General features: G+C 33.2%; 4 protein-coding genes and 1 pseudogene across 9 annotated transcripts; 2 read left to right on the plus strand and 3 right to left on the minus strand.

Moving 5' to 3' along the window:
- Positions 1-7,234: 7,234 nt before the first annotated feature.
- LOC130968123 (codeine O-demethylase-like) lies at positions 7,235-9,017 on the plus strand. Its single transcript, XM_057893214.1, has 3 exons — positions 7,235-7,486; positions 7,565-8,137; positions 8,575-9,017. The coding sequence occupies exons 1-3, from the start codon at positions 7,286-7,288 to the stop codon at positions 8,839-8,841; spliced, it is 1,041 nt and encodes a 346-aa protein (XP_057749197.1). The 5' UTR covers positions 7,235-7,285; the 3' UTR covers positions 8,842-9,017.
- Positions 9,018-19,978: 10,961 nt separating this feature from the next.
- Positions 19,979-23,231, plus strand: LOC130968199 (pentatricopeptide repeat-containing protein At2g41080-like). Of its 5 annotated transcripts, none has more exons than XM_057893358.1 (3): positions 19,979-21,735; positions 21,930-22,022; positions 22,207-23,231. In XM_057893358.1, the coding sequence occupies exons 1-3, from the start codon at positions 21,694-21,696 to the stop codon at positions 23,224-23,226; spliced, it is 1,155 nt and encodes a 384-aa protein (XP_057749341.1). In that variant the 5' UTR covers positions 19,979-21,693; the 3' UTR covers positions 23,227-23,231. The 5 variants fall into 5 exon arrangements, with proteins under 5 accessions (XP_057749341.1, XP_057749343.1, XP_057749342.1 ...); XM_057893360.1 differs by having other exon boundaries at positions 22,517-23,231; XM_057893359.1 differs by having other exon boundaries at positions 21,930-22,016.
- An 8,494-nt stretch (positions 23,232-31,725) lies between these two features.
- On the minus strand, positions 31,726-33,328 carry LOC130970116 (receptor-like protein kinase FERONIA). Its single transcript, XM_057896103.1, has one exon. The coding sequence runs from the start codon at positions 33,145-33,147 to the stop codon at positions 31,939-31,941; it is 1,209 nt and encodes a 402-aa protein (XP_057752086.1). The 5' UTR covers positions 33,148-33,328; the 3' UTR covers positions 31,726-31,938.
- Positions 33,329-53,324: 19,996 nt separating this feature from the next.
- On the minus strand, positions 53,325-56,889 carry LOC130967005 (type IV inositol polyphosphate 5-phosphatase 9). 2 transcript variants are annotated; one of them, XM_057891829.1, is made up of 7 exons: positions 56,474-56,889; positions 56,270-56,365; positions 55,911-56,190; positions 55,483-55,667; positions 54,555-54,663; positions 53,741-53,895; positions 53,325-53,655 (listed from the first exon to the last, which is right to left on the minus strand). In XM_057891829.1, the coding sequence occupies exons 1-7, from the start codon at positions 56,623-56,625 to the stop codon at positions 53,409-53,411; spliced, it is 1,224 nt and encodes a 407-aa protein (XP_057747812.1). In that variant the 5' UTR covers positions 56,626-56,889; the 3' UTR covers positions 53,325-53,408. The 2 variants fall into 2 exon arrangements, with proteins under 2 accessions (XP_057747812.1, XP_057747811.1); XM_057891828.1 differs by having other exon boundaries at positions 56,270-56,377; positions 56,474-56,888.
- A 10,180-nt stretch (positions 56,890-67,069) lies between these two features.
- LOC130970355 (purple acid phosphatase 4-like) lies at positions 67,070-68,505 on the minus strand (annotated as a pseudogene).
- Positions 68,506-72,089: the final 3,584 nt, after the last annotated feature.

A 72,089-nucleotide genomic window follows, 5' to 3' on the forward strand; every position in this document is an offset into this window, starting at 1 on the left:
CGTTCAGACTGGTCTACGGATCTGAAGCAATGATCCCAATGGAGGTGTCCCAAAACTCTATGAGGACGTTAGCCGAAGATCATGAGCAAGCTCGGCAAGCAGAACTTGACCTAATTGAAGAAATTAGGGAAACAGCAGCTACTCGGCACAGAGCCTTGCAGCAGCAACTAGGCCGACGATATTCTCGGAAGGTAGTTCCAAGATCGTTTAGCAACGGAGACTTAGTACTTCGGAAGACTGAGCATGCTCGCCGACCTCCTTCTCATGGGAAGCTCGCCGCAGCTTGGGACGGCCCGTACCGAATATCTGAGGTACTAGGCCGCGGAGCATATAAGTTGGAGCAGCTAGATGGCACGCAAATTCCCAATACATGGAACGTTAACTCTTTGAAGCAATATTACAGTTAACAATAAGCAGCATACCAGTACTCTTTTTACTACCTTGAGAATTTTTTCCCAAAAGGGGTTTTTTGCTCATAGGGGGTTTTAATGAGGCTGGTTTACCTGAAATAAACTTGTACAGGTACTGCTATAAATAACATTCATTTTCTTTTGCATATTTTATGACATATCTCCAGCCAAAAGAGGGGAACTATTCTAAATTTTCAGATGTCATATTCCTTTAAAAGGGAGCTACCAATAAAACGATAAGTCGCATTATCATAATACGGATGCGCAAAAATTACAGTCATCAAGCCTTAAAATGGCTACATCAAAAAACTGATTAGGAAAACAGCGAAACCTAATCTACCAGCTTATAACAAAAGTACTTAAGTACACCAGAACATGGAAGCATGTCCAGCAAAATACACAGAAACGCTTTCATTAACAGATATAAAAGGTAAACATGTGAAGAATTAGTCGGCAAGGTTGTCATCTCCCTCCTCAGCAGCCTCCTCATCATCCACAAGCTTACCGCCTCGGATCACTTTACCAGGGTCCATGGCACCGAATTCTCTATCAGGAACAAGGAACTTTGCCTGATTAACAGCTCGCTCAAAGCCTTCTGCAAAAGCATCCAGAATATCACCTTCCTTGTTACTCTCAAATTCCTTCATCTTTCCAGATAGTTCGATCATTCGATCATTTACAGTTGACAGGTCATTTTTCTTTTCTTTCAATAATGCAGAAATCCTCTCTTGACACTCCTTTTCAACTTTAAGCTCGGTCTCAGCCTCAGATAACTTTTTCTTCAATTCCTTAATACTCGCCTCACTCCGCACCAATTACTCCTTCAACTCAGCAATCTTGGAAGCCTCAGACAATTCTTTCTTATGTTTTTTCTCTTGACTATGGCCAATACTGGCCAATCGAAATCCTAATACCTAAAATCATTAACCCAACATCATATCAGAAGAAACAGCAAAGAAAAACACACAAACTATCCTACATTTCAGAAACGTTTTACCTGCAGATATTGATCAATGCCTACGTCCCCGACCTCTTCTACCCGACTTCTATCTGCCTTACACTGCACAACTTCGTCAGCAACAACACTAAAGGGGAATTTCTTGTTCCATACCGAGGAATTCTCCTTCTCCTCCTCAAATGAGTGTAATTTCTCTTGCCTTAAAGTAAAGTTCGGCAATTCATCGAGTTGCAACTTCTCATCTTCAACTCGTACCTCATCTTCGGTGACTGCATCCGATTTTCTTTTTTTGAATACAATACCCTTCTTTTTCGGTGGGGGCTGATCCACCTCAGCCCCACCATCCGCTTTCTCGGCATTTGATGACGATCCCTCAAAGTTTTTTGTTTTGAATCGAGACCTTAAACTTGAAGCAGTCACTCCAGGGAAGTTACCAGCTGAAACATTCATAGGGAAACTAATCAGCGAAGCTAACAATTAAAAACAAATTTGAGGAAAGATAACCTCCAAATTTTCTCACCAAAATATTCTAATACAACCGCTTTATTTTCCTTCCAAGGAAGCAGGTCAGAAACAGATATCAATCCACCTTTTTCAACCATTTCAATCAAAAATGAGATTATACATTCATTTCGGCTATTGATAAGTTCCAGTCCCAATATATGCTGCGGATGACAACACCAATAAAGCGGGAATTTTTCCCCCAAATGTTCATCAAGGTAAAACGGAAACTCTTCATCTACTGATTTCACTTTCAAAAAAATTTCTTTAAAATCCTTGAAAGACGATTTATAAAGTTTGAAGATAGAAAACCCAGGGGTGCTGTTTAAATTAATCCATAACCCTTTCCATACCCATTTAACTTGAAACAAAGAAAAAAACAATTCTAAATTTGCTTTAATTTCAAGAAAATCCATCAAAGCTTCGAAACATCTGATAAACGCCCACCCGTTTGGGTGTATTTGAGATGGGGCACAGTTCAGTTGTTTCATCACATTACATTCAAAACCAGAAAAGGGAAGTTTAACTCGTAGTTCCTCATTCATGCAACTATAAACATAAAAATGTTCAAAATCCTTTTTCCTATGGAAAACACGATCCGCTCGGCTGCATGGCAACAGTTCTATGTGAAACCCAGCCCTGACTAACCCACCCGTGTTTACCCGCTTCACACTCTGAATATCGAAAAACAATGAAGCCCGTATATGGACATCATTGTCAACCCAATCATATTTCTCATCATCTGTAACTAGGGGAAGCAAATTTTTCTTCTTTTCACTCATTTTTAACAAGTATGGCAGAAAAAATTAACAAGAACAGAAGGGGGTGAAGGAAGCTTACTAACCTCTTCTACTCATTGTCACTTAGAAGCTTCTGCCTCCTTAAATGAAGTGGGTTTGAGAACTTGAAACTCAACCACTAGTTTAATTAACTTTTCAGTTCCATAATTAAATCTCATCCGCACAAACCAAAGTTGCTTTAACGGTCCAGAAGTGACATTGGAAGTTGAACCAGACAAATATTAAATAACATAATGGCCAATAAAAATAAATGCTTGAAATTTATTTTCACGCAACCCTTTCATATGCCAACGTTAGAATCTGGTAAGACACGTTGACCTGGGGGCTGGATATACCGAGCTATAACTCGCTAAAGCAGTTAAAAGCTCAACCTGTCTCCCTCGGATCAGGCCAAGCTTGGGGGCTGTGATACGAACAAGTAAAAGTCGGTTACGAGTTATATCTCGGCAACGTACGATTCACAATTGTAACTGCATATTCCAGATAAATCGGCATTTATTTTCGTCCTGTAACATCGGATACACAGTTAATGCTCGGACGTTACATAAAAATGGTCAGCTTCGACCAGCCAGATATAAAGAGAGGAGCAGAAGCCAAAAAGGTAATCCATCTTTTTCTAAGAAGCATATACACATATATTCTCTTACTAACTTGATCGTCGGAGGACCTTTGCAGGTACCCACCACCTCGGTCTCAACCACCGTGCTTCGTGTTCTACCTCAAGAGTTTGCTAACCTTTTCTGAGGAACGAGCTATATTCAAAACGATTTCTTAGTTATTCAAAAACTTCTAGGAGGTCAGATTGAAGAGCCTCTTCAGTTTCTGACTTGACCACCATCTCGTCGACATATATTTCCATGTTCTTGCCAATCTGGTGTTAAAATACTTTGTCTATTAACCTTTGATAGGTTGCACCTGCATTCTAGAGACCAAAAGGCATTACTTTATAACAAAGATTTTCATAATCAGTTATAAATGCGGTTTTATCTTCATCTGCAGGATCCATTAGTATCTGGTTATAGCCTGAGTAGGCATCCATAAAACTTAAAACTTCAAAACCTAAAGTGTTGTCAACTAGCTTATCAATGCACGAGAGGCTGCTTTTCAGGGCATGTAGGTGTACGTCAGGGCTAAGGTCGGGAATCTTCATTGCAATGTTGGCAAATCTTGTCATGTAGTCTCTTAGACTTTCGTACTGTCCTTGTTTGATAGTGCTGAGGTAGTCAGAGTCATGCACATAGATCTTTGATGCTGCAAAGTGATTGATGAATAGTTTAATGAACTCGTCGAAGTTAGTGATTGATTCTGCAGGCAAACTAGAAAACCAAAGTAAAGCAGCTCCGTTCAAAAAGTTAGGAAAAAAATGACATAAGATTGAGTCATATGTACGATTTAAAAACATCATGGATCAAATTTTGTAACATGTATTTTAGGGTCACCAATCCCTTCATACGGCTTCAACATTGTTGGGAGTGTGAAGCTTTTTGGCATTTGAAAATCTATCATCTCCTTCGAGAAAGGGTTCGTTTTCCTTCTCGCGGGTTTCAAAGATTTTATATCCATTGATGTGTTTGTCTTTGACTGTTTTCCTCATCATTGTTTTCCTTATCAACATTCTTCCTATCTCCATCGTCTTTACTCCCGTTGGTTCTATCGGCTAGGAAATCGGCTATTTTCTTAACCTCTACCTGAAAGGCGATGTTCATAGCCACTAGCTCGTCATAAGTTGGAGGAGGAGGAGGTGGAAGCATGACGTTATCGCCCATGGTCCTGCAAAATAATAACAAGAAATCGATGTGGGGTTATTTGAAAAATTTGAGTTGCACGGTGGACGCCAAATGTTCTAGTCTGGAACTGGTCTTCGAAGTATAGCTCGGTCACAATGAGTGATGCTCCTAGATGAAGTGTGTTATGCTACGAGCTTCTCGTCAATCCAAACTGCGCGTGAGACCTGCAAAAAAGATTCCAGCACCCAAGTCAATATCTAATTACAGAATGAATAATTCTAATACTATATTGCTATTCTTTTCTTTGTGTATTGACACATATGATGCTCCTTTATAGCTCGTATGGGTCTCTATTTATTATCATATTGCAGTAACCGACCTCACTCCTTGTGGTCTGAGATTCATGCAATTACTATAGAGGTGTAAAACGATTTTTTAATCTGAACCAAATTTTCGTCCAAATTTAAATAATCAATTCCAAGATATAACATTGTGTATCTGAGATATTTGGGCACCAATAAAAAAGTATGGCGTACATGTTTTTGTTACGGTGGGCGTTGTATGGAACTATCCGAATAAAATATCAACTAAGTAACTTTAACACCAAAGATTTGAGATTAAGTCGTGAAGCATGTGAAACATTGCAATATATGCAACATCAAACATTGAAAACCTTGTGTTATAATAAAAATAATTTTCATTGTCCACAAGATATAAAATATATGCATGTCGATGTCCAAGCAAAATAATATAAGAATTGGATCGACAATTCTTTAAGTCTTTGGACTAGGTAACTACAGAGAGTTTATGTCGACGACATTAAAAATAAAAAGGGCAAGCTATTAATGCAATGTGATTGGTTTCATGATCAAAGTATATATTATTAGTAAGCAAAGCGCATAATATGTTGACAATCAAAGCATTTGAGACAGGTGGTGCAATTAAAGGCATGAAAAGAAACGCAACTTAAAGTGAGTGCCGTTTGATTTGGGTGAATTGTTATAGAAGTAGATTAAGGAAAAAAAAAGAGAAGAGATTAAAAATAAATAATTTATAAAAAAATATTTTTATTAGTAGTAAATAAGTAATACAAGAATTAAATATAAAAAATAATAATAAATAATAAGTGTTGAGATCTCTATTAATAATATCATAAAAAGATGAATAAATTCTTTTAAAGTGAATAAAATTAATTAAAATTTGTTGTCGGGTGTTTTAGTAGAACACTTGAATACTAATTTTTTGAATTCTTTTATTTGAATTTGATGAACAAAATAAAGAATAAAGAATAATGAGAATAATTAGAGATTAGAAAAGTAAATAATAGAAATGATTTCTCAAATTTCAGAAAAGTTCTCCTTGAGGGAAGTGGCTTAAAGTCTTTTTATAGTCTCGAACTATTTTAAAAGGGGAGTATATTATCCAATGATTATAATGTCATATTTAGCCTACTCCTTTCATCCAAAAACTTGTTACTAAATAGAATAATTAGCAACCGCCAACAGGTATTTTTGGGTGTTTCTATTATTTTAAATATCTTTAACTAAAAATAGGTATAAGAAGAAAGCTAATCTCCATAAATTGAGGTAGCAGTTCTGACATTGTTCAAGTGTTTGTGACAAAGAGGTGTCAGAGTAAAAAGATGCTCATGACATGTGATATTAATAAAGGAATATCTAATTTGGTTCATTTCTAATAAAATGATATTCTCTATATTTTAAATCCAACTAATCCAGTTTCATTAATTTAGTATCCACTAAAAGAAAAATTCAATTCTTCAACATGTTGTTTTAGGATTTTATCCTTTTAGTCGAACACCTCTAGCAAGAACTTTACTCTTTTTTAACTAGAGGTAAACGCGAGTCGAATCAGATCGGATATGGTCAAAATCTCAATTTGATTTGCATTAAAATCATCGGATTGGATCGGATCAAATATCCACATTTTAAGTTTGGTTCTGATCTGACCTGATTTGCATATTTTGCAGATCAGATCAGATGTATCCGCGAAAATAAAAATATTTAAAAAAAACATATTTTTATTAAAAAATATTAATAAAATTCGTTTTTCACTCTTTTAAATATATTTATTTCTAAAATATTATTAAATATATAATCGATTAAATCGTGTTATTTTTGTGAAAATTAGACCAAACAAATTAATTTGATCAAAAAATGGTGAATCAAATTTTGAATCGATCTAAATTAATATTATTTTTTTTATAAAAAAATGAGTACAATACTTCTATTATAAAAAATGACTAAAATACTCTTATTATATATATTAATTTTAAGAATTCTAAATTCTAGCCATTTTTCTTTCTCATCACAGAGTTAAGATTTAAAATTTTCAAATATATATATATAATAGGAGTATTTTAGTTATTTTTTATAATAAGAATATTATAGTTATTTTTTATAAAAAAAATTAATTTAGATTAGTTTAAAATTTAATTTATTAATTTTTTTGCTAAACTAATTTGTCTGGTCTAATTTTAATAAAAATAACATAGTTTAATTGATTATATGTGTTAAATTTTAATTTTAAAAAACATCTTTAAAAAAAAATATTTTTAACATCTTTATCTAAGTAAATAGTGTTAGAGACCATCAACTTTTTTGATTTGTAACTATCAAATAACCATCAATAATAATTTTAATGGTGTAAAATTTTATCTAATAATAATCAAAATTTAATAAAAGTGTTGGTCCTAGACTTTTCCAACCTTAATAGCTTTTTAATAAATGGAAAAAAGGTCCACAAGGGATAGTGATGTTGTGTTGATGGTGGTGGCTGCATAAATAGCCGTGACACCTTAGAGTGTGGTGCCATGCACGGTTCATTATTACATTGATCTTTTCTTTCTAGCTAGCTGTATATCTACCAACAATGGCATCACCATCGCAACCAGAAATTGCAATACCGGAAATGTTTATACGCCCCGAACTGGAACCCACTGCTATCCAATCTGATCATGAAGCCGCAGCAATTCCCATCTTTGACCTCCAAACCCTGCTTTCTGATGGAAACGACAATACCACTCAACTCCACGAGTTGTACGACACATGCAAAGAGTGGGGGATTTTTCAGGTTAAGTTTATTATCCCAATATATGAATTATATGTATTCCCTATATGCAGGGCAGTAATATATGTGACGTACGTGTAGGTGCGGAACCATGGTGTTAGTCGTGAAGTGCTAGACAATTTGGAAGTGGAGATGGAGAAATTCTTCAATCTGTCGAAGGAGGAGAAAAGCAAATACCAAGTGGAAGAGGGAGATTTCCAGGGGTATGGAAACGTGAAAAGAAGAAGCAAGGATGAGAAGGTTGATTGGGGGGAGAGGTTCTTCATGGTGATAAACCCTATGGAGAGAAGAAAGGCAGATCTGTTGGAAAAGCTGCCTCCATCGCTGAGAGAGACGTTGGAGACATACTTTGCGGAGTTGAGGAAGATCGGGATGGGGCTGCTGAGAATATTGGGAGAAGGAGTTGGAATGGAGATAGAGGAAGTGGATCACATATTTGAGAACGGGATGCAGACAACCAGGATGACGTATTATCCGCCATGCCCCAATCCGGAGCTAGTTTTAGGTTTGACTCCTCACTCCGACTCAACAGGGATAACCATACTTCACCAGGTCAACGCAATTGAGGGTCTCCAAATCAAGAAACATGGCCTTTGGCTTCCTGTTTCTTTTCACCCCAAAGCCTTTCTTGTTTTGGTTGGGGACATCTTTGAGGTTTCTCATCTAATTCCTTTTTCTTTCTTTTATATATTTGGTGGAAACTCAAGGAGCAGTATACTTCACGTGAAGTTAATAGTTGAGAGTTGTTAGATGAAAATTTAGTCCAATCAGTCAAATTATTTAATGGCTTTCAGCTATCAACTTCATGTAAAGTCGACTGCACATAAATTTCCACCTATATATTTTCTATATTTTAATCACAATATTATTTACCTCTTTTTATTTTCTTTTTAATTTTTATATTATTTTTTTTGTGTAGTAGTATGTGGTGGGAAATAACTAGTTAGAGAAAACAAACAAAAGAGTACCATACTCATCATATTTTTAATTGACTTGCACTTTTTCTTAGTCTTTATTCAATTGACAACCAGGCAAACATTTAATATTTGTGTGCATTCACATTCACATAGAACTTCATAATTGGTGAGCAGATAGTAAGCAATGGGGTCTACAACAGCATGGAGCATAGGGTAGTAGTCAACAAAGAAAAGGGGAGACTTTCTATTGCCATGTTCATGAACCCAAAATATGAGGCAGAGATTGGGCCTGCAAAGAGCTTGATAAGTGAAGAAAACCCACCTTTGTTTAGAAGAATGGTTATGGAAGATTTCGTCAAAGACTACTTTTCCCGCAAGCTCAATGGCAAAGCGCACTTGGATAATATGAGGATCAAAACTACTTCTCCTCATGATCACTAATAAGATCTGCTGTTGATGTGCTTTGTTATTGCATAATCAAAACATACTTTATTTCATCAACATGTATATGTCGTTGCCTTACATAAACGACTACTTTTTTAGATATATTATGAATTTCATTTCTTAGTGTAAAATTATTTTTCTTGCTTAACCAAACCATATATATTAACGTCATTATAAACGAAACTATTTTCTCTACTTTGAAAAAATGCATAAGGAATCTCCTCTTGCTACCGCCCTCAAGCTAAGTCACAAATGAACCATCTACGTAGGCAACATTTAATCAGAATTATTAAATGATGGAACGGCGAAATTAATGATGCATATATATAACCTTTCTAAGTTTACATAGCAAATTAGTAATAACAATAAGCAGCTCAAATAATGGTAGCTTTTTTTTCTTCAATTCTAAACATGTGAATAGGGTAATTAACTAATTAAGTCATTAATCTTATTAATTAGGTAATTAATAAAGAGTTTATCCAACTATTTTTGAACTTCATTTTATTTTTTAAAAATATAAAATTAATAATTATTAATTACAGTTATTTAAAATTGACCGATTAAAAATTATTTACCTATAACTTTTTCTTAGGTCATTTTTAGCCACACTGTACTATTTTCTTTTCTTTTTTCCTGGACGTATCGCCCGAGAACTTTACTTATTTTTTAATGTGACCAAAACTCCAGAAGTGATGGTTGTTGACTTGTTGGCACAAAATAACAATCCAATTTATTAATCCGGTGCCACTATTGACGATGAAATTTAATCATAATTTTTTTTCTCTCTAAGATATTCTTTATTACAATGAAACGTGCAAATACAATAAAGATTATGGATCTGAAAGCCTCACAACGAGAGTGGGGGTATTCCCAAACAAAAAAACAAAAAGGTAAAAACAATGTGTCAAAATAAAGAGAGGAAAATAAAGAAAAAAAAGGAAGAAAAAACGTGGATTTCAGCTTGTGCGGTGGTGCAATCCATGTCTGACGAATTCATCAACTAAAATCAAAGCGGGGGACAAAGTTTCTCCAAGCTCAATTTGCTTTTCTTAGCTTCGAAGATTAGAGTGTTCCTTGCAAGCCAGGCCATATACCCCACAATAGATACGCTGCTTGGGAGAGACAAAGCTTTGAATCTGACCTGGTCTTCCAAGTTCTTTTATCTCGATATTGAACTTATCTTCATGTTTTGATGAGTAGAAGATTTCAAGTTTTATATAAGCTCAGAAGCTTGGGGTAGAATGATGATACTCTCTGCAAGTTGATGCTAATTAGGTGTGGTTGTGTGAACCAATAACTTTCCTAGTGTATTTTGAAAAAATATCCTTATCAAGAAGGAAACACATGAAACATGTAGGCATTTACGAGCATGATAATTTTGGTCAACTATAATACATGTATATTAAAACAAAAATATTATTTATACACTAAAATCATCTATAAAAATTAGCTATCAATATTTTTGTATATAAATATATGTGTAATTTAATTTATTTTTAATGTATATTTATATTTCAGTATATATTTTATATTGGTGGCTAATTTTAGTAACTAATTTTGGTGTACACGTAACATAACCTATATTAAAATTAATTTGTAATGTAAAATATATATTAAAAAAGAAATATTAAGAAATTATTAAATTTATTATTTTTAGTTATTAATTAACTATCAATATTTAAAAATATAAAATAAAATATATTATTAAATTTTTAAACTAAAAAAACAAAACTAAAATAATTAAATTCATAATTAAATAATAAATAAAATAAATAAATTTTAACGTTCCTAATATTTTTTATATTAAAATATAAAATATATATTATAAATAAATTAAATTATACATATATTTATATAAAAAATATAATAACAAATTTAATAATTAATTTATAGTATATACATGACACTTTTAAATTTCGTTATCTCAAATTTGGATTATCCGAGAGATTTACTCACCGAAAAAAGGTGGAAAAAAATTTTAGAACTCTTGCAAATCAAGAAAAAATCTCATAAGTGGATTAGTTCTAATGATAAACTAATATAAAGAGAATTACACCATAAAAACTGAAAATAGTTAGATGAAAATAAGAGAAAATAAATTTAAAAAATAAAGAAAAGCAATTATTTTTTTTTACTAGACACAAAACCATTTAAATCAGATATAATATAAAATATTTAAGAAAAAACCCTATTTTATCGAATAGAATTGATTATATGAATTAAATGATGCTATTAAGTCTAATAAAAAATCTCATCTCATCAATAATTGGAATAAATAATTAGAATACGTCAATGGGTATAGATAAATTACAAAAGAAAATGTTGTGATATGGAGGACTCACCTTCTCAATATTGAAGGAATCATTCTTAAAAGAGAATGGATTTAATGAAGGTTGAAAAGTGATGACCATTTGTGTGTATAAATAGGAGTAGCATCCATCTGAATAAACACACAAGCAAGTAATAAAAAATCAATTCCCTCTTTATGTTGCAATCAAATACTCTTCTCCTTATATTTCTACTACAATTTTTTCTCTTCTTTTATTTTATAAGTATTTTAAATTCTATTTTCTATTACTCTTTACATATAATATTAATAACAATATTAATCATCTTTATTATATTGAGATGGTAACAATAAACAAATGCAATTCTCTCTCTTTATTTTTAATACTTCTTTCTATCTTTGTATATATATACACATTATATATATATATATATATATATATATATATATATATATATATATATATATATATAAAATCATCATTGAGCTAATTATATTAATGCTGGAGTCTTCTATTTATATATCTTTATTTTATATATCTTTTATTTATTTTACAACACGTTATCAGCACGAGACTCTGATCAAATCTTTAGGAAGACACAGGTAATATTTTCATTATGTCGAAGCTCTCTCATCTTGAATTCAATGCTCTTGATATATCTGGAAACAATTATTTATCATGGATATTAGATGCTGAAATCCATATTGATTCAATGGATCTTGGAGATACCATTAAGGCTGAAAATAATGCATCCCAGAAGGATAAAGCCAAAGCCATGATTTTCCTTTGTCGTCATCTTGACGAAGGGTTGAAAAATGAATATCTCACATTAAAAGATCCTGCAGATCTTTGGAAAAACCTTGAAGAAAGGTACAATCATCAAAAAACGGTGATACTTCCTCAAGCTCGATATGAATGGACGCACTTGCGTCTACAAGATTTTAAATCTATAAATGAATATAATTCTGCAATGTTTCGAATCACCTCACGAATGAAATTGTGTGGGGAAAAGATAACCGATCATGATATGTTGGAGAAAACTTTCTCAACCTTCCATGCCTCGAATGTGCTCCTGCAGCAGCAGTATCGAGAAAAGGGGTTTAAAAAATATTTTGAGTTAATTTCTTGCCTTCTTGTTGTTGAACGCAATAATGAGTTACTCTTGAAAAATCATGAAGCGCGCCCAGCTGGCGCCGCCCCATTTCCTGAAGTAAATGCGGCAAATCATTACCCCAGAAGAGGTAAATGGCAAGTTTTTAATAACAAGAAAAATTATGGAAGGAAAAAGAATCATGTTCAAAAGAGAGGATCTCACCAGAAGTGGGATAAAGAAAGGAATATCGGGCAGAATAAATCAACAGAGGATAAGTGTTTCCGTTGTGGTGGAAAAGGCCATTGGTCTCGTACCTGTCGTACCCCAAGGCACCTAGTCGATCTTTACCAGGCATCTTTGAAAAAGGATGACAAAGGAAAGGAAACAAATTTTGTTTCAAATGATGCTGAGAACTCCACCACTCATTATGATGTATCTGATTTCTTTGAAGATCCTGAAGGAAATATTGGTCATTTGATCAATGATGGAATAGTTTAATATGTGGGATTGTGAAGTATCTATGTAAATAAATAATGTAAAGAACTTATTGTTAAGTTTTATTTTCTATGTATTTAAGTTTCAAATGTGATGTACATAAATACTGAAATATTAATCTTTATAAATTTTGAAATCATTAAATGTGTTATGTTTTAAAATAACATTTTAGTATATGATATTATTGTTGTGTACAGTGTTTCTTAGGAAAATAATTCCAATCAAGTATTCAATTTAACTGTACATGCTACTCATTTTATTATTATTTGTTTTTGAAGAGAATGGCAAGGATATGTAATGAAGATGTATGCCTTGCGGATAGTGCAAGTTCGCACACTATTCTCAAAAGTGATATATATTTTACCCATCTTGTGCCAAAAGAGGAATATGTTAATACTATTATTGGCTCAGACAATGTGATAGAAGGCTCCGGAAGAGCTATAATTTTGTTTCCTGGAGGAACAAAATTTATAATAAATAATGCACTATTATCTACCAAGTCTCTGAGGAACTTGTTGAGTTTCAAAGATATTCGCCGAAATGGATATCATGTTGAGACAATGAATGAGGAAAATCATGAGTATTTATGTATCACAACTCATGATTCAAATAAGAAAGTTATATTAGAAAAATTACCCTCACTTTCATCTGGGTTGTATTATACCAATATTAGTGCAATTGAATCACATGCCATTGTAAACCAGAAGTTTACTAGCCCAAATGAATTCATAACTTGGCACGACCGATTGGGCCATCCGGGAACAACCATGATGAGGAGAATTATTGAAAACTCTCATGGACATTCACTAAAGAACCAGAAGATTCTTAAAACTAGTGAATTTTGTTGTGCTGCATGTTCTCAGGGAAAGTTAATTTTAAAGCCATCACCAGTAAAGATTGGATTTGAGTCCCCTGAATTCCTAGAAAGGATTCAAGGTGATATATGTGGACCTATTCATCCACCATGTGGATCTTTTAGATATTTTATGGTCCTGATAGACGTATCTTCGAGATGGTCACATGTGTGCTTATTATCTTCTCGCAACCTGGCGTTTGCGAGATTACTGGCTCAAATTATTCGATTAAAAGCACAATTTTCAGAAAATCCAATCAAAGCAATTCGTCTTGATAATGCTGGTGAATTTACTTCCAAAGCTTTTGATGCTTATTGTATAGCTAATGGAATAAGTATTGAACATCCAGTAGCTTATGTTCATACACAAAATGGGTTAGCAGAATCACTTATTAAACGCCTCCAATTAATTGCTAGACCCTTACTTATGAGAACAAATCTCCCAACATCGGTTTGGGGGCATGCTATTTTACATGCCGCAGTACTTATTCGCTTGAGGCCAACAAGTTACCACCAATTCTCTCCTATGCAATTAGCTTTTGGCCAGCAGCCAAATATTTCCCATTTAAGAATATTTGGGTGTGCGATATATGTTCCCATTGCACCACCTAATCGCACCAAAATGGGACCCCAAAGAAAATTGGGAATATATGTTGGATATGATTCTTCCTCTATAGTGAGGTATCTTGAGATACAAACTGGAGATGTATTTAAAGCCCGGTTTGCGGATTGTCATTTTGATGAATCAAAATTTTCAACATTAGGGGGAGAGAATAAGCTTCCTGAAAAGGAGCTTAACTGGAATGCATCATCGTTGATGCATTTAGATCCTCGATCAGGGCAATGTGAACTGGAAGTTCAAAAGATTATACATTTGCAAAGAGTAGCAAATGAATTGCCTGATGCATTTTTCGATACAAAGAGGATTACCAAATCTTATATACCAGCGGAAAATGCCCCAATTCGAATTGATGTCCCAGTAGGACGAATAGTCACTGAAGCAAATACACGCCAGAAGCGTAGCAGGCCTGTCGGTTCCAAAGATAAAAATCCTCGAAAGAGAAATAAGGTAAATAATATTCCTGTTAAAAAAGACATAGTAGAAACACCTGCAGTTGTCCAAAATTCTGATATAATGTTAACGCCAGAAGACGTTCAGGTACCTGAAATTTGTGAAAATGACGAGATCTCGATAAATTATATCTTTACAGAAGAGAAATGGGACCGAAATAAGACAATTGTCAATGAAATATTTGCATATAATGTGGCATTGAATATCATGCATGAAAATAAGGATCTTGAGCCAAGATCAGTTGAAGAATGTCGACAAAGAAATGATTGGCCAAAATGGGAAGTAGCCATGAAGGCTGAATTAGACTCACTTGCAAAACGTGAAGTCTTTGGACCTGTAGTCCGTACACATGCAAATGTAAAACCTGTTGGATACAAATGGGTATTTGTGAGAAAACGAAATGAGAAAAATGAAGTCGTGCGCTACAAAGCCCGACTTGTGGCACAAGGTTTTTCACAAAGGCCCGGTATAGATTATGAAGAAACGTATTCCCCTGTAGTGGATGCGATAACTTTGCGTTATTTGGTCAGTTTATCTGCATATCATAAACTGCATATGCATTTAATGGATGTGGTAACAGCCTATTTATACGGCTCATTAGATCGGGATATCTATATGAAAGTCCTTGAAGGATTAAAGATATCTAAACCATCCAATGAATATTCGCAAGGGTTATACTTAGTTAAATTGCAAAGATATTTATATGGTCTAAAGCAATCTGGACGAATGTGGTATAATCGTCTTACTGAGTATCTGGCCAAAAATGGATTTAAGAATGATGATATCTGCCCATGTGTTTTTATAAAGAAAACTACATCTGGGTTCATTATAGTTGCTGTGTACGTTGATGATTTAAATATCATTGGGACTCCTGAAGAGATTCCAACAATTATAAAAACTCTAAAAGAAGAGTTTGAGATGAAAGATCTTGGAAAGACTAAATTTTGTCTCGGCCTGCAGATCGAGCATATAAAAGACGGGATCTTTATTCATCAAACAACATACACAAAAAAGATATTGAAAAGATTTTATATGGATAAGTCACATCCATTAAGTACCCCAATGATAGTAAGATCTATGGATGTGGAAAAGGGTCAATTCCGTCCTAAAGAAGAAAATGAAGATATCATTGGTCCTGAAATACCATATCTTAGTGCCATTGGAGCACTAATGTATCTTGCTAATAATACGCGACCTGACATATCATTCGCGGTGAATTTACTAGCAAGGTATAGTTCCTCTCCAACCAGAAGACATTGGAGTGGAATCAAACAAATCTTTCGATATCTTCATGGAACAGTTGATATGGGATTATTTTATCCCTACAGATCCAAGTCACAACTAGTTGGCTATGCAGATGCCGGATACTTGTCTGATCCACATAAAGGGAGATCTCAAACAGGATACCTGTTCACATATGGTGGTACGGCTATATCATGGAGGTCCACAAAGCAGACGATAGCAGCAACCTCTTCTAATCATGCTGAAATACTAGTGATTCATGAAGCTAGTTGCGAGTGTTTTTGGCTAAGGAACCTGATTCAATATATTTTGTCGTCATGTGGATTGATTGATCATAAGATAGCTCCGACTGTCCTGTTTGAAGATAATACAGCATGCATTGCTCAACTTAAAGGCGGATACATCAAAGGTGATAGAACAAAGCATATTTCCCCCAAATTCTTCTTCACTCATGATCTTCAAAATCAAGGGACGATTGATGTCCAACAGATCCGCTCAAGTGACAATCTGGCAGATTTATTCACAAAGTCACTCCCAAAATCCTCCTTTGAAAGATTGGTACATGAGATTGGGATGCGTCAATTTCGAGATATTAAATGATGTCGACAAGAGGGGGAGACTGTACTCTTTTTCCCTTGGTCAGGTTTTTTTCCCATTGGGTTTTTCTTGACAAGGTTTTTAATGAGGCAGTCATCATCACTAAAGGATATTGTACTCTTTTTCCTTTACTAAGGTTTTTTTTCACTGGATTTTTTCTTTAGTAAGGTTTTAACAAGGCAATAACCCTAAATGGTCATCAAAGGGGGAGTGTTGTGATATGGATGACCACGTAGACTCACCTTCTCAATATTGAAGGAATCATTCTCAAGAGAGAATGGATTTAACGAAGGTTGAAAAGTCATGACCATTTGTGTGTATAAATAGGAGTAGCATCCATCTGAATAAACACACAAGCAAGTAATAAAAAATCAATTCCCTCTTTATGTTGCAATCAAATACTCTTCTCCTTATATTTCTACTACAATTCTTTCTCTTCTTTTATTTTATAAATATTTTAAATTTTATTTTCTATTACTCTTTACATATAATATTAATAACAATATTAATCATCTTTATTATATTGAGATGATAACAATAAACAAATGCAATTCTCTCTCTCTTTATTTTTAATATTTCTTTCTATCTTTGTATATATATACACATTACAACATATAATATTATATATATATATATATATATATATATATATATAAATCATCATTGAGCTAATTATATTAATGCTAGAGTCTTCTATTTATATATATTTATTTTATATATCTTTTATTTATTTTACAACAGAAAAATCGTTATCTATGACTATGTACAGGGAAAAAACCAAGTAAAAAAGAGTGAAGTACCCCAGGGAACAGCCAACAAGAAGATAAAGAATTGATATTGACAAGTTAAAGTATTTGAAGGAACTCTCCAGTAGAGATCTATTAGACCATCTTCAGTAGGGAACTCATCCCAGTTTCTGTTTATGGCTCACCTGTCATAAAAAGTAATTTCACATCAGCTTTTGCGTCATAAATAGTAAATAGGAACTCAAAGCATATCTCTCTTCTCCATTAGGATGAACTAACTTTAGTCCCTGTTGTGGTCCCACTTAATTAATTAATTAAAATACTTGTAATTAATATAATTAATTTTTGTTAATAATGTAATTTAAATATTTAAATTTAAAAATAATTCACTATTAAAAGATATTAATATTAAATAAATTCATATATAACAAAAATACACAATAGATAATTCGGGATTACACTAATTTGTAAAATTACTTAATACAAAGAAAAACATAATTAAACTCTATAGTTGACGACAAGCATTGTGAAATTGTCATATGTGTTCAATCAAGTCCTCCTTCAATTGTCTATGCTGCTGCCTATTTCGAAGTTGGGCATTTCTTTGGAGAAATTGATGGTATGGTGCAAAATCTTCCTCTCCCAGCTGAGGTTGTGATAAGCCATTTTCAACATCATCATACTCTAAGCCTTGAGCAAAATTTCCTGCATAACTGTCTCTTTCATCCTCAACAATCATATTATGCAATATAATACAAGCTCTCATTATGTTGGCAAGTTTTTTCTTTTCCCAAAAACGAGCTGGACCACGTATAATTGTAAAGCGTGCTTGCAACACTCCGAATGCTCCGAATGGGGTGTTTGTAAATTTTGATTTTGTGGTTGGAATATAGAAAACTGATTATTATAAGGAGCTTGAAAATTGAAATTAGAAAGATTTTGTGGATTTGGATTTTGAAATGAATTTGGTAGTGTGAAGTTTTGATTTGGAACTTGAGAGTTTGAGGTTTGAGATTGTTGGGTATTTGGAATTTGAGGAAAGTTTTGTAAGTAATTGAAGAAAGAGTTGAGTTGGTTTGGATCCATTTTTTCGAACAAAAAATAATAGTAGCAGAACTTTGATTTTGTAAACTTGGAAGAAGATAAAGAAGAGTAGTAGATAGTGTGAGAATAGAAGTGTATCTAAGTGGTATATATAGAGTAACAAAATATTAATTTATTAATAATAACGGGAACATAATAACGGCTAGTTTTGCAACAGCTAATTTTATAACGGCCAGTTTTACAACAGCTACTTTAATATAATAATATAAATATAAATAATATTTAATATTGATTATTATATAAATAATTAATATAAATTATTAATTAAATAAATAAATAATTATTTAATCTAATTAATTATTATAATTATTAATAAATTAATTATAATTTAATTACTTAATTAATTATTATTTAAATAATTAATATAAATTATTAATTAAATAAAATTATAATTACTTAATTTAATTAATTATTATAATTATTATTGAATTAATTATTATTAATTAATTAATATAACTATTTAATTAATTAATATTTTATATAACTATTTATTTTTTACCTAACTTGCCATTTGGCAAGTGTTGATTGAGCAATGGGAGTCCCCATTCAGAGGGACTTCCTTTTCTTGAAAACAGTGAGGGAACTCACTCTCTCTTCACTCCAATGCTCCAATTCCTCTTTTTCTCTGACTACATAGTAACGGGGCTCCTCATTGAAGATGCTCTTAAATGGAGTTGCCAATTTATTTAAAAAAATTCCTACTGATTATGATATGTTTACCTATGAGCAATAAAATTTATTTATTATATATTATTAATTTTATAATCAAAATATATTATTTATTATTCTTTTATTATAATTAAAATTAATTTTTTTAAATTAAATTTTTTTCATCGTCTCTCTTTTTTTTCTATCTCATTCTCTCATTTATTTTATCTATTTTATATATCATTATTAATAACTAATAAATATAACATTCTCTAATTAAAATTAAAGATAAAATCAAATCAAAATATAACTATATTATATTACTAATTTAACAAGCAAAATGTATCACGTAATACTCTTTTATTAAAATTAAAATAAAATATTTTTTTTCAAAATTAATAATTTTTTTTTTCTATTATTTTATCTACATCTTTTCTCTTCTCTATTTCTCTCTATCCTCATCGGTCTATATATAACTTATAATTTATATTATTAATTTGACAAATCAAAATATAATACGAAATATTCTTTCATTATAATTAAAATAATTTTTTTTCAAAATTAACAAAATTACTCTCTCCTAATTTTTCTGTATCTTTCTCTCTCTTTTTTTTATTCTCTAATTCTCTCTACCTTTATGTTCTACAAAAAATAAAATTAATAAAATAATATAATTTAAATAAATTTATAAAATTATAAGAATACATTAAAATTATAATTACATATAGTTAAAAAATATCTGATAATATTATTCACATAAAAAAATATATTATAAAAAATAAGTATTGTCTTAATTTCTAAGATTTGGGATCAATATTAAAATCATTCTTGATATTTTTAACTTAAAATGATCTTTAACATTAAAATTATGTTTAAAATAATCCTTTTGATTATCTTGTTCTCACCTCACTAACTCTGTATATCACCATCTCCATCAGACCACTCATTTTTTCTTTTTTTGATTCTGATATTCTTCTCATTAGCTCATACACATCCAAAATAAAAAGAAAAAAAGAGAGAAACAGAGAAAGTGAATGAGAAGGAGGAAGAAGAAGAGAAAAAAAAAAAAAGAAAAAGAGACGACGTCGGTGGAATTGAGTGTTGCCGTTGCTATTGACGCAGCAAATAGAGAGAAAGAGAAAGTGCAACGGCTGCAACAACGATTTTAGATTTCCTCTTTTTTTCTTTTTCAGCGGTGATTTTGGAGAACAGGAGCAATGGCCACAACGATTTTATCGGTGATTTCAACCGTGATTTTAAATCCCCTTAATATATTATTTGATATTTTTATCTATATAGATCTTATTCTTCTCCAATAATAATTTGATTTTATAAATTTTTTGTATCACCATTTATAACGTCAAATATAATTTTAAAAAATTTATATTTTTGTAACATTATTAGGGACAAAAACACGAGTCATGTTTCTAAAGCAAACTCAAAGTCTAACTCCAAACACCCCCACTGAAAAAAGCCCAACGACCCCATGCGGCAGCTGGCGAGGAGATCTTAAATAGCATCACAGGCACGGTCACCTGTCATCGACAAGAAACCAAGGAAACGGTTCTGACTTTCCTAAACCACTGTGGCTGCACCACCACCCTCCCGGTTTGTGCATCATCGAACTGGTCGACCTCCTCAACTCACTCCGACTTAACCTGGCGAGTCCCAATTTGGCTCGTCTCTTTGTCTCACACCTCTGTTTGTTGACAACAGCAATATAACAACTATAACAGGCTAACAGATTGCATCAAGAAATGCCATTTCAGTTTTTGTCAATAACCGAGTCTTTTGACTTGGTCAATTTCAATTAGTCTTAGACATTAGTATGACTATATATATAAGTGTTCAAGTTAGTAATAATATAAAAGAGATGTACAAGAATCAGTTTATGAGATCATTCAATAAAGATCACTCAATTTCAGTTTTCTTAGCACACGAGTAATTACTCTCTGTTCATAGTTCTACCTACTACAATTGCGTCTCAGCAATAATTTTCACGTGGTATCAACTATCAAGAGCTTCAAGGTTCTTATCTCTGGTTTTGATTGTTCCTTCTTCTTCCAACAACAACAAATCACTTTTTTCACCTATACCAGACAAGCTTGATGAAACAAATTTTTATCACCTGGGAACAATTGGCTCTATTCACCATATAATTGAAGGCAAAGAACCTCCCAAGTGCATCTGAGTCAAAGAAAGCATCAAACACTATTTCCTCCAAATATGAAGAATGGCAATAAGATTTCAACCTTAGTTCCTGGCTTGCTTCATTCGACAGTTCCTTCAAAAACAAAATCATCCACTACACTTCTGCACTACAGATTTGGCAAAAGCTTTGACAACTCTTTGCTGAAACAACAAGAAGAAAGATCAAACAATTTCGCACTCAAATAAAGAACTCCAAGAAACAATCTCTTTCAATTACTGAGTATCTTTCTAACATCAAGAAACTGGTTAATTCTCTTATTGCTTTAGGTCATGATGTTAGCACGTTGAGGCCATATGTGATGGACTCCCAGAAGATTTTTCAAGCTGTATTTCATTGGTGCAAGCTAAGCATGAGTTATTCAGTGTAGGAGAAGTCGAAACCTTACTTGTCTCTCATGAAAAAACTCTAGAAAAGTTCAAGCAATTGTTTCTTGGAATGGAACAAGCACAAATAGCTCAATCTGGTTTCTCCAATTCAAGATTCACTGGCAGGAACTTTAATGGTAGGAGAGGTGGCCGTGGTGGCTGCTTTGGCTGTGGAGGTAGATTTTCTTGGCAGTCTAGCAACACTCTGGACATTCTGCTCTTTATTGCTTCTACCGTTCTGATCTTGCATACAATGGACACCCAACATCTTTTAATTCCTCAATTGCGTCTAATCAACTGCATTCCATCAACTACAGTCTTACTACATCCACTTCTTCTAATGCTGACACATTTTGGTACCCTGACACAGGTGCCAGCCATCATCTCACACACGATGCATCAAATCTCATTACTGCCAATGACTATACAGGCCCTGATCAGCTTTTCATTGCAAACGGTTCTGGTATTCCAATTAGTCATTATGGTTATTCTGCCTTAAGAAATAAAAATGATGATCAAATTTTCATGCTCAAAAATGTTTTACATATACCTTGAATTGCTAAAAATATTATTAGTATTTTAAAATTTGTTTGGATAACAATGTATTTTTTGAATTTCACCCTTACCATTGTTTTGTTAAATCTCAGGTCAACAAGGCAATTCTACTTCACGGAATTCTTAAACATGATCTTTATGCCTTTGACAACTTGACTGTCCCACCTTCTTTAGTTGATAACTCTAATTTTCATATTTTCTTGACAAAATGTAATTTGAATTTAACTCTCTGGCGTAGAAGGCTTGGACATCCTTCTTCTTCTGTTATCAAAACTGTCCTTAAACAATGTAATCTACCAATTGAATCTAATACAATTTCTGATTCTTTTATTTGTGATCATTGTGCAATGTCCAAAATGCATGTTTTTCCTTTTTCTGCTTCTAACACCACATATTTTCTAGCGCATTATACTTGCTTGGTAGGTGCAATGGCCCGTGCTGGGCACTTGGAACAGGCAGAGAGGGTAGCATTGACAATGCCATATAAGCCAGATGCTGCAGTTTGGCGAGCCTTGCTATCAGCTTGTGCTTTTCATGGTGAAGCCGATAAGGCTTGGTCTATGGCCAGGAGGGTTTTGGAACTTGAACCGCTTGATGACTCGGCTTATGTTATTGTTGCCAATGTGTTGTCAGCTGCAGGAAGGTGGGATGATGTTGCAGAATTGAGGAAGATGTTGAGAGATAGGAGGGTGAAGAAACAAGGAGGGAGGAGTTGGATTGAAGTTCAGGGAAAAGTACATGTTTTTGCAGCAGGGGACTGGAAGCATGAGAGATCCGCGGAAATTTATCGTAAGTTGGAAGAGATCATGGGGGAGATTGAGAAATTGGGATATGTTCCAATTTGGGATGAGTTGTTGCACAATGTGGAGGAAGAAAAGAGAAAGGAGGCTCTTTGGCATCACAGCGAGAAGTTGGCAGTGGCATTTGGTATGTTGTGTGGGTCTGCACCACCAGGAAAGCCATTGAGAATTGTGAAGAATTTGAGGATTTGTAAGGATTGTCATGAAGCTAAGTATATGACCAGAATTTTAGAAAGGGAAATTATTGTGAGGGATGTTAACAGATATCACAGATTTGTTGATGGTAATTGTACTTGTAGAGACATATGGTAGCACATAAGATGAATAAATGGTCAAATTAATTTCCGAAAGATTATTCATTTTTTAAATTAGTTTTTGAAAGATTTTTTTTAATAAGATTTGTCTTTTAAAAATTTTAAGTTAGTCATTTTAGTTTTTCCGTCACTTTCGTTGCTAGCAATGTCAAAATTTGTTGATATGACACGTTAAGTGACATCACAACATACATTTAGTAGTCTTAATTGACAGTTAACATGATAAATTTATGAAGTTAAATCAAATCAACCTCAAATTAAAGGATTTTAATACCTCAAGTTCTTCTCTTAATTAGGTTTTGATTTGATCTAATTTCATAAATTTATCATGCTGATAGTCAATTAAAACTTCTATGTATTAGTTGTAGTATCACTTAACGTGTTACATTAATAAATTTTGACATCATCAACAAAAAATGACAAAAAAACTAATAGAATAAACGACCATTTGTACCCATGAGAGTTCAGAACGCTGACATTTGTATCCATAGTGAATGGAAACTGACTTTGTAACTATGAGAGATGGGCTCCGTATGACAAAAATAGCCTGACTTGGGTTGGCACTTGCTTCGGGTTTGTAGGACCCTACGTGGCTCTCCAAACCTTCCAAAGCCCTGTCTACGTGGATCTGAACCTTTTTATATGAAGGTAATGTTTGAAATGAAAACCCTAGCTCATCTTCTTCCCCAATTCGAATCATACCCCCAAAATGAAATATTGGTGAAATTCAAGCGCACCCAGAGATAACTCATAACCCCAGCAATGTCACCATACAGATTTAACTCTGATGCAAATTTTGGAAGTCGCAGCAGTTCTTCAAGTTGGAAGAAGATGAAGGAGAAGAACAAAACACAAAAAAGGAGCTGCTTTCTCATCTTTCACACTCTAAATCCCTCAATGGCTGCTGCTTCTTCTACCTCCCTCTTCCATGCATCTTTCCCTTTTCCCCTCAAAACCCACCAACCCCCAGGCCCAGGCCCACCCACTTTCCTATCAAGGCCCACCTACATCCAGCACGACATGGCCGCCCTCAAGAAGTTTGACAGCGAGTATTGGTGCAACCTCTTCGATTTCCGCGTCGGCCGCACCACCTGGCCCTACGGCTCCGGCGTCTGGTCCAAGAAGGAGTGGGTGCTCCCCGAGATCGACAGTGATGATATCGTCAGTGCCTTTGAGGGAAACTCCAATCTCTTCTTTGTTCTCTCTCTTCTGTACAAAGATGGGTGCTTCGTTTGCTTAGGTTAATTGAATAATTGTATTCAGAGAAAGAGAGAGATGCTGTTAAAAATTAGAACATTTATTTGAGAAATAAATATTACCAACACGTTCATATCTGCGTTCCTCAATCGCGGGTCCTTTTCTTCTTCATTTTTGATTTTTTGTGTTACTGATTTGTGCAGTATTTGATTTTTTTCAAAGTTTGAATTTTTTCCATAATTGATGAAGAGGAGAATGAGTCTGGGAAAGAGATAGATGAAGACGAGGGGGACGATGATGATGTTGTTTTCCTTGAGAATTCTTACTACTTACTGGGCTGGCTTGGTTGACCGGTATGAAAAGATGGTTGAAAAGTACCATCCCAGATTTGGAGTGCAAAAGAGGAAGGGGAGGTAGAGAAGGTGAGGATGAAGGAAGAGTGATTGGAAAGTATGAGAGTGAGGAGGGTGTCCTTGATGGGGTCAGAGGTGGTGGGGAGGGAGAAGAGGATGGCTTTGTCGGCGTGAAGGACGAAATGGATGGTGAGGGAGCAAATGTTGAGGAAGAAGGGGCCAGAGTGGGGTTTGAAGAGTGAAGAGTGGGGTTTGGAGAGAGAGAGTGTGTGAGTAAGAGAGAGAGGGGTTGAAGATAAGGGAAGGAGTGTCACGTAGGATCGGAAACCCACGAACTAAGCTCAGAACTAAGTTAGGGCACTTTTGTCACACGGAAGGCATCTATCATGGGTACAAGATTAGTTTCGAACTTTTATGGGTACAAATGTCAGCATTTTCATCTCTCATAGGTACAAATGGTCATTTATTCAATACAATTAATTTAAAATTTTTAAAGTATGAATTTAATTAAAAAAATCTTTTGAGGAATAAGTTAGAGAACAGATAATGATTCAATGCTGAACAAGGTAAGTATTAACGCTCTCCAACTAAGGCTACCATGAATACATTTATACACAAATGAAATATAGAAAGAATGCTTCAGTTCTGCTTTAGTTTCGCTGGATCCCAAATTAAAGGTTACCTTACTGAGACACAGAATACTCCCATTTTTTGAGATAAATATTCAACTCAACTTAGTCACAAGTATATATTTGCTAATTAGGTCAGTCAAGGCATGTATATCGGGCACAGCTGGCTATAGAAAGGCAAAGAAAAGTTTTGAGACTTGAAAATCAATGTGGTTGGTCGGTCACGTAAAATTCTCATACCAATCAAAATTTATTGAATTTTGGCTTTGCATGAACATGTAAAGGCCATCCGTTCATTAAGCAAAGAAGACCGAGTCAATGACCCCCCATTGGTACAATCTTAAACTTCTCTCACTCATTCAACAATATCCTCATTTTTCATATCCAAGAGGTCATCAAGAAATTGAAAAGAAAATATTATGTCAACTCATGATAGAGATAGAGCCGAATGTGAGCGCGTTTTCAAGCGCTTTGACGTGAATGGCGACGGCAAGATATCTTTGACGGAGTTAGCTGATGCTCTCAAAGTGCTTGGCTTAACTTCGCAGGAGGAAGTTAGCTATCAAATGGATGAGATTGATGCAGATGGTGATGGCTATATTACCCTTGAAGAATTAATTCAGTTTCAAAGGGCCAACCCTGAATTAATGAAGGATGTTTTGCAGCAACTCTAATGTTTTAGGATCCTCTTCTTGTATTTAATCATCTTCCTTGATTGTTAAGGTCAACAACAACAACAACAACATTAGTATACTATTGTATTTATATATTACAAGAAATGTGTAATTATTAGTATACCATTCACCCTTATGGTTTCATATTAATTAAAACTATATTTTCTTATTTTATTTGATAGCTAGGGTGTGAAATAAATCCTACATAGATTTTTACATTCTAATAAATTATTATCCCCAGAACATATCTCATATTAAAATTGTGACTTAGTGGTAAGTTTGTGTTTGTGAATTCCTCACCTTTGAACAAATAATTAAAGCATGGTCACCGTGCATTTGATGATTACAACTATTCATACACTAAAATTTTGCCATGTCTAAATTCTCGTGATTATCATAAATCGTGGCCCCAAATCCCCAATCTTAGTTTTATACCAAAAAGCGTAAAACATGAGTGTGATTTACGAAGTGAGAGACTAAAATTAAAGGGAGTCTCAATAAATATTATATATTTAAAAACTTAATATATTTAAAAAATTAATATCAATAACTCTAAATAGTTAACAATAAATGCTACAAAAATTTATCACAAATAATTAAATAAGTAATATCGATAACTCTAAATAATTAAAATTAAAAAATACAAAAACTAAAGCACAATAAATTTACACTAATTTCTCTAATAATTTAATTTACACTGACTGATGTTCAATGTATATTTTCTATAATATACTAATTTCTCTAATAATTTAAATTACACTAATTTAAATAATTAACAAAATATCTCTAATATTTAACACTGATTTCTAAATAATTATCTCTAATTTTTACAAAATAACTACTCTAAATTTAAACAAATAATACTTTTTTATTTTTATTTTTTTAAAGTATAAATAAAATAATTCAAAAAACTTTAAAAATTTGAGAAAAAAAGTTTAACCTTTTCATGTATTTAGATATAAATAATATTTTAAATAAAATACATATTTACTAATATTTGAGGAAGAAAAACTATATTATATATAATAAGTTAGGGGTTTTTTAACCTAAATAAACAAATAAAAATGATTTAATAAACCAATTTTTTTATTCAACATTATTTACGCATATGTCCTATTTTTATTTATTTTAAATTCTAATGGAGCTTAGCTATTTAAAAATATAAATATAAATATAAAGTAAGTCTTAAATTGTAATACGATGTATCTTTTTAGTGAATTGATAGTAAATTCGCAGGAGTACCTTCTTTTCATTTAAAATCAAAACATTATATATTTGTAGTAGATATTTTGTAGTAGATGTACGTAAATCATGAAAAATTTTTTGGTTTTGGTCTCTCACTTGGTAAATCATAAGAATCACTTATGTTTTATATTTTTTGGTGTAAAATTAAGCTTGCGGCCATGATTTATGATCAACAGGAAAATTTAAGCACCATAGAATATCAATGCATAAATTGTGGTAATTATCATAGTTTTATATAATATTTTTAAAACCACTAGCTAGCAGGCCCACAATCTATATAAAAATGAGAGGACAAAAATGTTTCTTTTATCATTTAGGACCACTGATAATTTTTATACTCAATTTATTTAAGTAATTTATCCAATTTATTTATCAGGCTTTTCAACTTTGCCACAGTTAGCTTAGCTATACAGTTATTTTGTGCATTTTTTTATATTTAGTATTAAAATACTAATAAAAAAAATATTATATATATAAATAAAGTGGTCTAAATGATGAGCAAAAAATTAGTGTTTACGGATACGGACAAATACACCAAATCATTCAAGTAATACCACGATAAATAGATATTGTTTCCACAAAAATTGAAGAATTGATCAAGTAAGTAAATATCGAATTGAATTACTAACTAAATCAATTGAACCTAAATTATTGAAGACGGAACGTGTCTTGCTTGAAGCTTTGAATGCTTGAATGATTTTGAAAGCAGTGATGAACGTGTAATTAACCGTGAGAAAAGTAATTGAGAATGTCAACAATTTTGGGGATATTTATTTTCTAGGAAGATTAAACCTTATGCTTATCTATTTTGATCAAATCAAAGATCTTTTCACAATAAATCATAAATAATTAAATTTCAATTCATTGGCAAATTCAATTTATCTTCAATTAATCAATCGTTAATTTTTTAGTCAATCGATTAAAAAAAGAGGTTTAGTACAATTTTTTTATTTTTAAATAAAATTCAAATGTAGTTCTAGTTCAAATTATATATCACATGTTTAAAATTAGTTCTAAACAATTGAGAATTTTAAAAAAGAAATGTCGCACACTTTTTATAGTGATATTTCTAGTCAAATCAAAAAGTCATGAAAAATAATTTTTAAATTTAATTTCAATATTAAACTTTTAAAGTAATAATAAAATTTAAAATAGAATTAAAATATTTTTTAATATTTTTAACTTTTAAAAAATAAAGAACAAAACTCAATCTTAAAAATAGATTAATGCATAAAATCAATTTTTAAACACTATATACTTGACATTGCAGGCCACTTTTTTTACTTGTCTATGAATGATGTTTTTTTTTCCTTTTGTTTACCTATTTTTTTTTAAAGTGCTTAAAAAATATATTAAGAACAAAAAATACCTCAAATTAATCGATTTAGATAAAAAAAAATTATAGTTATCTTTAAAAAAATATGAAAGAAATATTAAAAAAATTACTAATTATACGGACGCATCATTAAACACCAACTTTTAAATTAATTTATCCTCGTTAATTCATTATTGCTTTGATTTGATCCTTTTCTCACACAAATTAAACCCCACGCCAGGTAGGTAACACTTGCTTTTTCTGTTGCATATCTCTATCGATTTGAGGGGGCAATGCAAGAAAGAAAAGATATACATCAGATAACATAGCTCTATGTTCAATTATTCATGACCTTATCACTACCCTACTTTCATCTATCTTTAACTTTATTATGATATTTTATCATTAATCAAACACAGCCCCTGTACTAGTCTTGCGTGGAATGCTTTTTCTCAATTGCGATCCATAACAACTTCAGAGAAAGATGATATATATATATATATATATATATATATACAATTGATGCTATCATAACAACAAAGGGCCACACATACTTTTCGTACAATATTTTTCCAATTATCATGAAAAGCTAACTACTCATTAACAATTTTTAAGGTACAAGAATCAAAAGGATACCAATGCACACTTACAACTTTCGGGCTTCTTTAAGGGATATTTCTTTATCTCAATCGTCTTTGAGACTTTGATACGCGCAGTTAGTGCAAGCTAAGGTAGTTCCCTCGTTACAAGTTACAACAACCGGTAAAAAATTTAATCCAGCAAGACCATTAGGAAAAAAAAATTATATAATAACTATTTTTTTATATTTTTCCTATCTTAAAATTTAAGTTATCTTAGGAATAAAATATATTAATAATTCAATATATGTTAATATATATTTGTATATATTAAAAGATATATTGAATTATAAATGTCACAAACTACTAAAATGACAAATATTTTAGATTAGGAATATATTAGAAGGCCGCATCTGTGGTGGCCGCATTCTTCATGGTTATAGGTGCCTAAACACTGACTGCTCAATAGAAAGCTGACAAGTGAAGTTAACGTAAGCATTCTTAAGTCAGGTTAAGAGATTAATCACGAAAAATGTTTTTCTTATTACGGGGGGGGGAATATTATGGGTAATAGATAATATATCTGAAGGATATGAATGTCATTTGGTAGAATGGGTTTCGACGACTTCATGCGTGGCCGGAGATGGACTACATGCACAGGCAACATTGATGGATGTAGGCAATTGGAAGTGGATGAAGGTGATGGGCTTATTTGCCGTAGGTGCGACTGAAGGTGGATTCCGAATGTGAAGTTCATCGCGTTTTAATGGGTAAGAAGGGGAAGACGGTCATATTGGTTCGTGTCTGAAAGGCGTTACGCAGTGTGCTTTGTTGTAGGATTGGTATCTTTGATTTTATAAGGGGAAATAATGAGAAGCCAATGGAATACTTGTACAATATGCATAATGGAGATTTATGAAGTATTAGAGATATAATCATTAGTGTTATTTTTTTCTATCAGTTGAAATTTTTGGGATGAATGATATCATGACATAGTATTAGAGCGCTAAATCCGAAAGGTATCCTTGGTGAACCCCAAAATCAGTCAAATGATTATTTTAGATAATATGGGGATGTTCATTTTATAACTCAATAGTCCATTATACATATTGTACAAATAGTCCAGGATCCTTTTTTTTTTTCCGGTGTGTTGTGTTTCTCGAGTAGAACGATTTAACAATTGCAAGTGTCCATGAAAGGAAGTTTGAGGTTGTGGTACAAGAGTTTGAAGAAAACTAAAAGCGTGCCTTTTCTTTTTTTGGACATGAATTATTTTATTTTATATTAATTAATTATTTTTAAAATAAATATAATATTAAATGTAATAATATATAATTTTAAAATATTACATACATAAAATTATAGATATTAATTTAAATAAAAAACTTTAAATTATTGATTCCCTACCATTATTACTTGTCAAAATAGGCATGGGATATTGCTTCATTTTAGTTGTTCATATGTTTGGGATCTCTATTTCTTTTTAATTTTTTTGACCATTTTTTTCTTATTTTAATTCTAATCATAGTACCATATATTTACTGTATTTTTTAATAATTTTATTATCAATTTTGTTAGATGACTAATTAGAAGTACATTCAACTCATTTTTTTATTTTTTTAGAAAGAATGTGAATTTAAACTATCATAGGAAACATAAAAAATTTAGTGAAAATAAACATTCAAAATAAAATATTTAAAATTATTTTATAAACCATTATAAAAATAATAAAAAATTCAAAACATAAAAAAATATTTAAAATATAATAAAAAATATCTAAAATTATTTTAAAAATTTTAAAATTTAACAAAACGAAACATTTAAAATACATTAAAAAATTATTTAAAAATCAAATAAAAAATATCTAAAATTATTAAAAAATATTTAAAATTAAAAAAATAAAAAAATCCACAACATAAAAAATTCAAAGCTTAGGAAAAGAAACGCTTAAAATTAGTAAAAAGAATTATCCAAAAAAATATAGAAAGAAGATGAGCAGCGACGTGTCTATATGGTAGTGTGCGACAACAGCAACGGCGTGCGGCGACCCTCGGCGGCTGGACGTGCAAGATTGCGTTCACGGAGGGAGGGAGCTGCATTCTCAGAGGAAGGGCGCTACGCGTGTGTGGGGCTGCGTTCGTGGTGGGAGGCGGCGCTACTTGGAGGGAGTGCGCTACGTCGCTGCGATCAGGAGACTTGCGTCGCACACAATCAGATGAAGAGAGAACAACACCGCCAAGAGAAGCGGTGGAGGGCGCAAGGGCGACTGGCAAGCGCAATGGATGGGGAGGACACGGGCAAGTGGCACCTGCATTGGAGGGGGTGGCCGCAGGGGAGAGTAGCACACGCGGGAGAGGCGGGAGTTGATCAAAATAGTAATTGATATTGACAGGAGCGTGTTTTTAAACCTAATCCTAATTTTTAGAATTTCAAAATCGTAACTTTTTAAAAAATTGTTCTAATTCATTGCACGTAGAGTTTATTTCTTAGACTTTCTTTCTTACAGTGCTAACATTGTCAAAACAAGAATTAAAGAAGTTCCTCTTAATCACGTGTAACTCATAAATTAGTGCAAGTAGGGTAGACCTTGTAGCCACCACACAATAATGGCCATTGAGAAGGCATCATAGTGGAATGTGAAAAAGTCGTTATCGTAGAATATAACATAATAATTACCATACACGATGTTAAATTCTAAATAAATATACAGAAAGATAAGTCATTTATCAGTGCAAACAGATAAGTATGTAGGTGTTGGATTACCAAGGTGAGAGAAGACCCCATGCAGCACCAAAGCTTTCTCCTCCTCGTTGGATGTGGTGGTGCTTGTAGTGGTAGTTGCGGCATTACTATTGGTGGTAGTTATAGTACACTGAGAGTCGGTCATGACTACTCCGCGAGAATGGTCATCATAATCATGGCCCACAAGGACGGTGAAGCTGACTGCCACGTCATCGCTGTTGTTCTTGCCCCCAGTGAGGTGCAGGCTCAAGGCACACTCCAAGCCCTTCACCACATCCTTCATGAAAGGGCGTTCCTTGCCATGATCGTTCAAACAACTCAAGGCAACCTCAACAAACTTGTCCAAACACTTTTGCCCAATGGTACCCTTCAAGGCAGGATCCACCGTCAGATCAACGTTGCCATCTTGATAACAGCTTTTTACCCAAAATACAAGGGACTCCTCCTGCCTATTCTCGATCCTACGCTTGATCACTGGCCTCCCACACAACACCTCCAACAAAACCACCCCGAACGAGTACACATCAGACTTCTGACTCAACCACTGACTCATGTAGTACTCCGGGTCCAAATACCCCAAACTACCCTTCACGTCCGTTGTCACGTGGGACCCATTCGGCCCGTCCTTCGACAAACCGAAATCCGCAACTTTCGCGATCCAATCATCGTCCAGCAGTATGTTCGTGCTCTTCACGTCCCGGTGGATCACGTTCTCTGTGTGCAGGAAGTGAAGCCCACGCGCCGCAGCAAGGCATATCTCCAAGCGTTTGTTCCACAACAGGGGTTGTTGGTTGTTGCTGGTGTCGTAGTCGTAGAGGTGCTCGCGTAGGGTTCCACGCGCCATGTAGTCGTAGACGAGGATCATCTCGGCGGCGTCCTGGCAGTAGCCGATGAGGGAGACAAGGTGAGGATGGCGGAGGTGGGACAGCATCTTGATCTCCGTTTGGAACTCGCGGAGTCCTTGATTGGAACCCTGATTGAGGCGCTTGATGGCCACGGGGGAGCGGTGCTTGGGGAACTTGCCTTTGTAAACATTGCCGAAGCCTCCGCGGCCTATGATTAGGGCTTGATCGAAGTTGTTGGTGGCGGATCTTATCTCGGCGATGGTAAAGTGGCGGCACGTGGTAGAGTTTTCGGGGTTACTGTCCCTTGAACTCTTTTGCCACCAGCGGAAGAATAGGCACATGATTATGCTTATGCTTGTGCTTGTGCTTGTGATCTCTACGGAGGTGGAGTAGTGATAGTAGGTTTGGCCATAAAGTTGCTTGCACTATATTGCAGCAATGCAAAATAATTAACTAGTCTATAACTACTGTACTATTGTTGACATTGACACCACCACTTGCGTGCTTTTCTTCCTCTTCTTTTTTCTTTAATTTCTTCACCCTACACAGACATACTTTCTGTGTTCTTTCTTTTCTTTTCCTTTGCTTCTATCGTGCGTCGATTGCTTTCATAAAGCAAAAGCTTCTTTTCATACATGCATGACACATGCGCAGTTTGTAACATCACCAATATTACATCACTCAGAAGGCTATAATTGAAGGTGATTAATTGTAATTAACTAAAATATTTAACTTAGAGTTCGCCTAGAAAATCAACTAGAAGAAAAACTAACTCAAAATAATTAATTGAAAAATAAGTCTGTTATAAAAAAAAAGACATTTTCTATTATCTTAATTTTTTAAATTTTAAAATTAAAAATAAAAAAAATTGACCTAATTGATTTATATTGTATTTAACTCCCTAAATTTTTTCTTTAACTTAATACATATTCATATCTTAATTATAAATCAAAATCTTTTAAAATAAAAAAATTAATAAATTGATAAAATAAGAAATTAATTATTCTAAAATTAAGATAGTAAGATATACATTTTATAAAAATTAAAAAATCAATAATAATTAATTCTTTATTTTATTATTTTACCAACTTTTTTGTTTTAATATTCAAACTTTTTAATCTATTATATCTATTATATATTTTTAATTTTACAACCAAAATGTGCCACATGTTACTTTTTTATTGTAATTTTTTTTGGAATCAAATCTTTCTCTCTAATTTTACAACCAAAATGTGTCGCATGTCACTCCTTCATTGTAATTGAAATTAAATCTTTCCCTCCAAAATTAAGGAGAATTCTTTCCTCTTCCATGCTAATTTTACAACCAAAATATGCCACATGTCACTTCCTTATTGCAATTGAATAAATCAAATCTTTCCCACCAAAATTAAAGAGTTCTCACATCCTCTTTCTTCCTTTCTCTATCTCTCTCATTCATTCAACAACTCTATCTATTTTAGATATCATTATCAATAGCAATGACTAATTACTACTTTGACAATCAAAATGTGTAACATAGTATTCTTTAATTGCATTAAAATTAAAATTGAAATATTAAAATTGAAATTGAAATATACCTATATTATGTATTATATCATATATTACTATTGTTACGGTGGGTAACCGGAGATTAGTCCAATGGATGGCGTTTGGCGGCCCAAGTGTATGGTGGAGGAGAACTCCGGGTATGTCCGCAGCTCGGGAGGCTCCGTCCGACTTGTGCTCGCGTGTGAATGGGGGGTGGTACCTGCAAGGACACTCCGATGCCTAAGTTAGCAAGGGTGTAAGCAGGTCTTAGAGAGTATTGGACTTAGGAATACCTGAGGTGTGTCAGTGTACTTATAGTGGTGAGCCAATAACCACCGTTGGAGTAGTGCCGTATCTTTAGGATAATAACCGTCCCATTATCTTAGGGAGGTTAAGATATGGCTTTATGAAGTGGTTAGAGAGATTTCAGGGGCGGTTACCCATTTGAATGAGTATTTATCTGCCAGCTAATCTCACAACCGACTTCTTCGTACCAAGTCGGGGTTGACACCGACCTCTTGAATGGAGGTGGGTGCTTTGTTAGGCTTAATCTATTGGATCAGGCCTTTCGATTGGACCTGTGCCCTTAACATTGGGCCAGGGTATGAACAGTGCCCCTACTTGAGCCCAAATTTTCTTTAAAGTTTGGGTTCAAGTATTCAACTCGGGTTCGTAGTCGACTTGTTTGAAAGAATACGGATGGTGAGAACCGACGTGATTTTCGCGACTTTTGGTTTCTGACAGTTACGTCAATTCAAGCGTCGTGTCCGTTGAGGGATCATTTAGGGATTGAGGACTTTGGTAACGGTGCAGTCGCATTAATGACTGCCTCGTTTTTACCATTATGCCCCTTAGCCTATTTATAAATACTTTCCCTCTCTTTCCATTCTCCGTTTCTGCAATCTTTCAAACTTCTCCTTATCCTGTTTGTGTTGCATTCTTGTGTTTGAAGACTTCAGTTCTCCCCAACCTTCATTTTCGGCTAAAGGTTAGTTCTGCTTTTCCCATGTCATTTTTGTTTGCATGTTTTGTTTGGCGAGTAGATAGGTTGACCCGTAGATTCTAGTTTCGAATCTTTCTTCTTTAGTGGCCTTGTTTTTTGATTTTCTTTTTTCCTTTTTCCCTTTTGTAGGTTTTCTGCCACTTTTCTTTACATAAAAAATGGCTTCTGTAGACATTCTTTCTCAATGGGTTGACGATACGGTCCTTGGGGAGGAACCGTTGGTCGACGCTGAGTTCGTCACCCACCTTCGTACTCACCATAGGCTCTGTACTTCGGACGAGGACGAGCCCAAATATGAATTGATAATCCCGGGTCCTGAAGACCGGGTCTGCTTTGGGAGAGTTGATGAGGCGACCCCTCACTTTTTCTTTATGTATGAATGCATGATCGCCCGTTTGGGTGTTTTTCTTCCTTTCTCGGATTTTGAGATATCCGTTCTGCACCACTGTAAGGTTGCCCCTACTCAACTCCATCCCAATTCCTGGGGTTTCTTGAAGATCTACCAGTTTATAAGCCACGCTCTGGACTTCCCGACTTCCTTGAGAATCTTCTTTTATCTTTTCCATATGACTAAGCCCTTTAGTGGGCTAAATAATAAGCAACAATGGGTATCCTTCCGAGCCATTCAAGGTCGGAGGATTTTTACCCTTTTTGATGAATCCTTCCACGACTTCAAAAACTTCTTCTTCAAGGTTCAAGCTGTAGAGGGTCACCACCCCTTTTTCCTGGACGAGCATTCCTCCCCCCGCTTTCCCCTTTATTGGCTGCCGGCCACCCCTTGTGAAAAAATTGGTCTAGATGACCTAGACGAGGTGGAGGCGGCCATTGTAGGGTTTTTCCGAGAAGCATGGGGGAAGGCCCCATACTTGGATACGAGAAAAATCCTCCAGGGGACGTCGGTATTTGTTCAATCTTGCATAGGTAGCGCATGCATTTCCTATTTCCGAGTTGTATTTCACCGACTTGTTTTTTACCGACTTGTAACTTGGTTGTTTCTTTTGTAGATATGGCAAAGAAAAATGCTCAAGAGTCCTACCAGAGGGTGCAGGAAGCCAAGGCAAAGTCTCGGGCCAGGTCTGGGGGTTCCAAGGCGGTCGTCTCTCCTCCTCCTCTTCCTAGAAATGTGGGTGCTCCCTCTCAGCCTGTTGTTATTTCCTCCTCCTCAAATTTGGCTCGACCACTCCCTTCTGCCCAACCGTTCTCCGAGCCAGAGAGTAAGAAGCGCAAGACTTCAGAGTCTGGCCCTTCTTGGGAAGGTGGTGTTAGGGCGGAGGCTCTTGCCTTCGTCCGAAAGAACATCTATCCACTTATCAATATGGATGATGTTTCTGTTCGGAAACACCTTGCCACTCTGGCCGAAGAAAGTTTTAGGGCGGCGGGAGTTTGTGGCAAACTTTTGGACATGTTTGAGAAGACTCCTCTTAGCTCTCTGGGGACTTCCCCAAAGGTCGAGGAGCTGGAGGAGAGGCTTCTTATGTTTGAAAAACATCAGAAGGAGTTAAAGGAGGAGAGGGATAAGTTAAGGAAGGAGAGAGACGACCTCCGGAAGAAGGAGAGCGAGCTGCGAGCCCAATGTACTATGGAGGTAAATTTAAGGAAGGCAGCCCAGGAGAGTTACCAAAGCCTATTTAAAGATATGGTGGAGGTGAAGAAGGATTTGCTGAACTCTCGGACTGCTTATGCTGACTTGGAGGACTCTATCGCCGATGGCGCCGAGGAGTCTTGGAGAATTTTCCTAGAACAGGTCAGGGTTATAGCCCCCGACTTGGATCTTTCTCCATTACATCCTGACAAAGTGGTGATTGATGGCGCCATTGTGGATCCTCCTGTTCCCGAGGTCCTTTCAGAGTCAGACCTAAAGACTCGGGGGCAGAGGATTATAGAGTCTCCTCCTCATTCCAAAGATGCTCCGAGTTCTTCCACTCCTGCTCCGACTTCCTCTTTAGCTCCTCCTTCCAGCCCTGGTGTTGTTCCTCATGGTGGTGGTGATTCCTCTGCAGCTTCCAAGAAATGACTTCTTTTTATTTTGTGGCTATATGGGGGCCCGGCCTGTGGGTCCCCCTTTTTTTTTTTTTGAACTTATATTTATTTGTTGGTGGTGTTGAACAATTTGCTTTTGGCCTTTTAAGGCCGTAAACAAAATATTCTGTTTGTTGCCCTTTTTTGGATAAGGGTTTAAACAAAATAAATTCCCTTTTTTGGATAAGGGTTTTCTAGTCAAAGTGGGTGCCCCTTTTTGGATAGGGGTTTTAAGTTACTTTGCGCGTATGCATGCTTTTTTATTTTGATCTGTTTGATCTTTTCGGAAAGCCTTTTGTTTGCTTGCATTGTTTTCTTGAGCCTTCTTCGTGCGAAGGCCCGTGTGCAAACTTTAAACTTTCTCAGGCTCTCATATCTCTTTTGTTATCCTTTTTACTCAGCTTTTGCTTTAGTGAGTTTTTATGACTTAGGTTATTTTTGCGATGCGCTTTGTCTACTCGGAACTCGGTTTTCTTTTACTCGGAGTTCTGTCGAGTTTGCGTTACTCGGGTTTTCTTTCGACTTAAGAGTCGGACAATTCCCGAGTTTAATGCGATCAACTCGTATAACCTCTTTACACCGACTTGTACCTCGTCGTTTCATCCTGACGACCATGTTAGGTCGGTTCATGGGATTTTCACGCTTTGTCGAGCTTAAGTCGGCGCGTTTCGTAGAAAGACTTATATAAAAATAGAGAAGGATATTTAAGAGAAATATATTAATGAAAAAGATCTTTATTAATCGGGAAGGTACCTTTTTGCTACTAAGGGTCTTGACAGTATATTTCCCTTAGCCTCTACTATGATGCCTCGTTAAAAACCCCTCTCCAGAAAAAACCCTTTTTTGGGAAAAAATCATGAAGCTGGGAAAAGAGTACATCAGGGAGTAGAGTTCGCTTCTAGCTGTAGTACCTTTTCATATTACAAGCATGCCACGACCTTGGTAACTCAGTGCCATCCAGGTCGGTTATTTTATAATAACCTTTCCCTAACACTTCTTTGATTTTGTATGGCCCTTTCCAATTGGCGGCGAGCTTTCCTTCTCCTGATTTGTTGACCCCAATGTCGTTTCTGATTAAGACCAAGTCGTCAACGACAAATTTTCTTCGAATGACTTTTTTGTTGTATCTGGTAGTCATCTTTTGCTTTAATGCTGCCTCTCTTATCTGGGCGTTTTCTCGGACTTCGGGGAGCAAGTCGAGTTCCTCTTTGTGCCCCTGTACATTTCCGACTTCATCGTGGAGAATTACCCTTGGGCTTTGCTCATTGATTTCTATGGGAATCATGGCTTCTACCCCATAGACTAGTCGGAAGGGTGTTTCTCCTGTGGCGGATTGGGGGGTCGTCCTATAAGCCCATAGCACTTGGGGGAGCTCGTCAGCCCAAGCTCCCTTTGCTTCCTATAATCTCTTCTTCAGTCCTGCCAGTATGACTTTGTTGGCTGCCTCGGCTTGCCCGTTGGCTTGTGGGTGTTCTACCGAGGTGAATTGATGTTTGATTTTCATACTGGCTACAAAACTTCTGAAGGAGGCGTCGGTGAACTGGGTCCCATTATCTGTGGTGATGGAATGAGGTATTCCATACCTTGTGATAATGTTTTTGTAGAGGAACCTGCGACTTCTTTGAGCGGTGATAGTAGCTAGTGGTTCTGCTTCTATCCATTTTGTGAAGTAATCTATTCCCACGATCAAGTATTTGACTTGCCCTGGCGCTTGGGGAAAAGGACCTAACAAATCCATTCCCCATTTTGCGAAAGGCCAAGGGGAAGTTATACTGATAAGCTCTTCTGGGGGAGCCACGTGGAAATTTGCATGCATTTGACATGGCTGGCATTTTTTCACAAAGTCTGTGGCATCTTTCTGCAAGGTCGGCCAATAGAATCCTGCTCGGATTACTTTCCTGGCCAACGATCTTGCTCCGAGATGGTTTCCGCAGATTCCACTATGTACTTCCTCTAACACCTCGGTGGTCCTTGAGGTCGGTACGCACTTCAGCAATGGTGTTGATATCCCTCTTCTGTAAAGGACATTTCTCACCAATGTATAATGTTGTGCTTCCCTTCGGATCTTCTTAGCCTCTTTCTCCTCTTTGGGGAGGATGTCGAATTTTAGGTATTCGACTAAGGGATTCATCCATCCGAGGTTTAGGCCGACTACCTCAAGAACCTCTCGTTCATCTTCTGCTTTTGATACCGAGGGCTCTTGTAGGGTCTCTTGAATCAGGCTTCTGTTGTTCCCTCCGGGTTTGGTACTTGCTAACTTGGAGAGGGCGTCAGCTCTGCTATTTAGATCCCGAGTTATGTGTTTGATCTCGGTTTCCGCAAAGTGCCCAAGGTGTTCCAAGGTTTTTTCCAAGTATTTCTTCATATTGGGGTCCTTTGCCTGATATTCCCCACTTATTTGGGAAGTCACCACTTGTGAGTCGCTATAGATTGTCACCTTTGTGGCGCCAACTTCTTCTGCTAGCTTTAATCCTGCAATCAAGGCTTCATATTCTGCCTGATTGTTTGAAGCTGGAAATTCAAATTTTAAGGAGACCTCTAACTGGGTTCCTTTTCCATCTACCAATATTATGCCTGCGCCGCTCCCTGTTTTGTTGGAGGACCCGTCTACATAGAGTTCCCATGTAGTTGGTTTTTCCTCTTGTTCACCTGCGTATTCTGCGATGAAGTCGGCGAGGCACTGGGCTTTAATTGCAGTCCGAGCTTCGTATCTCAAATCGAACTCGGAGAGCTCTATCGCCCATTGAACCATTCTCCCTGCAACGTCCGTCTTTTGAAGGATTTGCTTCATGGGTTGGTTCGTACGGACTCTTATCGTGTGAGCCTGAAAGTAAGGTCGTAGCCTTCGTGAGGCTATCACTAAGGAATAAGCAAACTTCTCTAGTTTGCGGTACCTTAGCTCAGGGCCTTGTAGAACCTTACTGGTAAAGTAGACCGGGTGTTGCCCGACCTCATCTTCTCTGATCAGGGCTGATGAGACAGCCCTGTTTGCGACGGATAAATATAGGACGAGGTCTTTTCCCGGTGCTGGTCGGGTTAAGATGGGGGGTTGGCTCAAGAATTTTTTGAATTCTTGGAACGCCTCCTCACATTCCGGAGTCCATTCAAACTGGCATCCCTTCCTTAATAGGGAGAATAATGGAAGGGATTTTAGTGCTGATCCTGCCAAAAACCTGGAGAGGGCTGCAAGTCGGCCGTTGAGCTGTTGAACCTCTCTCAAACAAGTCGGACTTTTCATTTCTAGAATGGCTCTACACTTGTCGGGATTGGCCTCAATCCCTCTTTGTGTTAGCATGAACCCTAGAAATTTTCCTGCTTCTACTGCGAAGGCGCATTTTGCGGGATTTAGTCTCATCCCATGCAACCTTATAGTGTCGAAGACTTGTGAGAGGTCGGTTAAGAGGTCGACTTCTTGCTTGGTTTTTACTAACATGTCGTCGACGTATACCTCCATTAGGCTCCCTAAATGGGAGGAAAACATTTTGTTCATCAGCCTTTGGTACGTGGCTCCTGCATTCTTTAGTCCGAATGGCATGACCACGTAGCAATAGTTGGCTTTTGGTGTGATGAACGATGTTTTCTCCTGGTCAGGTTCATGCATCGGGATTTGGTTATATCCCGAGTAGGCGTCCATGAATGATAGGTATTGATACCCTGAGCTGGAGTCCACCAGGGTGTCAATACTCGGTAGAGGATAGGGGTCCTTAGGACACGCCTTATTCAAGTCGGTATAGTCGACGCACATTCTCCACTTACCATTTTGCTTTTTGACTAGCACCACATTTGCTAGCCATGTTGGGTATTTGACCTCTCTGATAAAGCCGGCTTCCAGGAGCGCCTGTATTTGTTCTTCTACTATGAAGGCCCTCTTTGGGCCGAGTTTGCGTCTTCTTTGCTGTACAGGTCGGGACCCTGGGTAAACCGAGAGCCTATGGGACATGAGCTCGGGATCAATCCCAGGCATGTCGGAGGCTTTCCAGGCGAAGAGGTCGGAATTAGCTCTTAGGAGTTCACCCAACCTTTGTTTCAGGGTTTCCCCTAGGTTGGCTCCTATGTAGGTATTCTTTCCTTCCTCCTCACCGACTTGTATCTCCTCGGTTTTTCCTCCCGGCTGAGGTCGTAGCTCTTCTCTGGTTCTTGTCCCACCTAACTCTATGGTGTGGACTTCTTTGCCCTTTCCTCTCAGATTTAGGCTTTCGTTATAGCACTTCCTTGCCAATTTTTGATCTCCCCTCACCGTGGCTATTCCTCCTGGAGTTGGGAATTTCATGCAGAGGTGAGGAGTTGATACCACTGCTCCAAGACGATTAAGGGTAGTCCTGCCAATTAGGGCATTGTAGGCTGACCCTTCATCGATGACTATGAAGTCTATGCTTAGAGTTCTCGATTTCTCCCCTTTTCCGAAAGTTGTGTGAAGGGGTAAAAAACCTAGCGGCTTTATTGGCGTATCCCCTAACCCATATAGGGTGTCGGGGTAGGCTCTCAGCTCTTTCTCGTCTAACCCTAGTTTGTCGAAGGCGGGCTTGAATAGGATGTCCGCCGAGCTTCCTTGATCTACTAGGGTTCTGTGGAGATGGGCATTAGCTAGGATCATAGTTATCACCACGGGATCATCATGCCCGGGTACTATCCCTTGCCCATCTTCTTTTGTAAATGAGATAGTGGGGAGGTCGGGTGTCTCATCCCCGACCTGATAGACTCTCTTCAGATGTCTTTTGCGAGAAGATTTGGTGACTCCACCTCTCGCAAATCCTCCTGAGATCATGTGGATGTGTCTCTCGGGGGTTTGTGGTGGAGGATCTCTCCTATCCATATCATCTCGCTTTCTCTTTCCATGGGTGTCCGACCTCTCCATGAGATATCTGTCCAGCCGACCTTCTCTAGCCAGCTTTTCTATCACATTTTTGAGGTCGTAACAGTCGTTGGTGGAGTGACCATATATTTTATGGTACTCGCAATACTCGCTGCGACTTCCCCCTTTTTTGTTTTTAATAGGTCTTGGGGGTGGCAGCCTTTCAGTGTTGCAGATCTCTCTGTATACATCCACTATAGAAGTCTTTAGAGGAGTATAAGAGTGATACTTTCTGGGCCTTTCGAGACCGGGTTCTTCTTTCTTCCTGACTTCCCTTTCCCTTTCCCTAGAGGAGGAAGTAGGTCGTGAACTCAGGTCTCTTAATTTGGCATTCTCTTCCATGTTGATGTACTTTTCGGCCCTTTCTTGTACATCACTTAGAGAAACGGGGTGCCTTTTAGATATGGACTGTGAGAAGGGGCCTTCTCTAAGTCCGTTGACTAACCCCATTATTACTGCCTCTGTGGGCAGGTCTTGGATCTCTAAACATGCCTTATTGAACCTTTCCATGTAGGCTCGTAGAGACTCTCCGACCTCCTGTTTTATCCCCAGGAGGCTCGGTGCATGTTTTACCTTATCTTTTTGGATTGAGAACCTCATCAAGAATTTTCTTGAGAGGTCTTCAAAACTAGTAATGGATCTCGGGGGGAGGCTATCGAACCACTTCATCGCTGCTTTCGATAAAGTGGTCGGGAAGGCCTTGCATCTCGTAGCGTCGGAGGCATCAGCCAGATACATCCGACTTTTGAAGTTGCTAAGATGATGCTTTGGATCCGTAGTTCCATCATAGAGGTCCATATCAGGGCTTTTAAAGTTCGTTGGAACTTTTGCCCTCATTATGTCCTCGCTGAAAGGATCTTCTCCGCCTGGGAGTTGATCTTCTCCTTCGTCGCGGGAGTTCTTGAGAGAGGATTCTAGCTGCAAGAGTTTTCTTTCTAACTCTTTTCGCCGTTCCATCTCTTCCTTAAGGTACCTTTCGGTTTCCTTTTGCCTCTCCCGCTCTTGTTCCAATTGCTCCAGGCGGCTATGGACTAGTCCCATCAATTCAGTTACGTGGGATGGTCCACCCTTTTCTGATTCACGACCGTCTGAGGAGTTTACCTTTGGATTCTTCATTCCAGAGGTACCCTCTCTGTGTTGGTCGTTATCTTGATGTTGGGCTGTGTCTTCATTGTCATTGCCCATGCCTAGATTCTCTTGCTCAGAATCTGTTTCGACATGGCCTTCTTCATGGGATCTTTCTGCCATCGAGGGATGATCTCGCGGGTCCCCGGCAACGGCGCCAATGTTACGGTGGGTAACCGGAGATTAGTCCAATGGATGGCGTTTGGCGGCCCAAGTGTATGGTGGAGGAGAACTCCGGGTATGTCCGCAGCTCGGGAGGCTCCGTCCGACTTGTGCTCGCGTGTGAATGGGGGGTGGTACCTGCAAGGACACTCCGATGCCTAAGTTAGCAAGGGTGTAAGCAGGTCTTAGAGAGTATTGGACTTAGGAATACCTGAGGTGTGTCAGTGTACTTATAGTGGTGAGCCAATAACCACCGTTGGAGTAGTGCCGTATCTTTAGGATAATAACCGTCCCATTATCTTAGGGAGGTTAAGATATGGCTTTATGAAGTGGTTAGAGAGATTTCAGGGGCGGTTACCCATTTGAATGAGTATTTATCTGCCAGCTAATCTCACAACCGACTTCTTCGTACCAAGTCGGGGTTGACACCGACCTCTTGAATGGAGGTGGGTGCTTTGTTAGGCTTAATCTATTGGATCAGGCCTTTCGATTGGACCTGGGCCCTTAACATTGGGCCAGGGTATGAACAACTATCTAATTTAATAATCAAATGTGTCACATGACACTCTCTTATTAAAATTGAGAGAAAATATTTTTCTCCAAAATTAATAAACTCCTTTCCTAAATTCTCTCATTTACCTCTCTCCATTTTTCTATTTCTCTCTACTATTTTCACTCTATATATAATTTATATTTTATATTAGTAATTTGACAAAGCAAAATATGTCATTCGATATTTTTTATTACAATTAAAATAAAATTTTTTCTTCCAAAATTAACAAACTCTTACTCTCACTCTCATTCTTCATATTTATCTTTCTCTCTCTTTTCTCTCATTCTCTATTTTTTATCTTTCTATAAAAAATAAAATTAACAAAATAATATAATTCAAATAAAAAATTAGATTTTTTCATATAAAAAATAATAACTAAAAATTTTTTTATTTGATTTTTTTATCTACAGAGATTATGGTCTTCTTAGTCAGAAACTTTTGTTAACTTATGACTTTTTTTTGTAAAAATAATTTTATTTTATAAATTTTTTGCGTCATGCATAATCTATACTATCAAAATAAAATGGATCATAATTTTAAAAAATTTATATTCCCGTAATGAACAGATAAAAATACTAATTGTTTTTTATTTCCATATGCATCACACAGTAAATATCATAATTGAAATATTTTTAAACAATAATCATATAAAGTAAAATGTGCGTCGTTGATGACATGTGATTCAGCCATTTATATATCCAACCATCACTAATCATTTATATATGTTGTTATTCAGCCATGCTACCAAAATCGAATCGATGGTTAAATTGTTGTTAATATAAAATATATATTAAAAATAAAATATATATTAAAAATAAATTAAATTATATATATATTTATATATAAATATATATAATTATTTTTAGTAATTTATTTTAATATATATTTAATATTTTTCTATTATTATTAAAATTAGACAATTTAAAAAAAAAATCAAAATGCATGCATTGTTCTAAGAATTTGGATAAGATAGTGAGTCTTATCCTTTTTATCACCTATTCGCCGCTATAATTTTTAACAAGCATTCTGGTTAGTTTTAAATTTCTTGCTATTATGCTATATGTAGCACTTGTCATCTGTATCTTCTTCTCTTCTTTGAATGAATTAAATGTTGAAAAATGTAAAATAATATTGTGAAATCGTATGAAAGCTTATCAAAGAAATTTCATTCTTCATCGAACAGATAGAAAATCTTATGACCAACATATGTAAAACAAACGTCTAGAGTTACTAATAGAATTATTAAATAATTAAAAGTTAAAAGTAACCCACGATGAAGCTTCATCTAAACTTAATTCCAAGGCATCACTAGCAGCCGTTAATTGGAGCCTAGAGGCCTGCTTTAGAGATGAATATTAAATTAAGTAAAAGCTAACCTTTAAAATGACTTACAAAGAAATGAAGATTTTGGACCAGACTTTCACATAAACTAGCCGTCTAATAATGCTCGAAAGAATTACCTTTCTATTTCCTCTTCTTGAAGATGATTTTACCTATTTTTTTTACTGTACTTCAAGGTGAATTATATGATAAAGATATAAATATATAATTTTTTTTTTTTATGGAATAAATGAGAGATTGAAAAAGTTATGATCCACGTTTGAGGTCCCAAACACTATACTATGACCGGAACAACCTCCAACTAAGCGAATAAAAGGGCTAAAATATATAACACTTACCTATAAGATTTTATCAACTTTTGATTGAATTATTCACACTTATAAAAAGTTTAAGAATTTTTAGAGTGAACAATTATTTTTATTTTTGAATATTGACAAATTTATTGATAAATAAAAAAAATAATTTTATATTCCATAAAAAATAATTTTTGTGTAAAAAAGATTCAAAACATTAATTTTCTTAATTAATAGATTGAACCGTGTATTCTAACTTTCAAAAACAAGTTCATTAATACAAATTAATTCTTTATTAATAAATTTGTCAACATTTTACTTCGAAAAAAAATAATCGTTTAGTATTTTAGATACTTATCAATTTGATCACTTTTACATCATGAAATTTTGACTTTTTTGTAGGAGGAATTCTTTATAAATTTTACTTTTCGGACATGAACTCTCTAGATTTTTTTGTTGTTGTCAGAATTCTCTATAGATTTTTTTTTTTTTTTTGGACTAAATTCTCTATAGATTTAAGTCACAATAAAACTTTTCAATTTGGGTAGTTTTCAAAATATGAAGAGAAAATAAACTTCAGTCTTGGTATCTTTTTTTTGGTTATGGGGTATCTTTTGTTGGTTTACTATATTTTTGGCCATGAGTTTTTATATAATTTGACAGATCAGGAAATAAAGAAAAAGTCGAAATATGCCCAGCCCAATTACTCAATACATTCCAGTATGCATGGACTATTCTCCATTCAAACTTTGGATAGATGGCCTAATTTCCAAAAAGTGAAAAACTTTGGACAAACGGCTAATGCAATAGTGCACTAGGTAGCGACTAGCGAACTTATGTATAATACAAAATTAGTTTATTTAATTTAATATTCTTAATTATATATAATAATAAGAACAGAAGATAAAAATGGATAAGATAGGCACTGAATGTTTTGTGCGTATTACTGTATCACCTTTAGTGCAATATATAAAAGAGTTTCTACTATATTATAATTTGTATAGTTTACAGAATCTTTAGAATTTATGAAATCTAATAATAAAATTATTTCTACGAATAAATAGTTAAATTGGTCTCTGAAAGATGACGCGATTTTTAATCAGTCCCTAAATTTTTTTTAATCAAATTAATCCTTAAATCTAAATTAGTCACGTTAGTTCTTCCGTCATCTCCTTGCTAACGGCGTTAATAAAAACTTACACCTCAGCACATAAAAGGGCATCGTTTTAACTTATGAAAAATTGAGTGTATCAAAACGGTGCCGTATCACTTGGTTCTAATTTCTCACTCAAAAAAACTGTTTTACCTAGTGAAAAGTGTCCACGCAAAGAAGAGAAGATGTAAGATGATGGTGAAGGAGACGTAGAAGTAAGTCAGTGGTGAAGGCAAAATAGAGCACGATGACAGTGAACAGAATCGACAACGACGACGGTGTCTCCATCAACTTCATTAGTTCTATCACTTTTGTATTTATCACTTTTTCCATTCATTCTTCTTGCTCGACAATATCGACTCTCGTCATACCAGTCACTAGCTTCTTATCTTCCACTCCCTTTCTTCTTTTTTTTCCTCATTTGATTATATGTTCTTTTTCTTTTTTTTTTATTTTTTTTCTTTTTACTACTGCTATGTGTGGTAGTTAAGTGTTCAGTCCACAATTGAAATTAGGGTTAACCAATAAAATTATACTTTTTTTATTTTTCTTTCAGATTTTTATATTGTAGGTTAGATTTTAGAAAATTTGGAGCATAATGGGAGTGTGAATTCAAGTTTATACCTAGTAAAAATAGTAGATATGATTTTGATTAACCTGCCATTATTAGTTACAATATCCCATAAAAGATATCTTTTTTTAAGATTAACGATTGTAATTTGTATAATTACATTTTTGCGAAAATTAAGTCGAAACATTTAAAGATTGTTGACATGAATTTTCAATGGGTAAATTTATTTTGAAAGTAAAATAGAATTTTTAAGTGTTAAAAATGATTTTTGTTGATTGTGAAAAACCTTTATTCTTAATTTCAACTAATTTATAAATAATATAATAGGGTGCAACGAACAATGGTTGTAGATAAAAAAGAATGAGAAGAAGGGAGAAGAGTGACGGTGCATTGCCAGTTGTGTCATGGTGGTTTTTAATAAAAGAGTAAGAGGGAATAATGGTAGCACTAATATGGTGGTGTAGGTCAGGAGGTGGAGAGTGAAGAGAAAGGGGAAGAATGAAGATCATGATTGGGGTTTTTTAGACTGAGATTGCAATTAGGGACCAATTTGATTTAGCTTTATAAACATATCCTATCAGCATATGATGAGTAATGTCAAGTGTTTGATAATGTGCTATTATTTAACGGGCCAACTCAGCAATAATTAACGGTGTTAGTTATGAAAGTGACAGAAAAATTAATGTGATTGATTTATATTATGATTTTTAAAGGACTAATTTAATTAAAAAAATTATCCGAAAACTAATTTAGAGATCGCACAATCTTTCAGAAACTAATTTAACCATTTACTCTTATTTGTATGACAGAATAGTGACTAATCAAAACTAACCAATTATAGAATATATAGACGAACTCCGCTAGGGAGACAATAAAGAATCTTGACAATGTATACAATAGGTTTTGAATTTGGTCCAATACGAAGAAAAAAAAGAAATCCAAACAATTATTTTAAAAAATTAACCATCCCAATCCAAACAATTATTTTAAAAAATTAACCATCCCAACCCTAATTTACCAAAAAAATTTACCTAAACACCCTCCCCCCAAAACCGTCTGCTACCCCACCCTCCTTTCCGGCATTAGAAGTTTTCTTACCGGCCATCAAACAATCATCCACGTAGTTATTAAAATAATCATCCGACTACCTAGTGAAATAACCATCTAACACTTGTTAATTGTATATAATTAAACTGAATCAAACAAAATAACCATCGAATTAAGAATTAAAATAACCATCTACATACCTAATGAATTGAACATCTAGCAGTCGACAGAGACATCTTGAAGGCTGTGACTGCTTGATTTCCTAAACCAAATGCCGGCTTCATGGAGCTCGGTGGCGAAGCGGATGATCTCATCGGTGGTGCTATACTCGGAGTCCACCGTGAACCACCTATAGCAGCAGTTTCTATGGGTTGTGGATTTCACAATACGTGTTGGGTGGGTTGGTCCTTGCATGACAAGGCCCTTTCTGTATACGTTGCCTGAACCTCTCTTTGTGTGCAACAGGAAAGAAAGGAAGGCATGCAGAGGGACCCGATGTTGTTTGGTCGGCTTGAACCACCTTTGTGCGTGACAGGAATGTTTGGACAACCGTGATGAGCAGGGCAACACCAGGTTGTGGTTTGGGCGGCGGTGACAGCACAGTGTCGGACTGTGGTCTGAGCGGCGCAGTGGTGTTTATTACTTGCAGCAATGGATTAGTGAGAATGGAAAATAATAACCGTCGAAAACGTAAAGTCACATGTAAAAAGTGTTTGAAGAGGGGGGATTACGGTCTCAGTATAACTGACCCTGAGACAAATTCTAATTTCTATTTGAATTTAAAAAGAATAATTATTAAAAATTAATTAAATTAATTATTATATGATTTAAATATCTTTTTTACTCTTATTGTACATATTTTATACTAAAATTATTGTATCCTTATACTTTTTCTATACAGAATATATAAAGTGGTGAGAAGAAATAAAAACAATAAATAAAAATCATGTTTGTTGGATTTTGTCAGATTGTTGTTACTTATATTTCAATATATAATATTTATAATTATATGTTAATTATATTTAATTTAGTTATTTATTTCAATAATAATTAAAGAATTTAAAATAACAAAAACTAATGCATTAAAAAAATCAAAAGAAGGTATATTTATTATAACTCTATGGTTTTCAAACTATGACCTACAAATATTATATATGGGTGGGGTTTTTTTATTTATATATGCATAAGAAAAACATTATTTTTCATAATGCGCATTATTTAAAAGTATTTTTTGAATTGCGCATGACCATTTCTTATAAAGCATCAACTAAATGGAATTAGCCTCCATTTTAAGAGAGGTGACACATTAAATGGATGAAAAAATATTGTGCGTGTCAGAAAATTCACTCCAAGGAAGACAACCACAAAATGGAGCAAGGGTGTGTTTGGATTTGCGTTAGAGAAGAGAAAAGCGCGTTTGAGTTTCTTGAACGCTTCATCTTTGTGTTTGGCAACATTTTTGTACTCTAAACGCAGAAGTGATTTCTATGTTCAACCCAGGTTTACCAAAAGCTATAAATTCTAGCTTTTCCGTTTAACTTTTCACGTTGGATTAAAAAATATGTTCTATGTACCAATTATGTCCTTCATTATTTATATGTTTGTTTTTTTTATAATATTTTTTCTAATACTCTGTTATGCATGTTATTGTTTTTTATAAAACTTCTGTTTTTTTTTGTTTATGAGTTTTTTTTACTGTTATTATTATTTCTTTTATACATGGAATATTTTTTACTTTGTATTATGATTCTATTAATCCTATTAGAGTACTAAAGAATATTGAGAGTACTAAAAAAATATTAAAATTTATTTAAATATTTAAAATAAAATTATAAGATAATATAAAATAATTATTTAAATTCATGTCCTTTTCTGTAATTTTTCACTTAAAAGTGATTTTGAATAATGTAATCCAAACAATATTTAGTTTACTATAATCCATTTTGAATCAAAATTGCCAAACATAAATCACGTTAATATTAACTCACTTTTGATCAAAATCAATTTTACAAAATCAATTTTATACAAACCTCAGTTTGCAAACTGTAATCCAAACACACACCAAGTCATGTGTACCAACCATAGAATCGAACAATCCATAACTGACACACGTGAAATGAAACTTCAATAGAGCTGAACACGAAATGAGCCACTTCTTATCTCTCTCATCAAAATACTGATGGATAAAGGTTAAAAGAGAAATAAAATTTTAAAAGAAATAAATAAATATTGGTTGATTATTGACAAAAAATATTGATTTTTTATTTTTATTTTCATGTGTGCGTACATATAGTTTCTACAATTTAAATTAAGTCTTATTTTTATTTCTAGTGATATATTTTTTTTTATTTTAGTCCTTTTGTTAAAATTATTTTTTAAAATATTTTTTATTATAATTTTTCTTTAATCAAGTGAGTCTAATTCATCCAAAATTTAGTTTAAAAAATAAAAGTCATTTTGTATTTAAGTTATAAATACTATTTATCTTTATATATTTTGGACAAAAAAATTTATGTGTCATATTTTAAAATATGAAAATTATTTTTTGTATTTTTAATTAATAAAAAATTTTATTTATTTTTAAATTAAAAAATCAAGAATTTATTTATCGTTTTTTTTTAAATTATGTGATGAGTAGTCTAAATGCCAATAATAAATATTTTCTATAAGTACTCTCAATAATCTTATTATTATTATTATTATTATTAATTTTTTATTTACTTTGTCCAAGAAGAATCAACAATTCATACATAATAATCTTATTATTGAGAGTATTTAAAGAGGGTACTTTTTTTATTGGCATTTAGACTCATCACTTAATTTTTAGAGAAAATAATAATTTAATTTAAATAGTAGGAATTAAACCAATATTTTATCCATCTTTAAATTTAAACTTTTATATGTACACACAGGTAAACATAAAAATAAAAATCTAAAACTAATTTTTTTTTGTCAATAATCAACCAATATTTATTTATTTCTTTTAAAATTTTATTTCTCTTAACCTTTGTCTATCAGCATTTTGATTATGTGTACGAGGAGAATTCGAACAAATTGGAGGGGGAGAGAGATAAGGAGTGGCCCATTTTGTGTTCAGCTCCATTGAAGTTCCCATTTCGCATGTGTCAGTCACAAATTGCTTCATTTCATGGGTGACATACTTGACTTGTTCCATTTCGTAGCTGCTTTCTTTGGAGTGATTTTTCTAATGTGTACAGTACCTTCTCATCTATTTCGTGTTCACCTCACTTGAAATGGAAGCTAATTCCATTTTGTTGATGCTTCATATGAAATGGCCATGTGTAATTCAGGAACACTTTTAAACTATGCGTATTATGGAAAATAATATTTTTCTTATGCGTATATAAATAAAAAAGCCTATAGATAAAAAAAAAGTTACTGAATTCTAAACAGATGATAGATTGATTGCTTTTTAAAAGGCTCCATCAGGTTCAAATCTCAACTAAGATTAGAATGTGGTTTAACCGTTTAAGATTTTTGTAGTGTGGGTGATTGTGTGTATAAATAGTGTAATAATAAAAAAAGTTTGATCAACAAGAAAAAAAATGATATTATACTGTAAATTACAATAATTTACTATATATTAGAATAAGGTATTCATGTACTTATATTTTTTTCTATCTTCTCAACCATTATTGGATTCAATAGATATTTAACCACTTGCGGAATTTATAAATTTTATACATCGGCCAACTTCTAATTTTCTATTTTGCTTCAAAATTTGCTAACTAAAGGTTATTTGACGAAAAAAAAAAAGGAAAACACTTTTAAGATGGGTTGAAATATCATTTTTAGTGCTGCATAAAGCAAACTGTTTTCCAAGCTATAATCCTACATATGAGCATTTAATTAAGAAAGACTAACACTATACGTATAAATTTTTTGTTAATTAAATCTAATTAAATTGATCTAATATAAATAAAAATCATTCTCATCACTCTCACTCACCCAAGTTTTATTGCTCGACGTGGTAGAATTTAGTTTTAAAAGAATTTGTAAGTGACGATAACACAAAAAGACTGGTGTAGAGACAATTCAAGATCCCTTTCACATGCAATTGCATAAGCATAATTGTATTGCTTGCACCTTCAATTCCAATTCATATAAATTTCTTTTTTTTGTTTTATTATTTTATTTTATCCTCATGGACCTTCCTGTACTCTTCAACTTATATATATGTAACTTGTCGTCTATGAGGGCTATAATTTGTATATTAGATTATGTCATTGAAAGCACTTAATAGTTTCTTTAATTTAGTTATCTAATTGTTATGTTTATGTCTTTTTTTTTCCCATCCATTCTAGAGGATGTCATAAGATCTATGAAAAATCATTCTTCAAACTTTGAAACATGCCTCAATGAGCATACTTGTAGCATAAACTTTTTTCACAAGTTGCATTTCTAAAATGATATCTTATATATGCGCATGCATTTACGGATTTATATCAATTTCCATGAAATATATATATGTTTTTTATTTCCATCATGCACGAAGAAGAGGATAAGAGCGAGGGTGATGTTCCACTTGCTAGTCTATCTATCATAGATAGCAAAACCAGTACTAACCAATTAATGTCCTCCCAACTAGCTCAATAATTGGCTTATAATATATTCTTATCCTTTTTGAATAATGGGAGTTTTTTTTTTTTTATCATTATTTATCATATATGCAGTTTTTGAGTGCTCCAATTTATCTGGTTTGCTGGTTCCAAACAAGAAGAAAAGTTGCATTTATTTAAGCTCCAAAAGATATTAGGAAATTATTTTCTCTCAAACTAGACAGAGTGCTTTAATAATTCATATTATATAACATGAAGACTAAAATTGAACAACTACTTCACTGTATACTCATCAGCAAAAAACTTATGATATGTTATCTTCAGATATAAAATAGAATTTTTGTACAAAAATCACAATATAATAATGATTCTTATTTCACAACCGGAAACTCAGTTGTTTTTTACATAGAAAATCATCATTGGTTGTAGAAACTCCAAAAGGAGTTTTAATGTGTTCAAATCTTTCTGATAGAAACAAGGTTTGCAAATTTCTTAGCTCTGTTGAAACCCTCACTTGTGCTATGAATATTGCCTTCACAGGCCTGTGGTCTGATAGTTTTGACTCACTTCTATTGTACACAAGTTGCTTTAAACCATTTCCATACCACACTATTCGGTCACACCTAAATTAACAACAAACAATTAATTCAATTTGTTAACTATTATTCTATATCAATCTAAATAGTTTTGACAATTTTTGTGTCTTACCATGCTGGTGCTCTCTTCTTTTCTGCTTTTTTCCCATGATAACAACATCCATAATACATATCTGAATTTGGAAAATACTTGTATGTTGGAGCAAATTTGATTGGCCCTTCATGCCACCCTCTTAACATGTTTCCGTTCTCTAGCTCCATCATTAGCTTCATTAGTTTTATTGCGTCCATGCATCCCACTAATACAAGTTAGATAAAAAACAAGAAAGAAAATAATATTCCTAGAAGATTTTCCAAAGAGTAAAGTATCGTTTTTGTCCTCAACGTTTGGGGCAAATTCTATTTGTGTCCCTAACGTTTAAATCGTCCTATTTGTATTCCTAACGTTTATAAAAGTGATTTAATGTTATCCTACTATCAATTATACCAACAAATCATATTATATTTTTCAATTATTTTCACTCGGATGTATTTATTATCAATTAGGTCTCACTTGGATGTCTTCGATTTTAATATTATATCCACTATTTGTGTTTAGATTCAATTATGTCCTTAGAAAAGTGAATTATGTAAATGTTGTAAGAATTAGTTTCAACTTTTGATGAGCTATTTTTCGGAGTGGATCATCGATTCCATCCCAGACATTTGTATTCTAACTTCAAGAAGAGATTTTTAAAACTTAAACTAAAACGTTCATGATGTGTAATTGACGGCAGGATAACATTGAATCACTTTTACAAACGTTAGAATACAAATAGAACGATTTAAACGTTAGGGACACAAATAGAATTTGTCCCAGTTGGGGACAAAAACGATACTTTACTCTTTTCCAAGTTATATTCAAAGTTCAAACCTTAATAAGATACCTGATCATTTTGTAATAAGGAATCCCAGTCTCCTTTTTCAACAAGTAACCGTGTTGATTCTTCTGGTAGAGAAATTCTATAATTTAGATCTCCTAACAATACTACATGGCTGCACATAAAAGACAAAACTGTGTGTTAGGTGGTAGGACCTAAAAATTAATACAACATTGTTATTCTCTAATTTATCTAAATAAATATGCAAGAAGCAGGGGAATAGTTAATTAACTTGACCATTCAGTGATTACTAAGAAGAAGTCAACTATATTTAATAACTAATCCACTTGGGTATTACTAATTCTGTAGCTGCAAATGGTTTTTAACTCTCATTTTTTACAATGTTAGTTCTAATTTGTTTGGCTTAGTTTGCAACTTTTCTTCTGTTTGATTAATATTGGTTACAAAAAAAGAACAATTTCCTCCCTAGCCCTACTACTAAAATTGAATTAATTAAGGATAAAGTTTGTTAGAAACGTAACAACCAACTAATAATGATGTTAGTGTTTTGGCGGCATCATTTTTCTATTTAATTAGGAACAAATTCAAAGCCAGGGACTATATATGATTGGTGAAATGGTGAAGGTTCTTCACTAATAAAATGAATTCTTTTTTTAAGAGCCAGGAAAATCATATGCACATGAAAAACAAAACTGTTTATTTAATGGTGGAAACTCAGGTGAAGTCGACTTCACGTGAAGTTGATACTGAGAGTCATTAGATGATTTGACTGATTTGACTAAATTTTCATCTAATGGCTCTCAGATACCAATTTCACATTAGTTTTCACCTTATTTAATACATATTGGCACCTTGTTTTGATGATTTTGTTAGAAAGGAACTTAATTAATAAAGAAAAAGCAAGGGGGGAGGGGGGGGGGGGGGTGAATAATTATAAAAAATATTTGGACGGTTTCAAGATTATTATACTGACTCATGATCAAGAATCTTTCTTGGCAAATCAAACAAAGGGCCTTTGGGAAAAGTTGTCCGGGAAAATATTTCTGCAACGTTAGAGTTTCTGTGCTTCTCATCTCCTTCTCTTCCCCCTGATGCAAGATGGCTGCACACAAAGCAGAAGCTTGTTTCATGTAACCGAAATCTCACTGACACCGATCCCTGTAAATTAAAATTCAAATAAAGACAATTTTATATCTAACAATAATAATTTGTTAGTATGTATATGTGGTTGAACCGATCCATAAGAGTTTAAATTAACGGTAATACTAGACAGACAAAAAAAAAACAGGTAGAATTTGTCTTATTTAACAATAATTAATGAATACTAAATAAAACTTAGCGTTCGGTTAAACTAATTGTGGGGTTAATGAAATGTAATTTGTTTAATTAACTGTAGTTGACCTTGTTTCCTAAGCAGCCCATGATGCCACATCCAATACAAGAGACACTTGGATGGTGAATGAAAGGGCGAAGATCTTTCCTTGTCCACACAGATATGAAGACACCAACCATTTGCTTGCTTATGATACACTGGAATTCCTGTGGGCCTCCTTTCCACTCATCATCATTTTCTGTCTTCTTGTTCAGAGCTTCCCTGATTAAGGAATTCCATTTGCTAGAAACCTCGCTGTTCTCTGATCCCAGAACGTTTGATGCCTTCAGAGGCACTATTTCTTGAAACCTGATGATCACTAATTGTTATTTAATTTCTAACTATGTAAATGAATAAGTAATTAAAGGCTACATACTTAGTTACTTACCCTAGTACATAGATGTCACAGGAGTTGTTGCATGTGTCCAACAAATCCTCCAAGTTCAAATCTTGGTGTGGTGCAACCCCACCTACGTTCCACGTGCTAACAAAAACCCTTGGATCACACACATACACCAGTAAAGAAATTAAGAAAAAAGGGGAAGTAGCACAAGAGATTTTAATTTTAAGATTTGAAGAAGCTAAGGCTTACTTGTAGTTGTACTTGTCGTAATCTGGATGATGAATGGATTGTTCATGAATGGACAACAAGGGTTGCTCATAAGTATGATGATAATCAGCGACAAAGTTGGTGCTTCCTAGCCTCTTCTTGAGAATCTTATTAACCACTAATGTAGGCCACATGGTCGGATCTATCTAGCTACCTAGCTTGACTGCATGCTTTTAATTTGGTGCGTGGCATCGTAAAGTGTTAGTTGGTGAGTGAATGAAAGGAATATATATAGTGAGATCAATAATCATGAATCATGATGGAGAAGAGCGAGAGAGAGATGTGACGTATAGATGATGTGCATTGTTGAATTCATTCCTTTACAATGTCCTAGTGGGAGAGAGAGAGAGAGAAGGAAATTTATGAGAAAAACATGGGTCTACTCTTCTCTGCACATTTGAATTCTTCTGTTTGTTTACTACAATTTATTGAACCATATCTTAATGTTTATCGCATATTTAAATTCTTCAACATGGCTGCAACTCCAAGTGGGATTAGATTAGTGTGGTCCATAGCAAACCAGGCATGCAAGTACCGCAAATAATAATAATAATAATAATAAGTCACATATATCTTAATGATCATAATTAACCAAACTTGCATAATATATCTGAAAATATTAATTGTCTCCACGACTGAATTATTTGGTGAAAAATAATTTGACACATTTGTTATGTAGCATATCTGATGATCTTGCTAAATTTGTGACTTTAAGAGAAGATGTTGTCTCACGCACACCGTAAATATTTTGGTATTTAAAACATTTAAAACATTAACTACAAATGACTATTTGATAGCAAGTCATAATATCGAGAATTACTTAAATAAAAATATATTTACAATCAATTTGAGTTGGTCTAATAATCAACTCACTTTTTCACTTAAGTAAATGTCAATAATTCAAATTTATTTTATGTATGTAGTAACCTATATTAATAGTGAACAAATCTTTAAATAAAATTTAGATTTATAATAAATTAATTTTTGACCTATTAAATTTAAAATATCGTAAAACAAAAACATTATATAAAAGATAGTAGTTAAAAATTAAACTATTAAATTATTTTATATATTTAATTAAACTACTAAATATAATATTTTTCAATATCTAAGTTATCATTTTCGCCACATGAATATGAGTAACCGTATGTTATGTGTGTCTCCACATGTATGATTGAATTATAGAATAATACTAGAGAGACGATATCAGTGCAATAATTATTTAATTTAATTTACCATTTATAATTAATTCTTATATGTAACATTCGTAATTATTCACTATTATATCTAATATTATATATTTATTCTAGTAATAATTAATAAATATAAAAAAAAGACAGACTATGACTACCTATATTTTATACTAATAATAACTAATTTTAATTGTTGATTTTGATATAAACCTAAATAGTTGATTCGAATGGTATTGCTCATAGCCTCATCGTATGGTAGGTTTATTCTTCTTTGTCATAGTTCGAATTCATTAAATTTATATCTGATATTAATTAATGAGAGTGTGTGTATAAATATTAGGATACATGCAAATTGACATTAAAAAAATGTAGTGTATATTTATTATATGTAAGAGTGATGTTTTGTATCTATATATAGCTGATAATTGATAATGAACATAAAACAAAATGAAAAATCTTATTTCTCGATAATGTACAAATTAAATAATGCTTTCATGAAGGAGAAAACGTAAGCTTTTGTTCCTTATTTTGGGTGCCATAAGATATCAATGGAACTAACGTCTGAATTCAGCTTGTTTTGATTATATATATATAGTATAGTATAGAGTGCTTATAGCCTGGGGAAGATGTTCATGAACTTTTCCCGCGTGATCTTCTTGCTCCCTGAGCTTCGTTCTCTGTTTATTAGTAGTGTTAATTTTAGTCACCAAAAAAAAAAAAAAAATTAACACACATAAATGATATTCTTTGCAATAATGCTTATGTTGATAGAAATTTCTTGAAAATGAATATTAAGATGACGTTCTACATTGATGATAAGTTAAATTATGAAATCAATTTTTCTTTTGTCAATAAATTTTCATTGATTAATAATTAGTTAAAGACAATAGTATGTTTACAAGAGAGGATAATACATCAAATAATGACGATTACACAAGAGCTAAGCCTATCATTGCAAATTATGAAAACTACACGGCATTATTTTAATTGGTGTCAAATTATATTTTATTTGAATATAGAGTAGAGATTTATAATTATATAGCATACTATTAGTATTACCAGTTCAATTAACTTTGATGCAATGATATTGTGTAAAAAGATTTATGTTATTTTCAGTTAAATTTATGTATTTAGATAATTATTTTGTACTAATTTATCAACATATCATTAAATATTTGTGTACCAATAGTAATTGACATATATGGATGAAGATCTGTATTTTTTGTTTAATTATTTCTTTTATTTGGGTTTGATACTTACCGAAGGATGGAAATAAAATAAAATTTGTTTGCTCGAAGAATTAGTCATTGAACTTCAATTCCAACCTCATAAAAATATTAAATATTTGTGTAAAAAGTTTTATTTACAGTCTAATAAGTATTAATTATTTTATATATAAACTGAGTATTAGTAATATATGTATACAGAAAGTTTTTCGGTCTTCCGATTTTAATAATTTTGGCTAATAATTAGTCAACATTAATATTAAAGTGTTTTTAATAAATAAAATTTATTAATTTATATGTATAAATTTTGATAAATATAAATATAAAATGTATTGATTTATATGTATAAATTATAGTAAATATAAGTATAATTATATATATATATATATATAAATACGAGTATAAATTATTATTGGCTAAATACTAATTTAAAATTATAATCTTTTTTTCTAAAGTTAAGAGGAAAACTTGAATTCATAACCTTTAAATGAAGGTAGAAACTCAACTGCAGTCAATTTCACGTGAAGTTGATAGTCGAGAGTCATTAGATAAAAATTTAGTCAAATCGGTTAAATTATCTAATAGCTCTCAGTTATCAATTTCACATAAAATCAACTGTACCTGAATTTTCACCTTAAATGAATATGAAAAAACTATACCATTTAAACTATAACTCATTAACAAATTATAATATTTACTAGTAATGTAATACTATTGTATCTTTCAAGAAGTTTTAACAAGGTTTTCACAAAAATATTTGATAAGCCGTGTACCAATATATAATAATGCGCAGATAGAAAATGGAGGCAAGTCACATACTACGTACTATTCAGGGGTCATATAATATATTTTTAATAATATCTAGTTGGCACCATCAATATATATACCCTTAATGCACTCTTTGATGATCAACGTTATTAGTTAATAGTTACCTCATTAGAATAACTTAATACAAATAATCAAGGACCAATCAATCTTTGCCGGCGTCTCGTTGGTGGACCAACGTTCTTGGTTTCTGCCTAATATTGTCATCACATTTATAATATACATTTAAAAATAATCATAGATTAATTAAAAAATGTATCCTTTTTCCTTCTTCTCATCACTTTTACTTTTGATTATTATTTTTTATCAATTTTTTTTTCTTTAATTAGTAGACTAATGTGGCTGTGATTTTCTAACTGGAGTTAAAAAACAGCCGACATACTTGGCTGTGTTGTTGAAAGGAACCTCTTCTAAGACTGACTTTTGCATGATATAATTAGTTTAATGTTAAGCACCCAAAAATATGGGACAATTATTATTAAATAAACTAAACTATATGTGCCTGAAATGTGAAGCAATACAATGAAACTGGATGTTGTTGCTTTGTGGATTATTATATAGTAAGCTATAAATGTTACTGATGATGATTGTCCGTACAACCTTTTCAATTTGTTTTGTAAATAATTTTGATAAGAGGAAGGATAGGGAATTAATGGAGTATATGTATAATGTGTATGATGGGAGTTTAAAAATGTTTGATTCAGTAAGATATCAGATGTTTATTATCCCTGATATTTGGATGGTTATTTTGGATAGTATGGATATATAGAAATTAGTAGTATTTTATTTTGAATATTTATTTTTTTAACTCATTGAGCTAAATAAACAGTCCATTGTACAATTATACAAATATTCTATTGACTCTCTAGCGAGATTCTTTTGATAATTTAAACTAATTAAGTACAAAATGTTGAGTGTTACTTTAGTGAAACTAGAGAAATTATTTGCTAACTATTATGCGAATTTTAACAAAAAAATTTGTTGGTTCGATATTTATTATTTAGGAGCAAAATCTACTTCTTTTTACAAGTAGTAATTTTTAAATGTGCATCAAAGGCTTTTTTTGAACAAGACCGAAAAAAAGAGAAATATAAACTGAAATTTAAGTGCTTGAAGTGAAAAGAGAAGAAAGAAAAAGAGTACATTACAGAAGGGTAATACTTGCTGAAAGGAAAATTATAGAGAATTTAAATGAAAAATATATAAAGACATAGAAGGAATCTTATAAAAAATAAAGCTTTTGACGGATTTAAAAAGTCTTTGGAGATGTAAAAAAGTTAGAGTGTTTTTTGAAACCGAATTTCAACATCTATCTCTTATAAATCTTGTATATTTATAGATTTTTTCAACCAAACAAATTTCATCACATGTTCCATAAACAAAACTTAAAAGATAACTGTCCCCGTTAGATATATATATTGTGAGACCATCTTCAATTGTGTTGACCGTCAATCCTAACGCTGTTTCAATTGCTCTATTTCACTTCGACAAACCTTATCGAACTAAATACCTTTTTACTTTTCTCCTATCGATAATCTTATTTCGACAAAAACTCATCACACAGGACAAGATTTATCATGTACAATCTTCGATGCCAATTGCACCATCTTCAATTTATAATTTATTTTATTCGACTAACACTAACCAACTTAAATTGGTCGAGTGGTCATTTCACTCGTCTACTTAAATAAGTATTGGGGATTTGAATCCTATCTTGTACATGTAGCAATTTATTAGTCAATGACATACTCTTAAATAGAACTCAAAACGGAACTCAAATCTATAACGAATTAGTAATATGAATTGCACTGCTCATTAATTACCGTACTTTTTGTAAAAATAATACAAATTAAACAATTTATTAAGAGGATTAGATGCTCTGTATAATATTCGAAAATCCTTTGCATAATCATATATATGCATGCATTTGGACGAATTAACGAAGGATAAGACAAGAAGGAGTGTTATGAAAAGATTAATTAATCTATCAATGAGGTCGCACTTTATAAGTTAAGCTGCAGTTGCACTACTGACACCAAAAGTGTAGCTCAAATCAGACAGGTGTTGACCTGTTATTGTCCCTGTGGTCCAAGCTAACCCCTTTTCAACCATTCCATTATCAACTCTTACTATTATGCATATGCACCGCACTAATAATAATGGCTATGATGTTAATTAAAATTTAATAGAAGATCAATTCAATTTGTACCACTCAATTTTTTTAAAGGCCAGATTGATTTATGTGTTAACTTTTAGGAGTGATTTTAAGTATTAATCCAATGTTTAATTCTTTATTTGTGATGAATACGTGTGAGATATGCGACTAGTGAATCACCAGGTATATATGCAACTAAAAAGTAAAAAATGCTATGTATATCAAAGTAAAATAAACTAAATAATAGAGCATAAGTATAATATAAGATACGAAAAATATTGCGTTGCAGTTGTATCGAGTAGCTTTGATTGGTCAAATATGATCACTTTGTGTGGATTCATCGCTTGATAGAGAATAAATTGAATCACGATGGATTGTGGAATAAGCCATATTCGTTATTCAAATAAATTATTATAATATTAAATTACAACAGAAAAGATCGAGACTCTTCCACCATCATCGCAATGAGTTCATCACTCAATTTAGAAAGTGCAAAAAAGAAAATGAATTTAACATGGTACATGTTTTATTACAATTATAAGTAGTGATGCGTAAGCATAAGGCTCCAGACTGGAAGCCAAATTACAGCAAATATATTGGAACAAATGTTGCCCTCTTATTTGTATTGAATCGTTTAATTGTTCAAACCGTATTTAGATAATCTTTCCTAATAGAAAATTGTTGCTGTCATTATTCCTCTAATTGAACCTTCCAACAAGGTGGTGTTGTTTTCTTAAGCCCTTCATCGAGTTGATGTATGTCTTTTCGAATCTGTTAATTGATTTTTCATTTGTATGTATCGTAAACGTAGTAAATATTTTTCCATATTTTATAGATATACCTTTCCATACTTTTCCATATTTTTGGATTTTATTATTGCGTTGACAATTATTGGACGTTAACTTTCTTATCCAAAAACTAAGTGTTACAACACTTTTTGAAGGTGAGATATGGTTAATAATGTTAACTTTAAATAAATAGTAATTAAATTAACAAGATAAGGAATGGACTGCGAATTTATTAAAAGCCACAAATTTATAGGCACCGAAATGTCAATTTTAAACGGTTAAACAGAAAAGAGGTGTCACAAGTTAAATGGCTAATAAGGCTATATGAAGTAAGGTATTACGTAATCTGCAAGGATTATTTATTAATTGAAGAAATAAAGCGAATTCATTTTTAATTAATTAACATTAATTTTTTAATATAAAATTATTTTTTAACACTATTTTTTAGAATATTTAGAAGTTAGAGGTAGAATTTAAAATTTATATTTTAATATTTAAGATATGTAATCTAAAATTAAAAAATGTTAATATTGTCAGAAAAAAGAAAACTCTTATTAATTAAACTGCCAAAAAATCACCAACAAATCCAACGTTAGACTAGATCAAATGTGCAAATATAGAATGAAAACTACTAATATCTTTCAGTAATAATCTAATTGAAGTTAAAAGGGAAGGGTGCTTTAAAAGATTTTAATTACAATTAATTAGTTATTTTTCATCGCCAGTCTCTAAAAATATGTTTCTGGCCAAAGTTATCTATGCATAAACGAAAGTGTCTAAAAAGAGGAGTTTAATTTCTCTTCCCTTCACGTTAGCAACAAATTTGTTACCCCATCCGCCACTAAATTCAGTCACAAATTATTGATGAATGAAAATTTTTTCGTCAAAAACTATATATCAGCAATGCTGTTTTTATTGATGGATAATATATATCAATTGTTAATTTGTCCCTAACATTTATATCCATCACTAAATTATGCAATCTGTTAAAATAAAATATGAGGAATGCAAAAGATTTTAAAAGTGAGTACATTGACTCTACTAATAAAGCTACGCGGTCAAACAGTTTTATTGAATAAGTCCCAACTAAGTTAAATACGAGCATTTTTTCTAAACGTAGTTATTAAGGATAAGTATTATTTTGGTCCTCACGTTGAGGGTCGAAATCGAACCGACTCCATCATAATTTTAGATTTAAAATCATCTTTAACGTTTTTTTTTTGTATTAAAATCGTTATTTTTAATAATTTTTTTTTACTTTATTACTAAATTACCCTTATTAATAAAAACATTATAAAATTAAAAAAAAAAAAAAGAAAACACGGGAGGAGGAGGGGAGAAGGAAAAAGGGGAAGGGCGAGGGGCAGGGGAGAAGGGAAAAGGGAGAGGGGGAAGGGGGAAGGGGGGAGGGGGGACGGCGCCGGTGAAGGAGAAGGGGAGAGGGGGAGGAGGAGGGGGACGGCGGCGGCGAAGGGGGAAAGGACGCGTGTGGGGGGGGGGGGAGGGGGGGACGCGGGGTGGGGGTGGGGGGAAGGGGAAAGGCCGCGCCTCACTGCCACCGCGAGCCACTACCGCCGCTTCCGCCTCACAACCTTGCCGCCTGTTTTCTTGCCTCTGCTTTCTTGCTTTATGTTTATTGCTTTCTACTTTCTTGCTTTCTGTTTCTGCTTGTTGGTGTTGGTGTTGGTGGAGTGGTGTTGGTGGAGTGGTGGTGTTGGTGTTGGTGGAGTGGTGGTGTTGGTGTTGGTGTTGGTGTTAGTGCTGGTGGTGGTGCTGGTGGTAGTGGTTGTGGTGGTGGTGGTGGTGTTGGTGTTAGTAGTGGTGGTGGTGGAGGAGGTAATTCTGTTGGTAGTGGTGAGGATATTTTTGTCCAAAAAAATTAAAAGGACGATTTTAATATGAACAAAAAACGTTAAAAATGATTTTAAATCCAAAATTACGATGGGGACGAGTTCGATTCTGACCCTCAACATGAGGGATCAAAACAATACTTATCTCTAGTTATTATCATTGTCATCTTTTTTCTTTTTTTTTAACATCATTGTTATCATTATTATTTTTTTTTCTCTTTTTCAATAACGTCGTCATTGTTTTTCTTTTTTTTACTTCTCCTCGTCCTTCTTCATTATAATCGTTACCACCGTTGTCTTCTTTATCTTTTTCTTTTTTTTTTATGTTCAGAGAACTGGAGCATAGAAATTTCGATTCACATTGTAGAAATTTTAATGCATTGTACAAAAATTTTAATATACAATATAAATTTTTAAAAAATCACATGTTTAGAATATTGGCACTCAATTAACACTATAAGATTTCTATTTATTTATGGAAAAGTTTTTGTGCCAACATATTTTGCTTATAACAAAAAAAATAGTTGAACCATATAAATGGTTGAAAAGTGAAAACCAGTAGAGAACTTTATATGTAAAATAGTTGAACCATATTTTGCTAACAAATGTTGCTTATCATCAAAAAAATAGTTCAACCATATTTTGCTCAATATATTTTGCTTATAGCAATAAGAAAACAAATGTTGATGAATCAAAAGAGGGAAACAAAATGTTGAATCTTAACATCAATTGGTTAATCGCGTTAATATATCTATATTTAATTAACACTACTAGCCCCCATGTGATGAATCAGCACGAATAACTGGACGACAGGTTATGTAAGTTATTACTTAATCTAACCTTATTAGTAGTAATCTGCTGACAAAAATCATCAGCAAATAAAAGTATAAAACTACAATATATTGTGTAGAATATAAATAGAAACTTAGACAATACCAACATGCAAATATAGAATGTATTTCTCCAACTTAATGAGTTCAACACTGCTCATCAAACTAAAACGCAAAGTTTTCTCGTTTTAGGAAAGTTGGTGGTGGAAGATAGATATGCAAGAATAATTACCTTATTTGTCAATAATTGTCACCCTCAGCAAACTTTGATTTCAATTAAAAAAAAATCAAAGAAGGGGCTGGAAGAAGGTTTAAAGTAACTGCAAGTTGTTTTAATTAAATTTTTTTAACAACATTCATTGGTTGTCACGTTGAAAATCAAATAATCACCCATCGATATTTTCAGTCCACATGAAAAAAATTAAGTAGGCCTTGTCCTTGTCCAATTGGTCAGCAAATTCAAGAAGAAGATTCCAACCAAATAGGGTTGGATCATCTTAGATATGTATACCCTTATTGCGTGCCCAATGACCAAAGAATTTTGAAAGAAACATTTCCAATCTTTTAACATCGAGTAAAGTATCGTTTTTGTCCCCAACATTTGGGGTAAATTCTATTTGTGTCCCTAACGTTTAAATCGTCCTATTTGTATCCCTAACGTTTGTAAAAGTGATTCAATGTTATCCTGCCATTAATTACACATCATGAACGCTTTAGTTTGAGTTTTAAAAATCTCTTCTTGAAATTAGAATACAAATGTCTTGGATAGAATCGATGATCCATTTCGAAAAATAGCTCATCAAAAATTGAAACTAATTCCTACAACATTTACATAATTCACTTTTCTAGGGACATAATTGAATCTAAACACAAATAGTGGGTATAATATTAAAATCGAACACATTCAAGTGAGACCTAATTGAGAATGAATACATTCAAGTGAGAATAATTGAAAAATATAATCTGATTTGTTAGTATAATTGATAGTAGGATAACATTGAATCACTTTTATAAACGTTAGGGATATAAATAGGACGATTTAAATGTTAGAGACACAAATAGGACTTACCCCAAATGTTAAAGACAAAAACGATACTTTACTCTATAACATTTCAGTCATTTAATTGACATTAAAAAAAAATATATAATTATGATTTGTGGGCTGAACGCATACGGTAATAGGTAATAGCTAGTTGTCTTTTGAATGCATGTTTGACTTTATTTAATTGTGTTCACCAAAAATACTCATCCTAGAAATAATTCAGTCTTAGTGGCTTCGTCTGAAAAAAGCAGAAGGAATATAATGATTTGTGGAACATATATGATGAAGCATAGTTATTGTAATTGTTATATACTTTATTAAATTGTGTCCAAATAAACATAATACATATTATGCATGAAATTTAATTCAACAATAATATGTGTGTTTGGATTAAGATTACAATATGGACAGAATTTTGCACTACATGCTAACAATTAATTACTAGAATATAAATCATATAGAATCATACTGTCCCAATCATGAACCATAATACTTTAACTACCACTATATGAACACTTAACCTTATCTTCGGTTGATTTGTGAGATCAGACGAAAAGCTCGACATAATATATATATATATATATATATATATATATATATATATATATATATATATATATCATTTTTTTTTTCTCTTAAGAAAATATATTGTAACGGATTATTATAGATTCAAGTACATATACTAATACTACATATTTAGTAAGTAAATATGAAACCAAACGAACCAGTGTTTGAAGTTGGTCAGATGGTTGAAAAATGAATGTGCTTAGAGGTGCTCCATTTGTGTAGAACATTGCCAAAGACATCATAGAATGCAATATCTAATTGAGTTTGAGTAAGCTGAAGAGACATGAATCCTTGTGGATCATAATAGAACTTCATCTCTTCTGGCTTCCACCAGTTCATGACACCCCTCCATGCCTTTGACCCACCACCGCTAGTTAAAAACTGGATTGGACTGGTGAAATTCATGCACATACATATCTATTATTATACTATAATTTTGTTTAATTCCAACGTATATATTATTCCTCGTTTCGCTTTCAAATGAAAAGACATGTGACATATATAATGTGTGAAGCAGAGGTATATGGAAGTAGGCACAAGTTTATTATGATTAATACATAACAAACCTTTCAAGACTGCTTATGTGCTGTAGGCAGTGATCGTGTCCATTTATGTAAAGATCAACGTTGTTTTCCTGAGAAACAATAATAAAAAGAAGAATTTGGCTGTTAATGGAAGCAATTGCAGATTATTTATAGCCTTGCAAAACATCATCTGCATTAGGTAAATAAGCATATAATAGTAACCACTAACCCGATTCATCTTTTTTAAATAATAAATATATATGTTTTACGTTACTATATGTTGTTGTCTTATGTATTTGTTTACTAAAATTAAAGAACTTGGAATTTAATTTGGAGAACAGAACAGGCCACATTTGCAATACGAAAATGTTTAGTAACAAAAAAGAATAAACCAAAAGCAGTCCAAACTTAATAAAGTAAATTCTAAACTTTTTTCTGTTTTTGTCTTTTTAGTATTAGCGATTGTAGTAATCCGCCAATTATTGAAATCATCATTTCCTCAAACACTTGTTCATGCTTATATTTAATAGAGTAAGGTACATTACATACATATATATGTAGGTATATATGGTACCTGAAGAATAGCCGGCGCTTCGAATAGTATGGTGACCCACGACAATCTTCCAGTTTGCATTTGATTGTTTGAGAGCGAAATGGAGGTCCCTGAGGAGATTGGAAATGTATCGGTTTCTAGGCAACACTCCTCTCCAACCATAAACATGTTGTGGAGGTTGAGTGAAGTACTTGTCCACAAAGGGAGTTGTATCAAGAAAGAAAAACTCAGCTACTTGTGCATCCACAACATAGGATCTCAAGCATATCCAGAGCATCTCCCCTGTAATCATGGTTACCCAGCACAGTGTACCATAGCTTCTGCAAGCTTGGAGCAGTATAGATTTGAGTGAATGAATAGTCAAAGGCTGCATCATCTGTTCCTTTTAAACCACTCGGGTAAATATTATCGCCCGGTGATATCACAAAATCGATGTCCAATTCCTTTCCAACAATACCCATCTGCCAATAATAATGCATTTATTGTTATTTTTTTAGGTTTTATTTTCCAATTCAACTATGATGAAATTAATTATCAGCTGCTAATAACGTTATAAAATTAAAACCGATAATGACAATAATTCAGACCTAAAAATAACTATAAAAAATGTTATGGTATATTAACATCAGTTCTATATATTTAATTTATGTATATAAATATATGTATAATTTAATTATTTATTTTTTATATATATTTTATATTTTAATGTATATTATATATTAGTGGTTAATTTTAGTGTGTAATTAAAATATAGTTTTTTATTAAATTTAATATTTATAATTTTGTTTATATAATATTTATATTTAGACATAATATTATTCAATTATTCTAATAATAATTTAAAATATAAAATAAAATAATCGATAATTAAAAATGTAATATCGGGTAATTTTAGTATGAAAAAGTTTAGGAAATTAACTAGGATACCAACTAATTTTGTCAACTCTGTTAAGTAACAAGTGTGAGTAGTGTAAAAATTAATCCACATTAAAAAAATAAGAAAGAGTGAAAGATTTTTAAGATGAGATGTTCATTAATTTGACATATTAAGATTTTGAGTTGAATGTGATATCTTCTCATCTTATGTTTTCTCATTTTGTTCCTTCTCATCTTATGTTTTCTCCTTCTTCGTAGTTTTGGATGTTTCTTTATCCTAAGTTCGAATTTTTTTCTCATATTTTAGATGTTTCTTTTTTTTGAATTTTGAATAATTTTTTAATAATTTTAGATTTTTCTTAGATTTTGAATTTTCTTTTTTTTTAGGAATTTAAAAAAAATTGGATTCACTTTTGTTATGTTTTTTATCTTTCTTTTTATTTTTTGAAATGAATTTGAAAGTTTTAAAATGAATTTTAGAATTTTTAAAATGAATTTGAAATTTTTAAAACGATTTTTAAAATTTTTAAAATGTGTGCACTTGTTCTTTTCCCTTAAATTTACTGTAAGTAATAGTGAAAAGTGAAAATAGGGTTAGATTTGGGTAAGGTTGGAGTTTTTTTATTTATTTATTCTGTTGATATTTATAATTTTATTAAATTTACAATTAGGTCTATATATATATATATATTTTTTTTTTTTCTTTTAGTTAAGTTTTTACATTACTTTTAATTTTATAATTAGATCTTTGTTAGTATAAAAAATATTAGAGTTAATGAAATATTTTCGCAAATTGAAGGTACTCACAATTAAAAATCTAATTAGATTTTTTACTACATATCTTTTGAGAGAAATATTTTATTAATTTTAACGTTTTTTGCTTAATTATAAAATTAAAAGTATTGTATGGACTTAATTAATTAAAAAAAATATAAAAATTTAATTATAAATTTGATAAAATTATAAAATACTAATAAAATAATTAAATTATTTTTTATCTTATTGAATTTTTGTTACAATCCACATTATAATTGACTAGAGTTGACTAATATCCTAATTAATTAGCTAATAAAGATGTTTTAGTATAGTTTTGGCTCGGTGCCTCCCAAGTAAAATAATATAATTATAAAGCAGTTATATTGGATGCATGATGCAATGATATGAAGGAAATGTACCTGAAATGCAAGTTGAGATTGATTGTAGGTGCCTCTTCATCCCCAGTCACCAATGACAAAGAGGGTGAGAGAGCCATCTGGTTTAGGTGCATGTTGAAAGCGGTGAAGCTCTGCGGAGGAGTAGGAAGCTACAGCCAAAAACATACACACTGCAAGGAAGCCCATGCTGATGAAGAAGCCCAGGCTGCTTAACCAGCTCTTTATATCATCCAATTATTGCTGCATGCGTGGGCCCAACACACATACATTACCATAAACAATCAATTTTACCAATCACCATTGTTGTTTGTTTCCCAACTCCATGTGCTTAATTATATATCTATCCTGATTGGGATAAGAAAATGAAAGTCTACTCATACAACTGCCTCTCAAACTCACTTCTGTATCTCTTCACCATTCATCTATCCCTTTATATATGCAATAATTATTTTCAAGATAACATACTAAGCAATTCTGATTTTATATATGTGTATTGTCTTGGTCATCTTACAAATACAACAAAATTAAATTTGTCCGCTATCAATCATTTATTCTTATTTAACTCTCATAACTAAACTAGTAATAAGTAATAACTACTTGTGTCTCGTGAGTTATTCTTATTGGAAAGGGATTAAAAAAATAAAATTATTTTATTCACAGTTAAACACTTATAATAACAAGTAAAAACCAAAGACTACTGTGCTCTTGCCGCCACGCCTCCTCTCCCCCAGACCAAAACCAGTCCCTTCCTCCTTTTCCCTCCATCGTCAGCCGCGACTCTTTCTCTCCTTCTCTGTTCGTGTCTTGCCCTCCAGCACTGCCACGACGTTCCACCAGCAACGGCTGCCGCTGCACCTGCATCTCCCTCTCTCGAGTTCTTTTTTCTTTGTTTGAAGCTCAAGTTCTATAATCACACTTTTTCTTTATTTAAGTTAATTTATGATTTAGTTATATGTTAATTTGTAGTTAGTAAGTGAAATTAGTTATCGTTGATTATCATATGCTAAATCTCCTTGTTAAAGTCTAAATAATTAATAAATAGAAATTTTTTATGTAACTATATCAAATATTATTTCAGCTATTAAATTTAATTTACTTAATTTATGATATTTGAAGATATAAAATTAATATTATAAAAATTATATTAATTATACATTATACCTAAATCATCGTATATTGTATGGATCGGACTTGTACTTGTGTCTTGCAATTTATGCAATGTAATAATTTTTATGAATTAATGAGAGTATAAAGAATTAGTTCTAATTAAGTATTCATTATGTTAATATATATGAATGCATAGAAAATATAAAATTATTATAAATAAATATGAAATAATATATTAAGAAGTCATTATCGTCAATTAAACCTCATAATGATTGGATGAACATGTATAACAATTATTTGCTAAAATTTTTGAGCATAATTGAAATAAAAATGTATACAACAATATAAACAAGTTAATATATGATATCCTTATAAATGTATATGATAATATAACCAAGTTAATATATTCTGCTGGATTGTTGTGAATTTAGTTGAGTTTTGACTATGTTGTGGGTTGAGGTTAGTTGGATTTATGAAAACCGTAAAGGTGAATATATGTCTAATTTTATGGGAGGTTATGTCAATTTTTTTAAAAATAATATAAATATTAAAGGATTTGTGTTATATATATGTTGATTAGTGTTAATTGGTATTCTCTTAGCAAACATGATGACAGGTAATAGAGGTGTCGGGAATGGATCTCATGGTCGTGGTAGAATGAGGGTTTCCACCGGTACTCCAGGGATTTCTCAGTCATCGCTCTCAACCTCAACTACCCCATCGACAGGTAGATCTCACGGATCAGCAGTTCATCATGGTCCCGAATCTCAACTACGTGACTCCTTCTGCTATGCCCCTCCGCCCCCTACAGCTCCAGCAACAGAGTCCGCAGTAGGTGATTCCTCTAATGCATCTCAACCAGTTAGATGCTCCTCCACCATCACCCGTCATACAGATGAAGATTTGGC

Source organism: Arachis stenosperma, chromosome 3 (assembly GCF_014773155.1).
Source record: "Arachis stenosperma cultivar V10309 chromosome 3, arast.V10309.gnm1.PFL2, whole genome shotgun sequence".
NCBI lineage: Eukaryota > Viridiplantae > Streptophyta > Magnoliopsida > Fabales > Fabaceae > Arachis > Arachis stenosperma.

What these genes read in the sequence shown, in the direction of transcription:
- LOC130968123 (XM_057893214.1), top strand. Translation starts at nt 7,286, where the DNA reads ATGGCATCACCATCGCAACCAGAAATTGCAATACCGGAAATGTTTATA. An exon ending in AAGAGTGGGGGATTTTTCAG is followed by an intron (nt 7,487 to 7,564) that starts GTTAAGTTTATT and finishes ACGTACGTGTAG; the next exon opens with GTGCGGAACCATGGTGTTAG. An exon ending in TGGTTGGGGACATCTTTGAG is followed by an intron (nt 8,138 to 8,574) that starts GTTTCTCATCTA and finishes ATTGGTGAGCAG; the next exon opens with ATAGTAAGCAATGGGGTCTA.
- LOC130968199 (XM_057893356.1), top strand. Translation starts at nt 21,630, where the DNA reads ATGGAACAAGCACAAATAGCTCAATCTGGTTTCTCCAATTCAAGATTC. An exon ending in TTTCATTGCAAACGGTTCTG is followed by an intron (nt 22,023 to 22,206) that starts GTATTCCAATTA and finishes GTTAAATCTCAG; the next exon opens with GTCAACAAGGCAATTCTACT.
- LOC130970116 (XM_057896103.1), bottom strand. Translation starts at nt 33,147, where the DNA reads ATGTGCCTATTCTTCCGCTGGTGGCAAAAGAGTTCAAGGGACAGTAAC.
- LOC130967005 (XM_057891828.1), bottom strand. Translation starts at nt 56,625, where the DNA reads ATGTGGCCTACATTAGTGGTTAATAAGATTCTCAAGAAGAGGCTAGGA. An exon ending in TACGACAAGTACAACTACAA is followed by an intron (nt 56,378 to 56,473) that starts GTAAGCCTTAGC and finishes GTGTGATCCAAG; the next exon opens with GGTTTTTGTTAGCACGTGGA. An exon ending in TGGGCTGCTTAGGAAACAAG is followed by an intron (nt 55,668 to 55,910) that starts GTCAACTACAGT and finishes TTTAATTTACAG; the next exon opens with GGATCGGTGTCAGTGAGATT.